The following is a 72,089-nucleotide window of genomic DNA, read 5'->3' on the forward strand; positions in this document are numbered from 1 at the left end:
TTAATATGTTGTTACTGATGACAAAATGGAGGTCAAGTTCAATAATGACGATTTTGACTTTTGCCGTTCAGGAGTTATGGTTCTTGAAAGACTGAAAAATGGCATTTCCAGTTGTGTCCGTGCATTTACACATGAACTGTTCAACCAAAGCTTCTCAAATTTTAATATGTTGTTACTGATGACAAAATGGAGGTCAAGTTCAATAATGACGATTTTGAATTTTACCGTTCAGGAGTTATGGTTCTTGAAAGATTGAAAAAATTTTTTTCCAGTTGTGTCCGTGCATTTACTCATGAACCATTCAACCTAAGCTTTTCAAATTTTAATATGTTGATACTGATGACAAAATGGAGGTCAAATTTGATATTGACATATTTTCATTTTCACCGTTCATCAGTTATGGTTCTTGTGATATTGGCAGGATACAAATAAATGTTAATAAATTTGGTTTGCTGTTGTTGTGACAGCTTCTTGTTTTACATAAATAGACCGTTAGTTTTCTCGTTTGAATTGTTTTACATTGTCTTATCAGGGCCTATTATAGCTGACTATGGGGTATGGGCTTTGATCATTGTTGAAGGCCGTACAGTGACCTATAGTTGTTAATGTCTGTGTCATTTTGGTCTTTTGTGGATAGTTGTCTCATTGGCAATCATACCACATCTTCTTTTTTATATTTATTGGAGTGTAAACCAAGGGGGAATAATGAAATTGACCAATCCTGTTCAAGTATTTATTGATATATGCAAATCATATTATTATAAGAATTATTAATGTATCATTTTCTCGTTTGAATTGTTTTACATTGTCTTATCAGGGCCTATTATAGCTGACTATGGGGTATGGGCTTTGATCATTGTTGAAGGCCGTACAGTGACCTATAGTTGTTAATGTCTGTGTCATTTTGGTCTTTTGTGGATAGTTGTCTCATTGGCAATCATACCACATCTTCTTTTTTATATTTATTGGAGTGTAAACCAAGGGGGAATAATGAAATTGACCAATCCTGTTCAAGTATTTATTGATATATGCAAATCATATTATTATAAGAATTATTAATGTATCATTTTCTCGTTTGAATTGTTTTACATTGTCTTATCGGGGCCTATTATAGCTGACTATGCGGTATAGGCTTTGATCATTGTTGAAGGCCGTACAGTGACCTATAGTTGTTAATGTCTGTATCATTTTGGTCTTTTGTGGATAGTTGTCTCATTGGCATTCATACCACATCTTCTTTTTTATATTTATTGAAGTGTAAACCAAGGGGGAATAATGAAATTGACCAATCCCGTTCAAGTATTTATTGATATATGCAAATCATATTATTATAAGAATTATTAATGTATCATGTTCATAGATATCTGTTAATTGTATTCTTTTATTTCAGGGATCTATTACAGATTCACAGATATCAAATTGGAGTCAGACGTCAGAATTTTTGTGGCACAGGGAAGTACATGTACTGATCATCAACTTGGTAATGTTAATAACTGTTTGACACTGATCTCAAATAATACTGTGAGTTCCTTAAAATTGCAACTAAAACAACTTGGAATAGTACATCAGACTGCACCAAAAGATACTATACACGAAAAAAACTGAGGAAGTTGTATCACACATATTTGAATAGCACCTGGCCAGTCTGATGAATTTAAAAGAAAGCAAAACTATCTTCTGGAATTACAACTTCATTACCTGAAGGATTTATATTAACATTATTTAAGATGAACATACAGACTGAAAACAATGTATTAAAGTAGCAACTGCTGGCTGTTCTGTCCAAAAAATACACAAAGTCAGATATAAACAGATACATACCTAACATTTCAAGCTACATGTATTATCAGTCTAAATATTAGATATTGAAACCACAGGATTAGTTGACATGGTCAAAGAAAAATACCCCAGAAAAAGGATGAACACTGTCAAATTAAAACATTCTATGGCATTCTTAACTGACTCCTGTTTTGTTCAATCAGTTAGTTAAGGAGGCTCGAGGGTATAAAAATTTCAGAAAAAAATAAACATTTGTTTTTCACTACAAATTTTATTTATTACCTTTTGTAGTTGTTACTTTATCATATGGTACAAAAATCATTCAAAACAATTAATTCGTGTTGGCCCCAGATGACATTCAAAATGTGTACATCATTGAAAAAGTTCCAAATTATCTCCCTTTGGTGGAAAAATGCCCTTTTTTGGCTTTAAAACTGAAATATCTTTTTTAACTCATCGGTGACATATATTTTTTAATATAATTTCCATATAAGCTGTACTTAAACTAAATTATTGTAAAATTTGAGCGATTTCTGTAATAATTTTTTTTTTTTATTTCGATATTACCTATATTTCTCCTATTACTTCAACCACCTTTACAAAAATGTATGCTTCTTTCGAAGGCAGATTGTGAGCGCAAATGAACGGTGACCCCACTTTTTTATTTTAATTTTCTATTTACTATAAGATAAAGTTCATTTATAGAAAAATATAGAGAAATCCTATATAAATGATTTAGACCCGCGAACCCCCTTAAATGTATGAAACACCAGATATGAAATTGGACTCTGTGGCAAAAGTCTAAGTATTCCAGATGTAGTCAGAACAGTATGTCTTTCACAGATGGTTAATATATATATGATATATATCTTTCTTATTGTGAAAATACTGACTTTACTCCATTAAGAAAATCATCCTTGTATAGAATCTTACAAACATATGCAGCTTCAAAAAGAACAAGTTTACAAGGTCTAGACACTATTGCAGCAGATGAAAATGACACATTTACACGACTTGAAGAGATGATTGAAGAGCTTCATAATAAGGGATCCACATGTATGTCAAATGAACAGCCCAAGTTTTGTAAGAATAAGCTTTCTGCAGCAAAGCAGTGCCTTAGAATTGATTTTAAACTACGTCATGTATATTGTGCATCTCAGAGTAGACGTGCAGACCATTGCATTACTTGACTTCTCAGTTACCCAAAAAGGCTAGAATTATACTCAGCATGTGATCATGAGCAGTGTCAGCTGATTCGAGATGTTGAAAATGTTACAGTGTGCCCAGTTCTGTGAAGATTCTGGAGAGAAAATTAACTGTATCAAACCATGGATGTCTGGAAGAGACATATAGTCTGAACAATCAACTAAGACCAATCACAACTGGATATACTAAAGGACCTCAAGCCTCAGCAGATTTTAATAATCATGGAGTTTGCAATGAAATTCCTGCCATAAAAGGTATATAACTATTCAAATGCATAAAATTTAGATTTTTATACGACCGCAAAATTTGAAAAATTTTTCGTCATATATTGCTATCACGTTGGCGTCGTCGTCGTCGTCGTCGTCGTCCGAATACTTATAGTTTTCGCACTCTAACTTTAGTAAAAGTGAATGGAAATCTATGAAATTTTAACACAAGGTTTATGACCACAAAAGGAAGGTTGGTATTGATTTTGGGAGTTTTGGTCCCAACATTTTAGGAATTAGGGGCCAAAAAAGGGCCCAAATAAGCATTTTCTTTGTTTTCGCACTATAACTTTAGTTTAAGTTAATAGAAATCTATGAAATTTTGACACAAGATTTATGACCACAAAAAAACGGTTGGGATTGATTTTGGGAGTTTTGGTTTCAACAGTTTAGGAATTAGGGGCCAAAAAAGGGCCCAAATAAGCATTATTCTTGGTTTTCGCACAATAACTTTAGTTAAAGTAAATAGAAATCAATGAAATTTAAACACAATGTTAATGACTACAAAAGGAAGGTTGGTATTGATTTTGGGAGTTTAGGTCCCAACAGTTTAGGAATTAGGGGCCAAAAAGGGACCCAAATAAGCATTTTTCTTGGTTTTCGCACCATAACGTTAGTATAAGTAAATAGAAATCTATGAAATTTAAACACAAGGTTTATGACCATAAAAGGAAGTTGGTATTGATTTTGGGAGTTTTGGTCCAACAGAATAAGGGGCCCAAAGGGTCCAAAATTAAACTTTGTTTGATTTCATCAAAATTGAATAATTGGGGTTCTTTGATATGCCGAATCTAACTGTCATGACTGTGTATGTAGATTCTTAACTTTTGGTCCCGTTTTCAAATTGGTCTACATTAAGGTCCAAAGGGTCCAAAATTAAACTTAGTTTGATTTTGACAAAAAATGAATCAGTTAGGTTCTTTGATATGCTGAATCTAAAAATGTACTTAGATTCTTGATTATTGGCCCAGTTTTCAAGTTGGTCCAAATCGGGGTCCAAAATTAAACTTTGTTTGATTTCATCAAAAATTGAATAAATGGGGTTCTTTGATATACCAAATCTAACTGTGTATGTAGATTCTTCATTTTTGGTCCTGTTTTCAAATTGGTCTGCACTAAAGTCCAAAGGGTCCAAAATTAAACTTAGTCTGATTTTAACAAAAATTGAAATCTTGGGGTTCTTTGATATGCTGAATCCAAAAATGTACTTAGATTTTTTATTATGGGCCCAGTTTTCAAGTTGGTCCAAATCAGGATCTAAAATTATTATATTAAGTATTGTGCAATAGCAAGTCTTTTCAATTGCACAGTATTGCGCAATGGCAAGAAATATCTAATTGCACAATATTGTGAAATAGCAAATTTTTTTTTAATTAGAGTTATCTTTCTTTGTCCAGAATAGTAAGCAAGAAATATCTAATTGCAAAATATTGTGCAATAGCAAGATTTTTTTTTAATTGGAGTTATCTTTCTTTGTCCAGAATCAACTTAAATCTTTGTTATATACAATATACAATGTATATTCACTTTTTACTACCAACTGATAAATTAAAATAATCTTTACCATTCAGTGATAACAAGCAGTTTTTTTACATCTTAATATTTTATGATGTATTTAAATGAGTAGTTATTGTTGCAAACTCCATTAGAAATTTTAATTGAGATTAGTTTTGGAATAAGGGAAAGGGGGATGTGATTAAAAAAATTGGGTTCAATTTTTCTCATTTGAAATTTCATAAATAAAAAAGAAAATTTCTTCAAACATTTTTTTGAGAGGTTTAATATTCAACAGCATAGTGAATTGCTCTAAGAGAAAACAAAAATTTTAAGTTCATTAGAACACATTCATTCTGTGTCAGAAACCTATGATGTGTCAACTATTTAATCACAATCCAAATTTAGAGCTGAATCCAGCTTGAATGTTGTGTCCATACTTGCCCCAACCGTTCAGGGTTCAACCTCTGCGGTCGTATAAAGAAGGAGCTCACTTCTTTCAATGCATACATACACATTCTCAGTCAAATTCAGTGTTTACAGTCAAATATGCCAGATTACATGTACATGTATATAATTTATTTGTTAAGCATGAAGGATTATGATACAAAATGTGAATTGTATGCAATTATTCATATTTGCTAGACAAATAAATAGCTTATACTGCAAAAGTATCTGTTTTCACCACATAAATGTCATTATGGTGTCATTTGTTTACATCACAACACCATTTGTATTTATATACTATACATGTAGATAGTGTAAAAAAAATAAAACTCTGGAACGATGAACAGAAAATGGAACATTAACAATGATTAAAAAAAAAAATGGTATTTTTACCTAATAGTGATATGATAGTGGGATTTTGTATTGACAGTTTTTATGGACATTTACTTTTAGATATACCTTAGAGTATGGAACATATACCTTTGTTATACATGTATCTTTCTTTTTTGTTACAGTATCGAGAAAAACAGAGTGATTGGTTTGGTCAGCATGGTAAGAACTGACATGTGACAGTTTGCATCATGGGGGATCCTAATGGAAAATTGTGTGTAAGTAAAATAAAATCTCTTATGTCTGAGATTTTTATTTCATGTACATTAATTATAACCCATGGATCAAAGTTCTGTAGGGTATAATGTTTTTGACTTTGTCCATCAGTCCTGTTCTAGTCATCCCAACTCCTCTGAAACCACTCAACAGAATTTTATAAAACTCTGTAGATAACAAGAACAAAATATGTAGATGTGTTTATCGACAGAAAATTACGATACACTGTTTTTTCTTTCATTACAATACATTGCAATATTAAAAAAAAAAATGTCAGATTTTTATAAATAAGCAAGTTATAATATAACTTCTGAATGAATTAAAATAAATCTTACACAATCGTCTTTGGATGCGTTATATGTGGGCACACTGTGACCATGTGATTGTTTCAAATCATCAATCATTTGATTCAAATGTCATGAATGTGGGAGATTAATAAATGATGTAAAAAAATCTGTAAACACATAAACATGATAAAGACAAGAAGAAGAATTTAAAATTTGCAAATCCAAAAACAAACAAAATTTGCAGAGTTTTCTCCAGCTGGGATGCGTTGGTTTTTATTGAGTCCTAAGTTAAATTATGACCATATTTGTTGACCATTGTAACAACTAGATATGGCTTTTTATTCCCTCTATGTCATGTGTGCGTTTTTGAAATTTGCATGTGAATATTAACAGAACTTCTCATTATTACCATGTAAATATTTTTTGTAAAAAATGCAAAATAACTTCAAAATGTATGTACACATTATACTTATGATACTTTTTTTTCTTGTAGCACAGAACCTTTACTCATTTGTTTAAATCCGAGAAATAAGATTGGTTTACTGTGGCATCAATTCTAGAAAACACCTTTTCCACTGTTAAGCTACAAGTTCCAAATATAAGAGATACTTTTGTCATCCTACTTACACCTGAAATATACTTTTATTAATTGTTGCAATGCCAATGGCGTCTTTGCAGGGTTACTCACACTAACAAAGAAATTCACTTATGTTAAATCAGGGTACTCACCATTTGACCACGACCTTAGGATGAAAGACAACAGCCAAAGCACCCTTCCTTTGATAATAGCATGAAATATATGCTTTCAAAATGTTGCTAAATATTTCTTTGTTCATATCTCGCAAAAGTGTAATTATCTTCTTTTCATACTGGAACCATTCACATGTGCTTCGATACAATGACCATATTTCTGGCGACTACATGATGTTTGGCTAATTAAAATGATTAAAATCTTTTTGTAAGTGCTGTTATACATAACAAAAAAAGTAGAATAACAGAAATACTGAAATCCAAGAAAAATCCTACAACAACCATGACAACTGACAAAATCTAATCACCAAATTCATCAAGCAACATAATCCAACGTTAACAGTTCTGAATATAAGTTACACAATACTTTACAATTGTTAAGCACTGGTTATGTTTCATGCTATTTAAAATCCTAATAATTATAAACAACCTTGGCTTATGTAGTTAGGATTAATTTCTGCAAGCACTTAGTATAATAAACATACTGCCCTCAATTGATGCAATTCTGGGCTGGCAAACAACTGCATTCAGAAATATTAATTCAACACTTGCAACTTCGTCTTAATGTTAGATTTATTTTTCTTTATTGGATATTGTACCTCAACACTTAAGACAGTATATATATTTACTACATATTTATTTTTGTATTTTTTTTCTTTTCTAGATCAGATAACACAGGATGTTACCACTGTGGTATGGCTATCAATTCATGGCATTAGTGAGCCGAAAGGTTTGTAAATATTGTAGCTTTGCCTTTTATTTTTCAACCTTTTATTTTTAATTTTGTGTTAAATGAGGTCTTAATTTCCATTTAAGTTAAATATTTCTTTACAATTATGGAAACAATGCTGAATTTTCTGTTTCCATTCTCTAACTGAAGTTTGCATCAACCAAATAATATAAAAAATGTATACACAATGCTTATTCACACAAATTTTTAATGAAGCATGAATTTGGGTACATTCACTTTTAACGTTATGGGTTTATATGTCCGTTTGATACAACCGCAAAAATAATTAAAAAAAATTTAGTTGATATTTGTTATACGTTGTTGTCATCTGCCTTGTTGAGCGTCATCCAAGACCAATGATTTCAGGATAATAACTTTAGTATGTATAAGTAAATAGAAATCTATGACCACAAAAGGAAGATTGGGATTGGTTTTTAGAGTTTTGGTTCCAACAGTTTAGGAATGAGGGGCCAAAAGGGTCCAAAATTAAACTTTGTTTGATTTCATCAAAAATTGAATTATTGGGGTTCTTTGATATGCCGATTCTAATCGTTTATTTAGATTTGTGATGTCTGGGCCCCTTTATTAAATTGGTCCACATTGAGTTCTAGAGGTTCCAAAATTGAACTTTCTTTGATTTCATCAAAAATTGAATTGTTGGAGTTCTTTTTAAAATATGCTGAATCAAATCATGTATTTAGATTTTGTATATTGGACCATAGCAGGTAAATTTTCAATTTAATTTTTATACGACCGCAAATTTTGAAAAAATTTTCGTCGTATATTGCTATCACGTTGGCGTCGTCGTCGTCGTCGTCGTCGTCGTCGTCGTCGTCGTCGGCGTCGTCGTCGTCGTCGTCCTGCGTCCGAATACTTTTAGTTTTCGCACTCTAACTTTAGTAAAAGTTAATGGAAATCTATGAAATTTTAACACAAGGTTTATGACCACAAAAGGAAGGTTGGTATTGATTTAGGGAGTTTTGGTCCCAACATTTTAGGAATTAGGGGCCAAAAAGGGCCCAAATAAGCATTTTCTTGGTTTTCGCACTGTAACTTTAGTTTAAGTTAATAGAAATCTATGAAATTTTGACACAAGGTTTATGACCACAAAAGAACGGTTGGGATTGATTTTGGGAGTTTTGGTCTCAACAGTTTAGGAATTAGGGGCCAAAAAAGGGCCCAAATAAGCATTATTCTTGGTTTTCGCACAATAACATTAGTTTAAGTAAATAGAAATCAATGAAATTTAAACACAATGTTAATGACTACAAAAGGAAGGTTGGTATTGATTTTGGGAGTTTAGGTCCCAACAGTTTAGGAATTAGGGGCCAAAAAGGGACCCAAATAAGCATTTTTCTTGGTTTTCGCACCATAACGTTAGTATAAGTAAATAGAAATCTATGAAATTTAAACACAAGGTTTATGACCATAAAAGAAAGGTTGGGTTTGATTTTGGGAGTTTTGTGTATGTAGATTCTTAACTTTTGGTCCCGTTTTCAAATTGGTCTACATTAAGGTCCAAAGGGTCCAAAATTAAACTTAGTTTGATTTTGACAAAAAATGAATCAGTTAGGTTCTTTGATATGCTGAATCTAAAAATGTACTTAGATTCTTGATTATTGGCCCAGTTTTCAAGTTGGTCCAAATCGGGGTCCAAAATTAAACTTTGTTTGATTTCATCAAAAATTGAATAAATGGGGTTCTTTGATATACCAAATCTAACTGTGTATGTAGATTCTTCATTTTTGGTCCTGTTTTCAAATTGGTCTACACTAAAGTCCAAAGGGTCCAAAATTAAACTTAGTCTGATTTTAACAAAAAATGAAATCTTGAAGTTCTTTGATATGCTGAATTCAAAAATGTACTTAGATTTTTTATTATGGGCCCAGTTTTCAAGTTGGTCCAAATCAGGATCTAAAATTATTATATTAAGTATTGTGCAATAGCAAGTCTTTTCAATTGCACAGTATTGCGCAATGGCAAGAAATATCTAATTGCACAATATTGTGAAATATAAAAAAAAAAAATTAATTAGAGTTATCTTTCTTTGTCCAGAATAGTAAGCAAGAAATATCTAATTGCAAAATATTGTGCAATAGCAAGATTTTTTTTTAATTGGAGTTATCTTTCTTTGTCCAGAATCAACTTAAATCTTTGTTATATACAATATACAATGTATATTCACTTTTTACTACCAACTGATAAATTAAAATAACCTTTACCATTCAGTGATAACAAGCAGTTTTTTTACATCTTAATATTTTATGATGTATTTAAATGAGTAGTTATTGTTGCAAACTCCATTAGAAATTTTAATTGAGATTAGTTTTGGAATAAGGGAAAGGGGGATGTGATTAAAAAAATTGGGTTCAATTTTTCTCATTTGAAATTTCATAAATAAAAAAGAAAATTTCTTCAAACATTTTTTTGAGAGGATTAATATTCAACAGCATAGTGAATTGCTCTAAGAGAAACAAAAATTTTAAGTTCATTAGAACACATTCATTCTGTGTCAGAAACCTATGCTGTGTCAACTATTTAATCACAATCCAAATTTAGAGCTGAATCCAGCTTGAATGTTGTGTCCATACTTGCCCTAACCGTTCAGGGTTCAACCTCTGCGGTCGTATAAAGCTACGCCCTGCGGAGCATCTGGTTTTAAGTTCTAACACAACATTCATTGTGTGTCAACTAGCTATGTAGGCCAAAAATTAGTTATTGTTTGTTTCCCTTTCCACGACTAACCCTGTAAAATCACTGCAACACGAAAAATTTTATTCGGATGTGTCTACTTTTGTGTTTCAAATGTCTGGTTATGTAAATGTATTTCAGTTGTTTCCTGTAATTAGTTAATACTTCAGCTTTATCATGTACATCTTTTGAATATTCATTTTATTAAATTTACTGTTTGCAAAAGTATAAATTACTCTAAATTATAGGGATTTTCTGGTAACTTAACGGAAAACCCTTGCCGTTTTTGGCACAACCTTTTTGATCTTTTGGTCCTCGATGCTGTTCAACTTTGTACTCGTTTCGGCTTTCAAACGTTTGTATCTGTGCGTCACACATAGGTCTTGTGTGGACAAAATACACTTCTGGCGTATTAAAATTTTAAACTTGTTGCCTTTTGTTGGCTGTTGTTCGTGTGATTCTTTGTCAATTGTGTTCTCCAATTTATTTATATTGTAGTCCTGTGTTGTCATTTTGATGTTATATTTCATATGGCCATAAAAGTGCGAGGTTTGGCATGCCACAAAACCAGGTTCAACCCACCATTTTTTCCTTTAAAAATGCCCTGTACCAAGTCAGGAATATGGTCATTGTTATATTATAGTTCGTTTCTGTGTGTATTACATTATAACGTTGTGTCGTTTGTTTTCTCTTATTTTTGAGTGTAAATTCACATTGCGATAAGACGTGTCACGGTACTTGTCTATCCCAAATTCATGTATTTGGTTTTGATGTTATATATATATGTTATATTTGTTATTCTCGTGGGATTTTGTCTATATGTGTTACATTTTAGTGTTATGTCGTTGTTCTCCTCTTATATTTAATGCGTTTCCCTCGGTTTTAGTTTGTTATCCCGATTTTGTTTTTTGTCCATGGATTTATGAGTTTTGAACAGCGGTATACTACTGTTGCCTTTATTTATTGGCAATTCTTGTCCAAATTTTTTTTTTCTATGTTGGTTTTTTTCTCAATATATAAGGCACATTTTGTCTCAAATAAAAAAGAAACAAAGATAGAAATCTTTAAAATTTTTAAAAAAGAAATAAACGACATAATAAAATTAAATGCGATAAGAAACATTGAAACCGGAAAAATGTTAATAAAGACGTCAACATATTGTAAACTGTAAGTAAAAGTATTACTGGTTGACAAATTAACATATGCTAATTACCTTGGCCTAGTCTAAATATTATACCACGAGGTGCCACAAACAAACAAAATAAAGCTACGCAAACAACCTTTTGATTTGAGTTAACATAATTATTCACTTACCTATATGTGTATTTTCCTAAATAAACATGATCAAGAATGTAAGCTAGGAAAAATAAATCCATAATATCACAATATAAAAGAATATTAAAAAGTTAGGCTAACTCCAATACACTATTCTCGAGACACTCCTACACACGTTACCTGTACATGTAAGAAAGTAAATACACATAATATAATAACAAAACGGCACGGCGTAGAACCGTAAATTTTTCCCGATTTATAAACAGAAACACACAATTTGATTTTTAAATGAATGAATTTATTTGTATTGATGTTTATTTATATAATGTATTATGCTTCATTGTAAAATACTAACATTAATATAATATTTTATTATATATTCTCCCTGGATGTATAATAATTGATATACAGGGATACTTAGCCTAAAGCTGTAAGCTAGGTAAATTGTTAAACAGCATTTAGTGCAATAAAGATGATCTAATTGTTTAAAAAAAAAAAAAAATAAAAAATGTATACACAATGCTTATTCACACAAATTTTTAATGAAGCATGAATTTGGGTACATTCACTTTTAACGTTATGGGTTTATATGTCCGTTTGATACAACCGCAAAAATAATTAAAAAAAATTTAGTTGATATTTGTTATACGTTGTTGTCATCTGCCTTGTTGAGCGTCATCCAAGACCAATGATTTCAGGATAATAACTTTAGTATGTATAAGTAAATAGAAATCTATGACCACAAAAGGAAGATTGGGATTGGTTTTTAGAGTTTTGGTTCCAACAGTTTAGGAATGAGGGGCCAAAAGGGTCCAAAATTAAACTTTGTTTGATTTCATCAAAAATTGAATTATTGGGGTTCTTTGATATGCCGATTCTAATCGTTTATTTAGATTTGTGATGTCTGGGCCCCTTTATTAAATTGGTCCACATTGAGTTCTAGAGGTTCCAAAATTGAACTTTCTTTGATTTCATCAAAAATTGAATTGTTGGGGTTCTTTTTAAAATATGCTGAATCAAATCATGTATTTAGATTTTGTATATTGGACCATAGCAGGTAAATTTTCAATTTAATTTTTTTAAGTTCTAACACAACATTCATTGTGTGTCAACTAGCTATGTAGGCCAAAAATTAATTATTGTTTGTTTCCCTTTCCACGACTAACCCTGTAAAATCACTGCAACACGAAAAATTTTATTGGCAATTCTTGTTCAAATTTTTTTTTTCTATGTTGGTTTTTAGTGATATCTTTCCGATGCGTTGGGTTTTTTTTATACCTTTCTGATGCTGCAGTCATCAAACGTTTTAAATCAAAGCTTTTTTGCTTTGAAGCTTCTATATGATTTGGAATCAAGAAAAACAAACATAATGCCTTGCCACATGATTTGTGTTGTGTGCAAGGGTGATCTTAAATCTGAAGCATCTTTCAACCCACTGAGTGCACCTTGATTGGATTTGTCTTTAACCTCTATTCCTGTTTAAAGGATAAAATCTTTTGAGTAAAAATAGTCTGAGACGTCTGAACAGGTTGAGCACAAGTCAGGAAATATATTTCCTGCTTTCAGAGAACGTCCCTGATTTCTGGTGTAAAAAAAAAGTTTAAATGTGATTTCATTTTTATGCCCCACCTACGATTGCCCCACCTACGATAGTAGAGAGGCATTATGTTTTCTGGTCTGTGCCTCCGTTCGTTCGTTAGTTCGTCCATCTGTGTGTCCGTTCGCTTCAGGTTTAAGTTTTTGGTCAAGGTAGTTTTTGAAGAATTTGAAGTCCATTCAGCTTAGTACACATGTTCCCCATGATATGATCTTTCTAATTTTAATGCCAAATTATATTTTTGACCCAAGTTTCATGGTCCACTGAACATAGAAAATGATAGAGCAAAGTTCAGGTTAAAGTTTTTGATCAAGGTAGTTTTTTAACTTTAACTTTCTTAAACTATCCTGGGTTTGTACCAAACTTGGACAGAAGCTTGTTTATGATCATAAGATAGTATCCAGAACTTAATTTTGTAAAAAATTAAATTCATTTTTTCGGTATTTTCGGGCGTCAATCAAATGTTGTCCGTGCATTAACTCATGAACCGTTCAACCAAAGCTTTTAAAATTTTAATATGTTGTTACTGACAACTAAATGAAGGTCAAGTTCAATAATGGCGATTTTGACCTTTACCGTTCAGGAGTTATGGTTATTGAAAGATTGAAAAATGGTTTTTCCAGTCGTGTCCGTGCATTTACGCATGAACTGTTCTACCAAAGCTTCCCAAATTTTAATATGTTGTTACTGATGACAAAATGGAGGTCAAGTTCAATAATGACGATTTTGACTTTTACCGTTCAAGTTATGGTTCTTGAAAGACTGAAAAATGGAGTTTCCAGTCGTGTCCGTGTATTTACACATGAACTGTTCTACCAAAGCTTCCAAATTTTAATATGTTGTTACTGATGACAAAATGGAGGTCAAGTTCAAAATGACGATTTTGACTTTTACCGTTCAGGAGTTATGGTTCTTGAAAGATTGAAAAATGGTGTTTCCAGTCATGTCCGTGCATTTTCTCATGAACCATTCAACCAAAGCTTTTGAATTTTTTATATGTTGTTACTGATGACAAAATAGAGGTCAAGTTCAACATGTTCAATAATGACGATTTTGACTTTTACCGTTCAGGAGTTATGGTTCTTGAAAGATTGTAAAATGGCGTTTCCATTCACTTTATTGCATTTACTCATGAACCATTCAATCTAAGCTTTTCTAATTTTAATATGTTGTTACCGACAACTAAATGGAGGTCAAGTTCAATAATGGCGATTTTGACTTTTACCGTTCAGGAGTTATGGTTCTTGAAAGATTAAAAAATGGTTTTTCCAGTCGTGTCCGTGCATTTACGCATGAACTGTTCTACCAAAGCTTCCCAAATTTTGATATGTTGTTACTGATAACAAAATGGAGGTCAAGTTCAATAATGACGATTTTGACTTTTACTGTTCAGGAGTTATGGTTCTTGAAAGACTGAAAATGGAGTTTCCAGTCGTGTCCGTGTATTTACACATGAACTGTTCTACCAAAGCTTCCCAAATTTTAATATGTTGTTACTGATGACAAAATGGAGGTCAAGTTCAAAATGACGATTTTGACTTTTACCGTTCAGGAGTTATGGTTCTTGAAAGATTGAAAAATGGTGTTTCCAGTCATGTCCGTGCATTTTCTCATGAACCATTCAACCAAAGCTTTTGAAATTTTTATATGTTGTTACTGATGTCAAAATAGAGGTCAAGTTCAACATGTTCAATAATGACGATTTTGACTTTTACCGTTCAGGAGTTATGGTTCTTGAAAGATCGTAAAATGGCGTTTCCATTCACTTTATTGCATTTACTCATGAACCATTCAATCTAAGCTTTTCTAATTTTAATATGTTGATACTGATGACAAAATGGAGGTCAAATTTGATATTGACGATTTTCCCTTTCACCATTCATCAGTAATGGTTCTTGTGATATTGCTAGGACACAAATAAATGTTAATAAATCCGGTTTGCTGTCGTTGTGACAGCCTCTTGTTTTCCTTTTTTTTGTTCAGCCTGCGATTTACAGCAAAAGTAGGTGAGACACTGGGTTCCGCAGAACCCTTACGAATTTTTTCATTACAAATTTTATTCATCACACTATTAGTTATTGCTTTATGATATGGTACAAAAATCAACTAAAAAAATCAATTTTGTTTGCCCCCAGGTGACTTTTAATATGTTTATAGCATTGAAAAAGCTCCAAATTATCTCCCTTTGATGCAAAAATACATTTTTTTGGCATTAAAGTTGAAATATCTTTTTTAAATCATCGATGACCTATATTTTTTATTATTGTTTTCAAAAAGCTGTACATGAACTAAATACTTGTAAAATTTAAGCGATTTCTGTAATTTAGTTTTTTTTTTATTTCGATATTACTTCTTTTTCTCCTATTAGTTCAACAGTAAATAAGGACATTAACAAAAAATTATGCTTCTTTCAGAGGCAGATTGTTAGCGTAAATGAACGGTGACCCAATTTTTTTATTTCATTTTTAGCTCACCTGGCCTAAAAGGCCACGTGAGCTTTTCTCATCACTTGGCGTCCGTCGTCGTCGTCTGTCGTCGTTAACAATTTTTCAAACATCTTCTCCTCTGAAACTACTGAATGGATTTGGATGAAACTTAGCATGATAGTTCCTTAGATTATCCTGCACAAAATGTGTGCTTCGATTTTTGATCCGTCAAAAAACATGGCCGCCCTTACTTTAAATAGAACATAGGGGTCAAATGCAGTTTTTGGCTTATATCTCAAAACGAAAGCATTTAGAGCAAATCTGACATGGAGTAAAAATGTTCATTAGGTCAAGATCTATCAGCCCTGAAATTTTCAGACGAATCAAACTAACCATTGTTGGGTTGCTGCCACTTAATTGGTAATTTTAAGGAAATTTTGCAGTTTTTGGTCATTATCTTGAATATCATTATAGATAAAGATAAACTGTAAACAACAAAAATGATCAGCAAAGTAAGATCTACAAATAAGTTAAATATGACCAAAATTGTCAATTGACCCCTTAAGGGGTTATTGTCCTTTAATGACAATTTTTTCACAATTTGTTCATCATATTTGCTAACTTTAAAAAATCTTTTCCTCTAAAACTACTCAACCAAATTCAACCAAACTTCAACTGAATGATCAGTAGGGTGTATAAAATAAAGTTTGTGTTTTATTTTCTATTTTGTCTAAAAACATGGCCGTCATGGCTAAAAATAGAACACAGGGTAAAATGCAGTTTTTGGCTTATATCTAAAAAAACTCCAGCATTTAGAGCAAATAAGACTAGAAGTTAAAATATTTATTAGGTCAAGGTCTACCTGTCCTGAAATTTTCAATTTGCAATTTGCAAAAAATATAATTTGTTGTGCTACTTCCAAAAAATAGAAAATATTCTGAACAGAAAAAAACCCATGTCCCCCTACAAGTTAAATGGTCCATGCCTAACTGTTATTAATGAAATCATTTAACTGTTTTGCTGTTATTGGAGCCCCTTGCCCCTTCTCAGCAGTGGAATAAATTCAAATCATGAATGAAGAAATTCGAAAGAATAACAATTTAATAATGTAACAATAACAATTTTATTGTTAAAATTCTTTTATTGTAACTATAATGTAATAAAAATGACGTCCTGCCGCTCTTCTTGTATGCATATTATATTAGGAGGAAACGTGTAAACATGGTAGAACTTGTATTTCTAATATTGAAGAATTGTTAGCTGTACATGTTTGCCTGGCATGGTTCAATATGTTCAATAAGGCATTATTTACCAGGTGAGCGATTCAGGCTCTTGAGAGCCTCTTGTTCTATTAAGTATATAATAAAGTTCATTTATCATGTTTATAGAAAAATATAAAGAAATCATATATTAGAAAGAAAAAAAAGATTTATACTGGAGAGCCCCCTTAATATAAACATATTTTATTTGTAATCATCAAACGGAATGAGACACAAGCTAAGACTTATGATGTCTTCTTTGGTATCCTTTCTTGTCTACATGAAATTTTATTTTGCTGTTATCACTGTCCAGGCAATTACTGAAAACTGTAATATTACTTTTTTATATAATATTACAAGTAAAAGTAATATTACAAAAAATAGTAATATAATTCTTATATTACTAAAACCTGTAATATTGTTATATTACTGAAATGTGTAATATAGTCTCCATATTACATAAAACAGTAATATTACTAGAAAATGCCTATATTACATAGAACTGTAACATAAGGCTAAAAATCACTAGGTTTTCATACTTTAATTACTATAATAATTTAGACGTATGATGATAATAAATTAATTATTAAACAATTCCAAATAATAATAATAATCCAATTAAAGTACATAGTATCAATTCAAAATAAAAAATCCAAAGTAAAACTATTTTCTCCTTACAATGTAAAATATAAAATAAATGCCAAATTTACTAAATCATAAAATGAACTTAATCTCAAAATCAAAATATAAAAGTCTTAAAAGTATTTTCTAAAATTAAATTATGATTCAGAGATAAATTTTGTCTCAACACTGCACAGTCAACTAGTAGACTGGTAAAACAATCTTTTAGGTCTAGTATAATGACATGAGCATGACGAGTAGTGTGAGGTTACGCTTCCAGAACACTGACTGCTATCTTAAAATATTCTCAAAAATAAAAGGGGAGTCAAAAAATACATTTTTGTCCAAACACTACAAAGTCAACTGGAAGACTGATCGTCAGTCCTACAGGTCCAGTATAATAGACTTTAGCAGTGCAAGTTTGGGTTTCCGAAGGGTGACTGCTCTTCCAAAATTTTGCAACGATATTTATACTAAAACACAAAATAACTCAATTTATCCCGACATGTTAATATTACTCTCATTAGCAAAAATAGACTTTAATTAACAACGCCTAATCATATAATGTTTTGATAAAATCTGTGGATGCTAATTGTCGAGCCTGCAACTTTTGTTGCAGAAAGCTCGACATAGGGATAGTGATCCGGCGGCGGCGGCGGCTACGGCGGCGGCGGCGGCTACGGCGGCGGCGGCGGTGTTAGCTAACTTCTTAAAAGCTTTATATTTTAGAAGGTGGAAGACCTGAATGCTTCATACTTTGTATATAGATGCCTCATGTTACGAAGTTTCTGTCAGTCACATGTCCAATGTCCTTGACCTCATTTTCATGGTTCAGTGACCACTTGAAAAAAAAGTTCAGATTTTTTGTAATGTTGAATTCTCTCTTATTATAAGTAATAGGATAACTATATTTGATATGTGCGTACCTTGAAAGGTCCTCATGTCTGTCAGACAGTTTTCACTTGACCTCGACCTCATTTCATGGATCAGTGAACAAGGTTAAGTTTTGGTGGTCAAGTCCATATCTCAGATACTACAAGCAATATGGCTAGTATATTCGGTGTATGGAAGGACTGTAAGGTGTACATGTCCAACTGGCAGGTGTCATCTGAACTTGACCTCATTTTCATGGTTCAGTGGTAAGTTATATTAATCTGAAGATCTGTTTACTTTTTTGTGATGATTCTTTATCTTATTTTAGAGTGATCATGTTTATTAAAAATACATGTTGTGCCGTATCTCAGAAACTATTTATGATTATTCCATAAATCTTCACACACTTTTTAGTTATATTAAAACCACAAAAGGAAGATTCAGATTTTTTGGAAAATGACGCAGTCATTGTTCCATAACTGCCGACCTGATTTCTCTGCCTACCGCGCTTGGTTTCGTATTTACTAATTTCAATACAAACTGGAATGTGCTTGTGTTATCATTAATATGCATGAGCATTGTGTAGTAATCAGCCAGGAACCAGTTTACAAACTAACTGGTTTCTGTTTGTATTCCACTACAGTCGAACAAAGTGTTGTAGTTTGACAGGAACCAGTCCAGAATTTTGTAAACTACAAAACGTAATCGGTTATTATCATTCCGTTTTGGTGTTTCATACCGACTTATATGGTTTGAATAAGCTTAAGACCCTTCAAACATTAATGTGATAGGTATATTAAAGACTGTTTTACAAAAGGATGAAACTGTTTTGCTTTAAAAGTCGTACTATAGTGATATATGTTATGTACGGATTTCCACTCTCACCGGTTAATTTCTTCTTTTACACGTGCTTTTGAAACTTCCTGTTTAAACATCGCAAGTTTTAAAATTGTTTTTTGAGTGAATTAAACTTATTTTAACAATCACGAAGCGTTCGGGAATCATTTCAAGCAGTTTCTTCTTCTCTTTGATGATGGAAAATAGGTTTTCTCAAGAAAATACCGCAAACGATCGCAGAGGAATTGAAACGTACAAGTCAAGTCGGCACCTGGTTAAATTGGCATCTAGTCAAATCGGCACCTATTTGACGTCAATTCGGCTTCCAATAATATTTATTATAATATTTTCTATTCAATTAATTAATAACTGTTACCAAGTACATAGTGAATATTAGGTAAACAACGAAACCAAAGTGTGAATATGTTGTTGTGTATAAAAGTAAACAACGAAGCTATTGTTTTAACCATTAGACAATTATTAAAATTAAATGGAAAACTATGAGTCCCTTTCAATAAATCAAACTTTCATGCCAAATAATTAGCAAATTTAAGGTGGTTTTTTTTCAGTAATGTTTAAACAGCATTAAACAAACAATCCTGTAAAAGACTCAACTGGTTAAATAATGCATAAAAATATCCAATATCTCATGTATTAGTCCAAATAATAATGACGTCTGACAAGGCTATTTTATTTTTTTCTGGGACGCCTTCCTAAGACGTTCGTAAGAAGGCGTCCCAGAAAAAAATTAACATAGCCTTGTGGTCATAGGAAGGTGTCCCAGAATAAAATTTAAAAAGCCTTGCCAGACGTAATAATTATTTGGACTACTCATATATATCATTAAAAATACACCAAAAAATTCATGTAGTTGAGAAAAATAAATACATACAAAATGTACATGAACATCCAAAAAAGTGAAAGTAAGTATTAACTCTATTTGCTTTAAAAATTTACAACTGCATTTAAGTATTGAATGCTTTTTTTTTGTAAATTCATTGAGGTGTAAAAGCGTTGACCGAAGTACTTTTTGTATGAAGCGCGTAAGCGTAAGCGCTTCATTCTAAAAATGTGCACACGGTCAACGCTTTTGCAACCCTATGAGGTTACAAAAAGAAACATTTAATACTTATTACTTTTTTTAGCTAGGATCATGAAAACACGAATTTTATAACTTTTTTATTCAATTCATCTGTGCACTTTATTGTGGGACCACGTGTTATCATGAATGAAAAGTTTTATTGAGTGATGCAATTGCTTGAGGAATAACATGTGATGTGCAGTTAGCCAATCAGAATAAAGTATTATAATGAAACATATATCAAATTTAATTATAACAAAATACATTACGTTGTAAGAGTTATCTCCCCAAACACTGTTTTTCTTGTGGCCACCTCTCCTTCGTAACCGTAAAAGATTTTATTTTACCAAATTGCTCGTTACATATTTAGGATAAGAATATTCGTTTGAACCCTAGCTCTATGGGGACTCCATATGAGAGTTATTCCCCCTTTTTCATTTGATTCAAGCGATATGCATTTTCAACTGGTAAACCATAACTGATAGAGACCTAGGGTCTTCATGAGGTCATTGGTACTAAAAATGAAAATGAGGTCAATGTCTAAGGTCAAGGTCATATTATAAATTTTGATTTTGGCTTATTTTCACTTCTTTTCAAATACTGTATGACATTTTGACAAATAATTTTTCATAAATTATTAGTTGCGACATGTCCTTACTTGTATATTTTGGTTGAAAGGCTGCGCATACAATAAAAGGGAGTTTTTGTCCATCTTACATTTAAAATTACGCGTCAAGTGGTAGTACTCATTAACCAAACATATTAAAGACCTAGGATATTTTGATTCAAGGTCCATGGTTTGTGACCTTGAAATTGAGGTCAAGGTCATAGGTTAATAGGACGTCATAAAGCCATAGGAACTAACATTTTAAACAGATTTTTCATATTTCAATATAAAAATAGATCTTTTCTAGTGGAAAGACTTCAATTGTTCTCTGAACAATTTGTTTTTAATTTACTTCATATTTTGTGGGAGAAGGGGGTTCAGACTATGTGGTATCAGGTCTGTTTGCGCCCAATACACTTTCGCACCTCACACGTTCACACCCAAGGTCCGTTCGCACTCTACTCATTCGCGCCCAATTTTAATTCAAATTCAAGTTGAATAATTGGAAAATCATGATTGTTGTTTTAAATTGCTTTGGTGTAAATACTGAATGTATTTATAACTTGGTATGAGTAAAACATTGAAGGTTTTAAAGGAAAAACACAAAAGATAATTGTTTTTAAGCCCTTTGATCTGAAACAACGAAACAATAAAATATAGGAACCAAAATATAGCAATCCACTATTATAACCAAAACATGATAAAATTAATTCAACACACAGAAAAAAAATTAGTCAGAATCTCACTTCATTATGAAAGAGGTCAATGAAACAAAGTATAGCAATACAATAACCAAAACATGATTAAGAGTTATTCAACGCTAAATAAAACGTTGACAAAATACCACTTTATTTAGAAAGGATTATTATTATCTTTAACAATACGCTATCCAAAACATGATTAAGATTTATTCAACACAAAAAAAAAATGCTGTCTCACTTTATTTTGAGACAATGACAACAATTATACTTATAAGAAAACACTTGCTTACAGAGTTATTAAACACAAAACCAATTAAGATTAGTTGCGAACATGTAGGGTGTGCAAGTGAAAGGGGGCGAACATGAGTTGGCGCAAACGTGAATGGGCACGAACGGACCCGGATTCAGCCTATGTACCAGTGAGAAATATAGAAGCCTTTCTACAGTATTTATTTGTACAATTCAGGTAGTCTTGACCTATTCATTTGTCTTTAAAAAAAAACCCAGCCAGTTGGCACCTTCACTTCACACACACTCATATACGAATATCAATTATATGCTTACGAGACATGTTGCATTGTTAAACTAATTACGGTATGTGAAAATCAAGACTTGCATAAAAACTATCCCAATATTAGAGACAGTGGCGTCATTTTTCTCCAGAGCTTTCAGCTCTTTGATTTTTGGTGGTGATGGTCCAAACTGTTTAGGAATTACGGGCCAAGACCAGTATTTTTCTATCTTTATCTATATAGTCAATCTAGACTTAAAAAAAAGAGTGACGAAAGATACCAGAGGAACAGTCAAACTTATAAATCAACTAAAATAAATTGACAACATGCACCTGGCTAAAAATAAAAAAGACAAACAATAGAACACATGACACAACATAGGAAAATAAAGAATAAGCAACACGATTCCCATCAAAAATTGGGGGTCATCTCAGGTGCTCCGGAATGGTAAGCAGATTCTGCTCCACATGTCGCACCCGTCATGTTGCTTATGTAATAACAAGTCCGGTAAATAGTCTAATTTGGTAGGTCACATTCATGAAAGGGAAGGGGATTGTAGTAACAAGATAAGGAACATATCCGATATCATTTGTGAAACAGTTATTTCATAACTTCAACTTATTAATACCTCAAGTAGAAGGTTGAATTGGGATTTTCACACCAAAATGTATGTCTCTTGAAAAATGTCTCACTGAGTCATGAAATGTTTACAGATATGGTGTGTCTGAATGATCTTGATGTGAATGTTTCTTTAAATTTAATTTCTTATTGTCTGTTGATAAGTTTATCTTGCTGTTAAAAAGTGTTATACAATAGTATATATACATGTGTATATTTAAAAAACTGACTGCATGACAAATCTCAAGTGACTTAAGAAAATAATGTGATTCTAATTGTCTAGTTTATTGAAATATTTTCTTCTTTTTTCACTTTTTTTATAATTTATTGTCTTAGTTCACTTTTTTGAAAATTTTGCTTTTCAATGTTTTATATACTCATCCTCTAATGCTGTTTTATTTGATATTTTAGCAATCCATGGTGAATTTAAGTCACCCAGAAATACTGACAATAAAGAATGTAACAAAAGATAATGCTGGATGGTATGGTTGCTTGATTTCTATTCCACTTGGTAGATATTACCAGACTGCCTGGCTAACAGTTTTAGATAAAGGCTTAGATAAGAATGAGAAATGTTTGTTTTTCACCAAGAAATAATATGTCTTAGAGCAAAATATTCACATAAAAATGATTTAATCGTTTGGAGAATTTAATTATCAATTTTCGATTACATCATTATCAATAAATTTTTTATAGACTGTCATAAAAATAGGAGGTTTGGCATCATGAAAATTGGAAATGTACAGTTTTTTCTTAAAAAATTAATTCTTTTAATGCCGCCACAACTATAACGTCATATTATTTTACCCCTGTCAGTGTCTCTCTGTATGTCATTCCCATTATGGGTTTACAGTTATTCCACTTAACTCCTCCTACAGTTTGAATTCTAGGAAGTTTTCACTCTGATGTCTGTTTGTAGTCTTTGTACATGTATTGAAGGTGTACATGTGGTCAGGGTTTTGATTTTGTTTAATATTTGCTCTTAATCATTTTTTGTAGTAGTTACTTGCATAAGGGGAGCTCGCATACAGATAATTGTCCTACAGTTTTAAGCTAGGAAGTGTTCACTTAGTTGGTGGTTTTTCCATTTTTTGTGCATGGGGTCAGGATTTTGATTCTTATTTATATTTGCTCTTTTGGGTGATAATATAATTTACCTTTGTCATATTTAAGGTAAAGTGTTAGACAGTTATTTTTAAATAAGACTTTGCATCTGCAGGGGCATCATTTGTGTCTGTCAAAGAAATCCAACATTGACTTTGCTATAAAACAGTTTCAGAGTGAAGTGTGGCCAGGGATTTCACTTAGTCTAGTTTGTATTGTGTAATAATTAAATTTTGTATGTCATACATGTGATTCTTCCGATGGGAGTCGAAATCTCTTGTTTTTCAGACCCTCTTCCATCCCTCCCATTAAAATTTGAAATCTACAACTTTTGAAAATGTCAACATCGAAAAAGTTTCAGTAAACATTTTTGTTTACAGAATTAAAACTGACAGGGTAAAACTCTTGAGAAACTCGAAATTGATATCGGAAAAGTCTGTAAAAACAGAAGGTCACCATTTCTTTTTCTTGTTTTTGTGTCGTAAGGTAAATAGCTTTGAGTAATCAATGAAGGTGTTTATTATTAGACTATATATACAGCAATAACAAATTATTGGCAATTACCTGGTCATCAACTAGCTAGTTTAAGACACACGTCTGGATGATTAAAAGTGAAATACTGACAATGGATTAAGATGTAAAAAAAAAGACTTTAATTTGATGCTGTTGAAAACATTGAACAGTTATAGTACTGAACCTCAAAGACAAATGTCTTAATGAAATCAAATACGATATTTATGGCTTGTTTTCTATCTAAACCAATGGAATACCTAAGTATAAGTATGTTTGTCTTTGAAAATTCTAAATTTTTATAATTTGATGAAATGCAAACTATGTTATCCCATAGACATATAATGTATTATACATGTATGTCTCTGTTATTACCAAATACCCTAGCAGCAAATTAAAAACAACCAATTATCTAGCCATATTTTCTCTGCCTGGAGATCTGATTTTAAATTTTAAAAGGAGATTCATTAAATGTTCATCAGTAATGTTTAGATTATGAAAATAGAGATATTCAATCTAGACAGAATCTAATTTAGTTTTAAGGAAGTTTTTGTCAATTTTAGATTTGAATATTTATAACAGCTTTGCATCTGGACTTGCTTCATTTATTATTAGCGATAGTCTGTGTGCTCTTCAAACTTTTATGATGTTTATTTCTATTACAAAATCATGATAATTAAAAAAATGACATGGATTTGCACACAAATTTGAAACAGGTATACATTTTAATTTCATATCAGAATGTTTTGCATCAATTCCAGAATGAGAATTACCATCCATACAAATCTTATGATGGTACACAACCATTTGTTTTACCCACAATCAGAATTGAACCTGGTCCAAGAAGACGCTTGTCATCTAATTTGACCATGATGTCAGAGTATGATCTCCCTCTGGACAAACACTGGGAATTTAGACGGGAACAGTAAGTTAAAGCATAACATTGACCATTCCATGAAAGTTATCATACTGTAAAGACATAATTTTATATATTGACTCATTACAACATTTTAACTTATATCTGTCGACCCACAAATAGCATTGCTCACTGTTTCTGACATCCAGATTGTTTCTTTGGTTAAAAGCTGTATAATGACCTGATATTTGATTGGTTGTATCAATTTTCAGATGAATTCAATAGATATTGTAACCACTGTAGTATGAAATATAACAAGAAGTTTTTCCAAAAACTCTTTTTTTCCAAGGTTTAACATTTTCTCATATATATACTGGAATCATTAGGGCTCAACAATAACACTTGTCTGATTGTCTTGTACTGGAGGATAAAAAGGTCAGACAAGTAAAAGCTGTATCAATATTAATTTAATTTAACAGGTTTATATGCTCTTATAATAAACTAGATTATGGAGTGTGTGTCCGAGCGAGAATATTTAGTCAGACGTCAGTCGCTACCCTGATATACCCTATCTTTTTTGGGTAATTAATACAGATAGCGTTTGACATCTTTAGCTGAACAGATTTATCATTTTTTCATAACTTAATTCATTGTATGCTGGTTCATATTCTGGACACCAGTCTTTGCTCCTTTCTAATATAATTCACAAACAAAAAACAAATAGGAAGCTTAGAAATGGAAAAATATTAAATACTTAACCCGTTCAAAGGGTAATTTCACGTCTCAATCTTCAAAATCGCCTATCTAAAAATACTACCATCGCTAACATTTTTAAAAATAAAAACGTGGTTACCCTTCTATCGATAAGTGTCATGCCAAAAAATGAGTAACATGTCCCTGTCTTTCCACCAACAATACGGTAAGGTCCACACTTAATGGTCGCTCATTTTCTTTAAAATTTGAAACTGATATAACTTGAAAAACAAACAGTCTTATTTATTTACTCACATGAAACAAACCAGGATGCGGTATTCAGTACGTAGGTTAAACTGGTCGATATTTATCTAAACGCACTCAAGAAAATAACCCAATAAATTCAAAAGTATCATTTATCAACACCTTAAGAAGCACAGTCATCTTATCAAATATTTAGCAGTTCAACCTTTGGAAGAAGTAAATAAGCAGCCTGGTGAATCTCATTCAAAGTTTGTACAATCACGGAAAATAATTGAATGAAATTAGATTAAAAAATATCAAGAACCGATACTGTTAACATTTTGGATATTGTTTCTAAAACTGTTCGAAAAAAAAAACATTCTCATGGTCAAAGAAAAAATCACAATCAAAGAAAATTTCGGACCAATCACACCAATATTTCGGACCTAATTTCTATTTCAAAAAACAACAGCAGACATTATCTGTTAACAAAGCTCTGTTCATTACCGATTAATAAGTTAAATAAAATTTTAGAGGATTGCAACACAATTTCATATAGCAGTCCTAAGTACGAAATTGTTCAAATTATAATGGCATATTGTTATTCTAAACTGTTTCCTAAAATTGATCGTCCTGAAGATCATAAAAAACATTTTATTAAAATAAAGTATGTCAATAAAGGTTTTGATTTTGTAAATATTGCTGGTATTTTTAACAACCATTCTGTTAAAGAACAAATTCCTGGATATTTTGATAATACTGAGCTCCCTCTTATTTGTTATATTTACAAGAAATCTACATGGAAATTTGTGTTAAATTATAGCCAATTGTGTAAAGATTTTAATATCAGTGAAAATACACCTACTTCATGTAATTGCAGTAATTCCAAATACATTTATGGACCAATTTCCCATGTTATAACAGGAGATCTTAACATATTTCAAGACTGAGAGTTAAAATAATTCCTCAGTAAAGGACCTAATTATCTTCCCCAGTCAATTATAAATTGGAATGAGTGTCGTAATATCATCCATGACTCACTCTGTACTTACTGTATGAAATGGATAAAACTGGAAAAAGCTGACAAAAAATTCGACTTTAAAATAAAAACAAGATACAAATCCAATGAATTTACATTGACATGCCTATCAGACGGTGCCTCATATGCAAGTCTGATTTGACTTGGCATTGTTAAAAAGTAGATCCTAAGTTCTGTGACATGACTAGTTTCAGTTTTTCTTGACTCATAATTTTTGAAAAATATTTCAAAAGATATAAAACTAACTTCTGTTCTATTGTTTTAAATTTCTTTTGTTCCTTGAATCAACTTATAATGCAAAGTCCTCCTAAACAAGTTGAAAAAAATGTTATTGTAGAGGTCTGATCATGCAATACAATGTGAGAAACTTGATTTTCTGGTAATTTTTTAAAAGAGCAAATATAACATTCTCACATTACCTAGATAAAAAAAAACATGTGTCTCGGTACAAAATTGTTCAAAAACACTGAAAATTGTAAATCATTAGTAATAAATGGTTTAACCCATTAAAACATTTAATCCATCACTGCAAATGTTTGCACCTGTCCTAAGTCAGGAATCTGATGTACAGTAGTTGTAGTTTGTTTATATAATTTATATGTGTTTCTCGTTTCTTGTTTTTAGCTCACCTGGCCCGAAGGTCCAAGTGAGCTTTTCTCATCACTTGGCGTCCGTCATCCATCGTCGTTAACTTTTATAAAAATCTTCTCCTCTGAAACTACTGGGCCAAATTTAACCAAACATGGCCAAAACATTATTAGGGTATCTAGTTTAAAAATTGTGTCCAGTGACCCGGCCAACCAACCAAGATGGCCGCCAGGGCTAAATATAGAACATAGGGGTAAAATGCAGCTTTTGGCTTATAACTCAAAAACCAAAGCATTTAGAACAAATCTGACATAGAGTGAAATTGTTTATCAGGTCAAGATCTATCTGCCTTAAAAATTTTAGATGAATCGGACAACCTTTTGTTGGGTTGCTGCCCCTGAATTTTGCTGTTTTTGGTTATTATCTTGAATATTATCATGATTATAATAGATAGAGATAAACTAAACAGCAATAATGTTCAGCAAAGTAAGTTTTACAAATAAGTCAACATAACCGAAATGGTCAGTTGACCCCTTTAGGAGTTATTGCCCTTTATAGTCAATATTTAACCATTTTTCATAAATCTTAGTTATCACCAAAACACAATTTTGTCATGTCCTTGAATATTCACATAGACAAAAGTGAGCGACACAGGCTCTTTAGAGCCTCTGGTTTTATATAGATTAGAATGTTGGTTTTCCCGTTTGAATGGTTTTACTCTAGTAATTTTGGGGCCCTTTATAGCTTGTTGTTCAGTGTGAGCCAAGGCTCTGTGTTAAGGCCGTACATTGACATATAATGGTTTACTTTTATAAATAATCATTTGGATGGAGAGTTGTCTCATTGGCACTCATACCATATCTTCTTATATCTAAGAAAATGTGTACAACTATTAGAATTTTATTTAGTTATATATATACAATGATATATGGTTACATCAATCAGTATCTCAATATCTAAATGAATATGAGATGAAATAATTTATTTATTGTTATAGGTTATCACTTGGTGAACCTCTTGGGGAAGGAGCATTTGGTAAAGTTTTTAAAGCAGAAACTGTTGGTTTAAATAAAGCTCCAACAACTGCCATAGCAGTCAAGATGTTGAAGGGTAAAATTTACTTATATATTTTAGATCAAAAATCAAATAGTATTAATGAAAACTGGATTTATGTTAGGTTTTCTTTTTTTATTAGACAAGCATAAAATTTTGGGAAATAAGAATTGAATTTTTTCCATCTTTTTTATCTTTATTGAAAAATTTGCATTGTTATGGCCCTGCAACGAATATGGCCCGCAACAAAGATGTCGATGCCAAATAGTTTTATCCATGTCCGTAATTCGGTCATTCCGTAATTCTGTCATTCCGTCATTCCATCATTCTGTCATTCCCTAATTCCACAACTAGGAATTGTTAAGTTTCAGTTTTGTTCCGCTTGGCTCATTTTTGCTATAATTATGGGCTTTGAACTTTGATAATTTTTTGAAAATCACAGTTAAAAGGATGAATTGTTTGAGTATAAAGGACAAGATTATAAATATCCAATTAATGTTCTGATTCAAACAATAAAATAATTACAAATCAATTAATGTCATTAGTGCTGTAATGAATTGTTAAAATCTCAATACTTTTATTTTTTGTTTGATGATTCTAGCTGTTAATCTGGATTATCCCACCTCAATCAACAGGCCTTGAAGTAATAAATATTTGAGTCAGTTTTTTGTACTTAAACAAATAAAAACCAATCAAAATGCTGGATTTTATGTTTTGAGCAAGATTTTTGTGCTCCAAGCACTGAGCAAAGTTTTATGACTTCAACCCCAGGTCTAATGAATGTCAAAACAAATCAGTGTCAGGTTGACCTTGTTCCTAATTAAATTTGTTCAGGTTACAATTATGTGATAATCATGTTTTCAATCATAATTTCTTGAAAGGTTTTAAACAGTTGTTTAAAAGTTGAAAAGTTACAAAGTAAAAACATATTTATAAAAATAAACTTCTCATAGAATAAATCATCACTTTACAATATTATATCACATGACTGACCAACATGACTTGTGATCACCTGATATATTATATGGTTTATCTTTTCAAAATGAGTGTTGTTTATTCAATTTTCATACACTTTTCTTCAACTCTTCACATACAAAACAATCAGTTATGACAACAAGGAACACAACTCTAGGCTGATTTTACCAATAACAAAAGCTTTATTGTGTCTTCAATATTAAGACAATTGGCAAATTTCCGGATTGCAAAATATATTGACAAATTTACACGAAAAACGTAACAACAAAGATATAAAATGTATTTTATTTGAATAAAACATGACAAATCAAGAATATTAATATTATAACACATAAAAAACAATCAAGGTTTGAGCAAAAAAAATCCTTACTTTTCACTTCAATTGGAAATTTCTTGGTCCAATTTTGGACCTGAAAAAAAACTAAGAAAATATTTGTAGTCATGTATAACACACAGGGTATAAATGTAAATGTGTTCGTTATACATACCAAAAGACAGTACTCCTTATTACATAAACATGGATAGTTTGTAGGATCGATTAAAACCCATTTTAATGTCCCATTTATTATGCCCCATTTTGGTGCATTATGTTTTCTGTTCTGTGCGTCCATTCATTCATTCTTTTGTCTGTCCATTTGTTCATCTGTCCATCCATTGGTTCGTTCTTCCGTCCGTTTGTCCTTCCGTCTGTCTGTCCGGCTTCAGGTTAAAGGATTGGTTAAAGTTTTTGGTAGAGGTAGTTTTTGATGAAGTTGAAGTCCAATCAACTTGAAACTTAGGGCTCATGTTTTCTATTTTATAATCTTTGTAACTTTTATGCCAAACTAGAAATTTTCCCCCATTTTCAAGGTCCACTGAACATAGAAAATGATAGTGTGGATGGGCTATTCATGTACTGGGGACACATTCTTGTTAGCTATAACCATTTGAGCTTATGTTATCACTAATGACTTGGCGTCCATCATCATCTGTTGTTAACTATTTCAAAAAACCTTCTCTGAAACTACTGGGCCAAAGATTTCAAACTTTAACAAAAAAAAATTTCCATAATTATCTGGTATCTTGCTTATAAATTGTATCCGAAGTTTTGATCCATCGACAAACATGGCTGCCATTGTTGGGTTCCTGCCACTAAATTGGTTATTTTAAGGATTTTTTTTAGTTTTTGTATGAAATTAATTAAAGATAAAGATAAACTGTAAACAGCAAAAAATGTTCAGCAAAGTAACATCTTCAAAAATGTTTTTTATGACAAAAATTGTCAATTGACCCGTTACGGAGTTATTGACCTTTAAGGAAAATTACACAAGTTGTTTTATTTTTTTTTTAACTATATAAACCTTCACAAATGAATTTAGTATAAATTTGTATTTTATTTCCTTGTACTTCAAGAAACAAAGACACTATGGTCAAAATGGAACAAATGGGTAAAATGCATTTATTTGCTTTTAATGAAAATATGACAGATACAATGAACATTGTATTGGCATTTGTAAGCCTCTTATTATTAAATATAAATTGAAAAGCAAAAACAGTCATTGATGAAAGATTTAAGCAAAAAAACAAACTTGTGAGCAATGCAAGCTCTGCTTGTTCTATTGGGGATCCAAGGCAGTGGCGTAGCCAGGGTTGAAATGATGTGGATGTTTTGCCGAGTCGAGCGAGCCGAAAAATGTTTTGGACCTTTTTGTGCAGAAAATATTTTTTATTTAAGCACATGTACTCCCCCAGAATCCGACACTAGTTAGATTTTTGTTTAAATTCAAAATACCCACCAATTCATATATTTATATTTTTAACCAAATTTTATTGTTTTCTTGAAACTACCATCATTCAATTCATAAATATTTGATGTAAAGTTTCCCCCCCAATCTTCTATTTGACATATCAAAAACCGTTTAAACGGACTCCATTACAGCGGCACTTCTGTATAATTTAGGAACTTCTGAGTATAGGAACTGAAGTGACTTCTCTTTCCAGGAATTTGAGTCTACAACCTTTGATTTTTTATTACTGAGCTAAACGCATGCAGGAGACATAAAAATACCGGGCGTCCGATCGTCCGGTATTGTTAGCACTCTCATGTGTACAATTCATGTCAGATTAAGCAATGTCTTTGACAATTTTGAAAATAATTCGTAATCAAATATTTTTAACTAGTAATGTCCCTTTGAAATATAAATTGTAATGGAAATCCCATTTCATTTGCTGTGAAGCTTTTATTTCTTTTTAGATATTAAAAATAAAAAAGAAAAAGAAATAAAAGTTTTTTTTAGTTATTCCCTTGTTCCTTGGCCTTTGATAGATAAAATATGACATGTAATGTGCATGGCGGGGAATATTGGATCTACATAGACTATTTATACGAAGAAAAGTTAACTTGAAACACTATTCTGCGATTCATGTATCAAACTAAATTATCCTAAATGAAAGACCAGGCATACTGCTTCGAAAATGACTGGATGTTATCCTCATATCCTCAGCCTTGTTACATTTTGATACTTCCGAGTTAAACTGCTGTTTTTTTTATTTTTGTTTTGTCAAAATGATGTGGATGCTTGAGCATCTGAGCATACATGCAAGCTATGCCACTGCAAGGGGAGGGTTCCTGATCAATGTTTTTGAATGGGGACATATAGTCCTGGGTTGGGACAAATTACTTTTGATTCATTAACATTAGTTTGATACCAATTTTCGTGGGTACAGGTGAACATTGAATTCAAATGTTCATTGAATAACATATTTTGAATAGGCTTTGAATACAGAGATTGGAAAAATTACAAAATCAAATATCCACGATTATGCAAGTTTTAAGCAATCCATGAAAATGAATGAATCCACAGTATTCTTTGAATGTGACCAATGGTTTTATCCATTAATAATTGTCAATATTATTTAGATATTTTAGAGGATGCAACCGATAGAGAATTGACAGATTTAATGCAAGAAATGGAAGTGATGAAATTAATAGGATGCCATGAAAATATTATTAATTTCCTGGGATGTTGTACACAAAATGGTAAGTGGTGTACTTTAAGGGTTAAAAACGATCTTGGTCCAATGGGCAGCACTTGTTGTCTGTTGTCCATATTAAATGTCCGTTAACTTTTAAAAAATCTTCTCCTCGAAATTACACAGGACCCATGCTCTGAGAAAACCATCAACTGCCCCCTGTCTGATTTGCTCCAAATGGTTTAGTTTCAGAGATATATACAAAAATCTGCATTTTACCCCTATGTTCCATTTTTATTCATGTGGGCCATGAGGGTTGGAAGGTGGGGTCATCTGATACATTTTTTAAAGAAAAAACATATTAATTATTATGGTCAAGTATGGTTAAATGTGTCTCAGTAGTTTCATAGAAAGAAGATTACCCACACATGTCAGATTTGCTCTAGGTGTAATACCACCATTGATTTTTCCCTATTAAAATTGTAAAAGGAAATGGGGAATGTGTAAAAGCGACAACAACTCGCCCATAGTCTTTGTTAAATTTGCACTTTTAGAAAAAATGTGCAGAATTTATCTTTGTTACAAATAAAGATATACTTGGCATGAGTAAAGTTTTATCCTGTCCAGTACTATAGAAAAAATTTAACATAACATTTGATTGCATACAAGAAAATAACCATCATTGGAACTTAACCAATCAAAGGAGTAGGAGCAATAAGGCCCTTATTCGGCCCAAAAATTACTGTAAATTAAAAAGTTATCATACATATAGTAGATAAGATGCACACAGATATACAGATTATGTGACGTCATTTAAATATATTGGTAGATAAGGTGTACATCGTAGTTACAAAGCGAGTTAAAGTGGTTGTGAATCGAAATATATATATATATTATTGTGGAAATTCCAATACGTCACAAAGCAATATGGCGATTGTTTACATCAATGTTGACAATGAGTTGACAATGAGATGATGTGTTGAAACACGAAAAGGAAAATATCTCTCGAATGTGAATAAAATGCATGCAAACGTAAGTGAATCTATATATCAGATATTTTATTTAGTATAAAAGAATGCAGTATTATTCGATTTTGTTTTATAAAGAATATCAATTGTGGTAAATATAAATAATGTGTGTTGCATGAATTTAATATTTGAAATTTCAATATTTTCACAACCATAAAAGAAATTGTGTTTATTTAAATATTATGGAATCTAACATCTGAACAAGAATTTGTGTATTAATATTCATGTCACGTGATAAGATAGACACGATAGTAGATAAGGTGCACACAGATATACAGATTATGTGACGTCATTTAAATATATTGGCAGATAAGGTGTACATCCTAGTTACAAAGCGAGTTAAAGTGGCTGTGAATCAAATATATATATATATTATTGTGGAAATTCCAATACGTCACAAAGCAATATGGCGATTGTTTACATCAATGTTGACAATGAGTTGACAATGAGATGATGTGTTGAAACACGAAAAGGAAAATATCTCTCGAATGTGAATAAACTGCATGCAAACGTAAGTGAATCTATATATCAGATATTTTATTTAGTATAAAAGAATGCAGTATTATTCGATTTTGTTTTGTAAAGAATATCAATTGTGGTAAATGTAAATAATGTGTGTTGCATGAGTTTAATATTTGAAACTTCAATATTTTCACAACCATAAAAGAAATTGTGTTTATTTAAATATTATGGAATTATACATTTGAACAAGAATTTGTGTATTAATATTCATGTCACATGATCAGATAGGTACATGGTAGATTAGGTCCACACAGATATACAGATTATGTGACGTTATTTATATATATTAGTAGATAAGGTGTACATCGTAGTTACAAAGTGAGTTAAAGTGGCTGTTATTCGAAAATATATATATTGTTGTGGATTCCAATACGTCACAAAGCAATATGGCGATTGTTTACATAATAATAATAAAATTCTTTATTTAACGAAGGTAAAACATTTAACAATTACATGTTAATCTTCAAAAACTATCAATACAAATAAAAAACGTACAAAAATACATACAATATAAAATACATAATACAGTTAAATAAGCACATATGCATTCAGTAGAAGAAGAAAAAGAAATACATTAGTTTCATGCATCTTTATTCTGTTCAGTTAGAAAAATAGTTTGAACAGTTGGTCATAAATGTATCTAAATTATCTATTTCTTTAATATTATTTGGTAAATTATTCCAGGTAATAAGACCAGAATATTTAAATGTTCTTTTCAAAAAATCAGAATTAGGTCTTGGTAAATGAAGAAGTGGCATGTTCACGTCCTTAATATATGCATATTTATTTGCCACTTGACTTTAAGAAGCCATCCTTTAACATATTTGGTACGGTTCTTGTCTCTTTGACATATTCCCCATTTCCATTTTCAATTTTATCATCAACTAAAAAGTAAAACAAGACAAAGAAAATTTGCCTGTCTGTAATTGTAGGAACTTAATTTCACACAGTGGCAATTTTCACAAATAAATTTATATTCTCGCTCTATCATTTACCAAAATTGACGAAATACCTATTTGCTGTGACGATGTTTGATATTATACAAACTAAAGGCATGTAGAACAAAATCAGAAAACTTTTCCAAAGCCCGAAGTTTTTTTATTGTTTTTATTTTCTTCTTCAAAAGTTTGACAATGGAATTTGATACACAAATCCAAACATTTGAGTTTAATAAAGCATATTACACATAGAGTTTGTTCTAGAACAGGAGCCTGTCGTGAATTTAAAAGTGATGCAAAAGACGTCACACTTCTTCTGATGTCAATCGAAGTAAAACCGTTAAATATTTTAAACTAAACACTGGTGTTGTCACCATAACTAATTATGGTTTATTTCATACAACACAAACGATTTAAAATGGGCCGTGGCATTTTTGAGAAATAACTTTAAGGCCAAAATATTGGCCATGTGGCACAGATTTTCTGAATACCATTAAAGTCAATGAGGCTATCAGTTTTTACAAATACTAATAAATTGCAATTAACACCAATTAAAAGACTGATCAAATATAAAAAAAACACAAATACAGTAAAAACATTCGACACTTGAGAGTGATAAATGAACGAAGCAGACATACTGTGGTGTCATCACACGAGCAATCATATACAGGTACCATGCAGAATAGCGTGACGTTATCAATTGTTGTCAGGGTTGCCATGGCGCTGTTTGATAAAGTTCGAAGCCAGGCCGATTCTTAGCAGTCAAAGGTAAAACGTTTTTCAATGCCATGGCAGTCAAAGGGTCAATACTCTATGATAAAACCACAAAAACGTAAAACGCTTCAAATTCTACAAACTGGCATGTAGACTCCTGCTGTCCTTTTGTAGCTAAGTACAAAAAATGTACAAGGAGAAGACATCATATCTAAGTTTTATTTATCCGGTTGGGAACAAACCCTCTATATGGTGTTTATACCTGTATAGAGGGATAAAATTATTGCTGGTGCTGGAAAAATATAAAATATGTTATTTTTGTGAAGTCATGAAAGGCTATTTTATTTCTTGCCTTGATCCCTTTCTGTGACAGGAAAGTGTCACAGCAAGAATAAGCTTTTGGGTCGATCTGGCCCCACGTAGATCCGGCCCAAGTCGATCCGGCCCAACGTCGATCCATCCCATATGTAAAATCGATCCGGCCCCAATAAAAAATATATTTATCATGTATATAAGAAATAAAAATAAAGATATATATTAATTGTAATTCATAAATTTTTATGATTTTTATTATAATGTCAATAAATGTAAAAGGTGTACGGTAAAAAAATAAAAAAGACCTTTGAAAAATATCTATTTTAGATGAGTATAAAACAACTAGGTTGATTATGTTTTTATTTCAAGTTTTCTAGATTATTGGGTATATTCATATTATAACGTATATAAAAGAACTCAAACATCAACATTAATCAGCAGTAAGGCCCTGGGTTCGTTCTCCTTACTTTTATCAAGGACGCATAATACTAAAATATTAATATTATGGGTATTTAAGTTAAATAAACCTTTTCAGATATTTAAATGGTATAAATTCTCGAAATTCACGAAAACACATGAAAATAATTAAAAGTTAATGGCTTGTTTTGGAGCATTAATAGGTCATAATAATAATTCTCACTGATTGTTGTTATAATTGCCTTTGATACATTAATAATTGGAATAATCCGAATGAAACAACTGGATTATTCGGGTTAATCTTAATCAAATTGGTTACGCTTCTGCGCATGTGCACCATTAGGAAATTTAATTGTGCATCCGAAAGTTTCAAAATAATGATATCATTTATTCATACAATCCATCTCGTGTTAAATTCAAGTATGTACGAGGAGAGTATGACTTCAAATCAATTATGCTTGAACAAAAATATATGGATTTAGTCATGTTAGTGTTTCTGTCTGTGTTCAGATCTTTAACGCAATCAAATCATATTCCAGTTTTGGACATGTGTTTTTTAGAACGAAGGTTAAAATATTTTATGTCAAAGAGAAGATGTGGTATGATTGCCAATGAGACTACTCTCCACAAGAGATCAAATGACACAGAAGTTAACAACTATAGGGCACAGTATGGCCATCAACAATTAGCAAAGCCCATACCGTATAGTCAGCTATAAAAGGCCCCGAAATGACATTGTAAAACAATTCAAACGAGAGATCTAACAGTCCAATCTATCAAAAACAAATATGTAACACATAAACAAAGGACAACCACTGAATGACCGACTCCTGACTAGGGATAGAAACATACATACAGAATGTTGCGGGGTGAGACATAAGAGGTGTGTTCATATTTTTTTTTTATTTAAGCGTTCATCCTGAGATTGCGGTACCTTTTTGGTCACTATTTATGTGTTGCGTCTAAATATGAATTGTAACACTTTATAGTGACTGAACAGGTTGATTTAACTTCCTCAAGAAACAGAAAAAGAAGACGAATTCAATGGAACAGCTCTAGACTATTTAACATGCAAGCTGATTATAGATAGATTTATAAGGATAGTAACGTAAGTTATCAATAGATTGAATAATAATGGGGATAACCAACATTTTTATGCCGCAGCCTTAGCTATGGATGTTATAGTTTGACTCGACCAAATGTTTGAAACTTATACACAATGCTTATTACGCAAAACACGGATCAAGTTTGAATTTTAGTGGCATAACTTTAACCTTTCTAGAGAAAATGTATAGTACTATCAAACACTTATCAAAGCTGGTATATAGACCAGTTACATCCCTGAATAAGTAAACATTAAATAACTAAAGAGCATTACAAATAGTATCAACAGGTCAAATAAACAAGAAAGTACGATTTGAGAGTACTCTTAGTTACTGAAAAGCCAAAAACAATTAATTAAAAAAAAATCATGCATCAGAGACTAAAATCAACTAAAACAGATCCCAGAGATTTAGTATTTCAACGTCATGAACAGTCAAAGAAGACATGACTTGTGCAATGCCAAAAATAAATGTATGCTTGTTAACATATTGAAAAATTGCTGAATTGTTCGTCGTTTTCTTTCTCAAACTTAAGTTTCCCTCAACCTAATGTTATAAAACTTATACACAATTCTTATTGCAACAAAATACAGATGAAATTCAAATTTTGATGGTGTTACTATTACTTTTCTAGAGTTATGCCCCTTTACAAATGAAAAAATTACTGAATTTGTTAGTTGGTCTATCTTTTGAAACATGCTTGGTATAATTGGTTTTTATTGTGTAGAAAGATAGTACTATTATGTTAGATGGTCTATCTTTTGAAACATGCTTGGTATAATTGCTTTTAATTGTGTAAAAAGATAGTACTATGATGTTAGATGGTCTATCTAATGAAACATGCTTGGTATAATTGGTTTTTATTGTGTAGAAAGATAGTGCTATGATGTTAGATGGTCTATCTAATTAATGAAACATGCTTGGTATAATTGGTTTTTATTGTGTAAAAAGATAGTACTATGATATTAGTTGGTCTATCTTTTGAAACATGCTTGGTATAATTGGTTTTTATTGTGTAGAAAGATAGTACTATTATGTTAGATGGTCTATCTAATGAAACATGCTTGGTATAATTGGTTTTTATTGTGTAGAAAGATAGTACTATGATATAAGTTGGTCTATCTTTTGAAACATGCTTGGTATAATTGGTTTTTATTGTGTAGAAAGATAGTACTATGATGTTAGATGGCCTATCTCATGTAACATGCTTGGTATAATTGGTTATTATTGTGTAGAAAGATAGTACTATGATGTTAGATGGTCTATCTAATGAAACATGCTTGGTATAATTGGTTTTTATTGTGTAGAAAGATAGTACTATGATGTTAGATGGTCTATTTAATGAAACATGCTTGGTATAATTGGTTTTTATTGTGTAGAAAGATAGTACTATTATGTTAGATGGTCTATCTAATTACTATTATGTTAGATGGTCTATCTAATTAAACATGCTTGGTATAATTGGTTTTTATTGTGTAGAAAGATAGTACTATGATGTTAGATGGTCTATTTAATGAAACATGCTTGGTATAATTGGTTTTTATTGTGTAAATATATAGAAAGATAGTACTATTATGTTAGATGGTCTATCTAATTAAACATGCTTGGTATAATTGGTTTTTATTGTGTAGAAAGATAGTACTATGATGTTAGATGGTCTATTTAATGAAACATGCTTGGTATAATTGGTTTTTATTTTGAAGAAAGATAGTACTATGATGTTAGATGGTGTATCTAATGAAACATGCTTGGTATAATTGGTTTTTATTGTGTAGAAAGATAGTACTATGATGTTAGATGGTGTATCTAATGAAACATGCTAGGTATAATTGGTTTTTATTGTGTAGAAAGATAGTACTATGATGTTAGATGGTGTATCTAATGAAACATGCTTGGTATAATTGGTTATCATTGTGTAGAAAGATAGTACTATGATGTTAGATGGTGTATCCAATGAAACATGCTTGATATAATTGGTTTTTATTGTGTAGTAAGATAGTACTATGATGTTAGATGGTCTATCTAATGAAACATGCTTGGTATTATCGGTTTTTATTTTGTAGAAAGATAGTACAATGATGTTAGATGGTCTATCTAATGAAACATGCTTGGTATAATTGGTTTTTATTGTGTAGAAAGATAGTACTATGATGTTAGATGGTCTATCTAATGAAACATGCTTGGTATAATTGGTTTTTATTGTGTAGAAAGATAGTACTATGATGTTAGATGGTCTATCTAATGAAACATGCTTGGTATAATTGGTTTTTATTGCGACGTAAGATAGTACTATGATGTTAGATGGTCTATCTAATGAAACATGCTTGGTTTAATTGGTTTTTATTGCGTAGAAAGATAGTACTATGATGTTAGATGGTCTATCTAATGAAACATGCTTGGTATAATTGGTTTTTATTGTGTAGAAAGATAGTACTATGATGTTAGATGGTCTGTCTAATGAAACATGCTTGGTATAATTGGTTTTTATTGCGTAGAAAGATAGTACTATGATGTTAGATGGTCTTTCTAATTAAACATGTTTGTACAAAGATAGTACTATGATGTTAGATGGTGTATCTAATGAAACATGCTTGGTATAATTGGTTTTTATTGTGTAGAAATTTGGTACTATGATGTTAGATGGTCTATCTAATGAAACATGCTTGGTATAATTGGTTTTTATTGTGTAGTAAGATAGTACTATGATGTTAGATTGTTAATCTTATGAAACATGCTTGGTATAATTGGTTTTATTGTCTAGTAAGATAGTACTGTGCTGTTAGATTGTCTATCTATTGAAACATGCTTGGTATAATTGGTTTTTATGGTGTAGTAAGATAGTACTATGATGTTAGATGGTCTATCTATTGAAACATGCTTGGTATAATTGGTTTTTATTGTGTAGTAAGATAGTACTATGATGTTAGATTGTCTATCTAATGAAACATGCTTGGTATAATTGGTTTTTATTGTGTAGTAAGATAGTACTATGATGTTAGATTGTTTATCTAATGAAACATGCTTGGTATAATTGGTTTTTATTGTGTAGTAAGATAGTACTGTGCTGTTAGATTGTCTATCTATTGAAACATGCTTGGTATAATTGGTTTTTATGGTGTAGTAAGATAGTACTATGATTTTAGATGGTCTATCTATTGAAACATGCTTGGTATAATTGGTTTTTATTGTGTAGTAAGATAGTACTATGATATTAGATGGTCTATCTTATGAAACATGCTTGGTATAATTGGTTTTTATTGTGTAATAAGTAATTACTATGATGTTAGATGATGTTAGATGGGCTATCTTATGAAACATGCTTGGTATAATTGATTTTTATTGTGTAGTAAGATAGTACCATGATGTTAGATGGTCTATCTAATGAAACATGCTTGGTATAATTGGTTTTTATGGTATAGTAAGATAGTACTATGATGTTAGATGGTGTATCTAATGAAACATGCTTGGTATAATTGGTTTTTATTGTGTAGTAAGATAGTTCTATGATGTTAGATGGTCTATCTAATGAAACATGCTTGGTATAACTGGTTTTTATGGTGTTGTAAGATAGTACTATGATGTTAGATGGTCTATCTATTGAATCATGCTTGGTATAATTGATTTTTATTGTGTAGTAATATAGTGCTATGATGTTAGATGGTCTATCTTATGAAACATGCTTTGTATAATTGGTTTTTATTGTGTAGTAAGATAGTACGATGATGTTAGATGGTCTATCTTATGAAACATGCTTGGTATAATTGGTTTTTATTGTGTAGTAAGATAGTACTATGATGTTAGATGGTCTATCTAATGAAAGATGCTTGATATAATTGGTTTTTATTGTGTAGAAAGATAGTACTATGATGTTAGATGGTGTATCTAATGAAACATGCTTAGTATAATTGGTTTTTATTGTGTAGTAAGATAGTACTATGATGTTAGATGGTGTATCTAATGAAACATGCTAGGCATAATTGGTTTTTATTGCGTAGAAAAATAGTAATATGATGTTAGATGGTCTATCTAATGAAACATGCTTGGTATAATTGGTTTTTATTGTGTAGAAAGATAGTACTATGATGTTAGATTGTGTATCTAATGAAACATGCATGGTATAATTGGTTTTTATTGTGTAGAAAGATAGTACTATGATGTTAGATGGTCTATCTAATGACACATGCTTGGTATAAATGGTTTTTATTGTGTAGTAAGATAGTACTATGATGTTAGATGGTCTATCTAATGAAACATGCTTGGTTTAATTGGTTTTTATTGTGTAGAAAAATAGTACTATGATGTTAGATGGTCTATTTACTGAAACATGCTTGGTATAAATGGTTTTTATTGTGTAGAAAGATAGTACTATGATGTTAGATGGTCTATTTAATGAAACATGCTTGGTATAATTGGTTTTTATTGTGTAGTAAGATAGTACTATGATGTTAGATGGTCTATTTTATGAAACATGCTTGGTATAATTGGTTTTTATTGTGTAGAAAGATAGTACTATGATGTTAGATGGTCTATCTAATGAAACATGCTTGGTATAATTGGTTTTTATTGTGTAGAAAGATAGTACTATGATGTTAGATGGTCTATCTAATGTAACATTCTTGGTATAATAGGTTATTATTGTGTAGAAAGATAGTACTATGATATTAGATGGTCTATCTAATGAAACATGCTTTGTATAATTGGTTTTTCTTGCGTAGAAAGATAGTACTATGATGTTAGATGGTGTATCTAATGAAACATGCTTAGTATAATTGGTTTTTATTGTGTAGTAAGATAGTACTATGATGTTAGATGGTGTATCTAATGAAACATGCTAGGTATAATTGGTTTTTATTGCGTAGAAAGATAGTACTATGATGTTAGATGGTCTATCTAATGAAACATGCTTGGTATAATTGGTTTTTATTGTGTAGAAAGATAGTACTATGATGTTAGATTGTGTATCTAATGAAACATGCATGGTATAATTGGTTTTTATTGTGTAGAAAGATAGTACTATGATGTTAGATGGTCTATCTAATGACACATGCTTGGTATAAATGGTTTTTATTGTGTAGTAAGATAGTAATATGATGTTAGATGGTCTATCTTATGAAACATGCTTGGTATAATTGGTTTTTATTGTGTAGAAAGATAGTACTATGATGTTAGATGGTCTATCTAATGTAACATTCTTGGTATAATAGGTTATTATTGTGTAGAAAGATAGTACTATGATATTAGATGGTCTATCTAATGAAACATGCTTTGTATAATTGGTTTTTCTTGCGTAAAAGATAGTACTATGATGTTAGATGGTCTATCTAATGAAACATGCTTAGTATAATTGGTTTTTATTGTGTAGTAAGATAGTACTATGATGTTAGATGGTGTATCTAATGAAACATGCTAGGTATAATTGGTTTTTATTGCGTAGAAAGATAGTACTATGATGTTAGATGGTCTATCTAATGAAACATGCTTGGTATAATTGGTTTTTATTGTGTAGAAAGATAGTACTATGATGTTAGATTGTGTATCTAATGAAACATGCATGGTATAATTGGTTCTTATTGTGTAGAAAGATAGTACTATGATGTTAGATGGTCTATCTAATGACACATGCTTGGTATAAATGGTTTTTATTGTGTAGTAAGATAGTAATATGATGTTAGATGGTCTATCTTATGAAACATGCTTGGTATAATTGGTTTTTATTGTGTAGTAAGATAGTACTATAATGTTAGATGGTCTATCTATTGAAACATGCTTTGTATAATTGGTTTGTATTGTGTAGTAAGAAAGTACGATGATGTTAGATGGTCTATCTTATGAAACATGCTTGGTATAATTGGTTATTATTGTGTAGTAAGATAGTACTATGATGTTAGATGGTCTATCTAATGCAAGATGCTTGGTATAATTGGTTTTTATTGTGTAGAAAGATAGTACTATGATGTTAGATGGTGTATCTAATGAAACATGTTTGGTATAATTGGTTTTTATTGTGTAGAAAGATAGTACTATGATGTTAGATGGTCTATCTAATGAAACATGCTTGGTATAATTGGTTTTTATTGTGTAGAAAGATAGTACAATGATGTTAGATGGTCTATCTAATGAAACATGCTTGGTATAATTGGTTTTTATTGTGTAGAAAGATAGTACTATGATATTAGATGGTCTTTTAATGAAACATGCTTGGTATAATTGGTTTTTATTGTGTAGAAAGATAGTACTATGATGTTAGATGGTGTATCCAATGAAACATGCTTGGTATAATTGGTTTTTATTGTGTAGTAAGATAGTACTATGATGTTAGATGGTCTATCTAATGAAACATGTTTGGTCTATCTAATGAAACATGCTTGGTATAATTGGTTTTTATTGTGTAGAAAGATAGTACTATGATGTTAGATGGTCTATCTAATGAAACATGCTTGGTATAATTGGTTTTTATTGTGTATAAAGATAGTACTATGATGTTAGATGGTCTATCTAATGAAACATGCTTGGTATAACTGGTTTTTATTTTGTAGAAAGATAGTACTATGATGTTAGATGGTCTATCGAATGAAACATGCTTGGTATAATTGGTTTTTTATTGCGTAGTAAAATAGTACTATGATGTTAGATGGTCTATCTAATGAAACATGATTGGTATAATTGGTTTTTATTGTGTAGAAAGATAGTACTATGATGTTAGATGGTCTATCTAATGAAACATGCTTGGTATAATTGGTTTTTGTTTTGTAGAAGGATAGTACTATGATGTTAGATGGTCTACCTAATGAAACATGCTTGGTATAATTGGTTTTTGTTGCGACATAAGATAGTACTATGATGTTAGATGGTCTATCTAATGAAACATGCTTGGTATAATTGGTTTTTATTGTGTAGAAAGATAGTACTATAATGTTAGATGGTCTATCTAATGAAACATGCTTGGTATAATTGGTTTTTATTGTGTAGAAAGAAAGTACTATGATGTTAGATGGTCTGTCTAATGAAACATGCTTGGTATAATTGGTTATCATTGTGTAGAAAGATAGTACTATGATGTTAGATGGTGTATCCAATGAAACATGCTTGATATAATTGGTTTTTATTGTGTAGTAAGATAGTACTATGATGTTAGATGGTCTATCTAATGAAACATGCTTGGTATAATCGGTTTTTATTTTGTAGAAAGATAGTACAATGATGTTAGATGGTCTATCTAATGAAACATGCTTGGTATAATTGGTTTTTATTGTGTAGAAAGATAGTACTATGATGTTAGATGGTCTATCTAATGAAACATGCTTGGTATAATTGGTTTTTATTGTGTAGAAAGATAGTACTATGATGTTAGATGGTCTATCTAATGAAACATGCTTGGTATAATTGGTTTTTATTGTGTAGTAAGATAGTACTATGATGTTAGATGGTCTATCTAATGAAACATGCTTGGTATAATTGGTTTTTATTGCGACGTAAGATAGTACTATGATGTTAGATGGTCTATCTAATGAAACATGCTTGGTTTAATTGGTTTTTATTGCGTAGAAAGATAGTACTATGATGTTAGATGGTCTATCTAATGAAACATGCTTGGTATAATTGGTTTTTATTGTGTAGAAAGATAGTACTATGATGTTAGATGGTCTGTCTAATGAAACATGCTTGGTATAATTGGTTTTTATTGCGTAGAAAGATAGTACTATGATGTTAGATGGTCTTTCTAATTAAACATGTTTGTACAAAGATAGTACTATGATGTTAGATGGTGTATCTAATGAAACATGCTTGGTATTATTGGTTTTTATTGTGTAGAAATTTGGTACTATGATGTTAGATGGTCTATCTAATGAAACATGCTTGGTATAATTGGTTTTTATTGTGTAGTAAGATAGTACTATGAAGTTAGATTGTTAATCTTATGAAACATGCTTGGTATAATTGGTTTTATTGTCTAGTAAGATAGTACTGTGCTGTTAGATTGTCTATCTATTGAAACATGCTTGGTATAATTGGTTTTTATGGTGTAGTAAGATAGTACTATGATGTTAGATGGTCTATCTATTGAAACATGCTTGGTATAATTGGTTTTTATTGTGTAGTAAGATAGTACTATGATGTTAGATTGTCTATCTAATGAAACATGCTTGGTATAATTGGTTTTTATTGTGTAGTAAGATAGTACTATGATGTTAGATTGTTTATCTAATGAAACATGCTTGGTATAATTGGTTTTTATTGTGTAGTAAGAAAGTACTGTGCTGTTAGATTGTCTATCTATTGAAACATGCTTTGTATAATTGGTTTTTATGGTGTAGTAAGATAGTACTATGATTTTAGATGGTCTATCTATTGAAACATGCTTGGTATAATTGGTTTTTATTGTGTAGTAAGATAGTACTATGATGTTAGATGGTCTATCTTATGTAACATGCTTGGTATAATTGGTTTTTATTGTGTAATAAGTAATTACTATGATGTTAGATGATGTTAGATGGTCTATCTTATGAAACATGCTTGGTATAATTGATTTTTATTGTGTAGTAAGATAGTACCATGATGTTAGATGGTCTATCTAATGAAACATGCTTGGTATAATTGGTTTTTATGGTATAGTAAGATAGTACTATGATGTTAGATGGTGTATCTAATGAAACATGCTTGGTATAATTGGTTTTTATTGTGTAGTAAGATAGTTCTATGATGTTAGATGGTCTATCTAATGAAACATGCTTGGTATAACTGGTTTTTATGGTGTTGTAAGATAGTACTATGATGTTAGATGGTCTATCTATTGAATCATGCTTGGTATAATTGATTTTTATTGTGTAGTAATATAGTGCTATGATGTTAGATGGTCTATCTTATGAAACATGCTTTGTATAATTGGTTTTTATTGTGTAGTAAGATAGTACGATGATGTTAGATGGTCTATCTTATGAAACATGCTTGGTATAATTGGTTTTTATTGTGTAGTAAGATAGTACTATGATGTTAGATGGTCTATCTAATGAAAGATGCTTGGTATAATTGGTTTTTATTGTGTAGAAAGATAGTACTATGATGTTAGATGGTGTATCTAATGAAACATGCTTAGTATAATTGGTTTTTATTGTGTAGTAAGATAGTACTATGATGTTAGATGGTGTATCTAATGAAACATGCTAGGTATAATTGGTTTTTATTGCGTAGAAAGATAGTTGTTAGATGGTCTATCTAATGAAACATGCTTGGTATAATTGGTTTTTATTGTGTAGAAAGATAGTACTATGATGTTAGATTGTGTATCTAATGAAACATGCATGGTATAATTGGTTTTTATTGTGTAGAAAGATAGTACTATGATGTAAGATGGTCTATCTAATGACACATGCTTGGTATAAATGGTTTTTATTGTGTAGTAAGATAGTACTATGATGTTAGATGGTCTATCTAATGAAACATGCTTGGTTTAATTGGTTTTTATTGTGTAGTAAAATAGTACTATGATGTTAGATGGTCTATTTACTGAAACATGCTTGGTATAAATGGTTTTTATTGTGTAGAAAGATAGTACTATGATGTTAGATGGTCTATTTAATGAAACATGCTTGGTATAATTGGTTTTTATTGTGAAGTAAGATAGTACTATGATGTTAGATGGTCTATTTTATGAAACATGCTTGGTATAATTGGTTTTTATTGTGTAGAAAGATAGTACTATGATGTTAGATGGTCTATCTAATGAAACATGCTTGGTATAATTGGTTTTTATTGTGTAGAAAGATAGTACTATGATGTTAGATGGTCTATCTAATGTAACATTCTTGGTATAATAGGTTATTATTGTGTAGAAAGATAGTACTATGATATTAGATGGTCTATCTAATGAAACATGCTTTGTATAATTGGTTTTTCTTGCGTAGAAAGATAGTACTATGATGTTAGATGGTGTATCTAATGAAACATGCTTAGTATAATTGGTTTTTATTGTGTAGTAAGATAGTACTATGATGTTAGATGGTGTATCTAATGAAACATGCTAGGTATAATTGGTTTTTATTGCGTAGAAAGATAGTACTATGATGTTAGATGGTCTATCTAATGAAACATGCTTGGTATAATTGGTTTTTATTGTGTAGAAAGATAGTACTATGATGTTAGATTGTGTATCTAATGAAACATGCATGGTATAATTGGTTTTTATTGTGTAGAAAGATAGTACTATGATGTTAGATGGTCTATCTAATGACACATGCTTGGTATAAATGGTTTTTATTGTGTAGTAAGATAGTAATATGATGTTAGATGGTCTATCTTATGAAACATGCTTGGTATAATTTTTTTTTATTGTGTAGTAAGATAGTACTATAATGTTAGATGGTCTATCTATTGAAACATGCTTTGTATAATTGGTTTGTATTGTGTAGTAAGAAAGTACGATGATGTTAGATGGTCTATCTTATGAAACATGCTTGGTATAATTGGTTATTATTGTGTAGTAAGATAGTACTATGATGTTAGATGGTCTATCTAATGCAAGATGCTTGGTATAATTGGTTTTTATTGTGTAGAAAGATAGTACTATGATGTTAGATGGTGTATCTAATGAAACATGCTTGGTATAATTGGTTTTTATTGTGTAGTAAGATAGTACTATGATGTTAGATGGTGTATCTAATGAAACATGCTTGGTATAATTGGTTTTTATTGCGTAGAAAGATAGTACTATGATGTTAGATGGTCTATCTAATGAAACATGCTTGGTATAATTGGTTTTTATTGTGTAGAAAGATAGTACTATGATGTTAGATTGTGTATCTAATGAAACATGCATGGTATAATTAGTTTTTATTGTGTAGAAAGATAGTACTATGATGTTAGATGGTCTATCTAATGAAACATGCTTGGTATAAATGGTTTTTATTGTGTAGTAAGATAGTACTATGATGTTAGATGGTCTATCTAATGAAACATGCTTGGTATAATTGGTTTTTATTGTGTAGAAAGATAGTACTATGATGTTAGATGGTCTATTAACTGAAACATGCTTGGTATAATTGGTTTTTATTGTGTAGAAAGATAGTACTATGATGTTAGATAGTCTATCTAATGAAACATGCTTGGTATAATTGGTTTTTATTGTGTAGTAAGATAGTACTATGATGTTAGATGGTCTATTTTATGAAACCTGCTTAATATAATTGGTTTTTATTGTGTAGAAAGATAGTACTATGATGTTAGATGGTTTATCTAATGAAACATGCTTGGTATAATTGGTTTTTATTGTGTAGAAAGATAGTACTATGATGTTAGATGGTCTATCTAATGAAAGATGCTTGGTATAATTGGTTTTTATTGTGTAGAAAGATAGTACTATGATGTTAGATGGTGTATCTAATGAAACATGCTTAGTATAATTGTTTTTTATTGTGTAGTAAGATAGTACTATGATGTTAGATGGTGTATCTAATGAAACATGCTAGGTATAATTGGTTTTTATTGCGTAGAAAGATAGTTGTTAGATGGTCTATCTAATGAAACATGCTTGGTATAATTGGTTTTTATTGTGTAGAAAGATAGTACTATGATGTTAGATGGTCTATCTAATGAAACATGCTTGGTATAATTGGTTTTTATTGCGTAGAAAGATAGTACTATGATGTTAGATGGTGTATCTAATGAAAAATGCTTGGTATAATTGGTTTTTATTGCGTAGAAAGATAGTACTATGATGTTAGATGGTGTATCTAATGACACATGCTTGGTATAATTGGTTTTTATTGTGTAGAAAGATAGTACTATGATGTTAGATGGTCTATCTAATGAAACATGCTTGGTATAATTGGTTTTTATTGTGTAGTAAGATAGTACTATGATGTTAGATTGTTAATCTGATGAAACATGCTTGGTATAATTGGTTTTATTTTCTAGTAAGATAGTACTGTGCTGTTAGATTGTCTATCTATTGAAACATGCTTGGTATAATTGGTTTTTATGGTGTAGTTAGATAGTACTATGATGTTAGATGGTCTATCTTTTGAAACATGCTTGGTATAATTGGTTTTTATTGTGTAGTAAAATAGTACTATGATGTTAGATTGTCTATCTAATGAAACATGCTTGGTATAATTGGTTTTTATTGTGTAGTAAGATAGTACTATGATGTTAGATTGTTTATCTAATGAAACATGCTTGGTATAATTGGTTTTTATTGTGTAGTAAGATAGTACTGTGCTGTTAGATTGTCTATCTATTGAAACATGCTTGGTATAATTGGTTTGTATGGTGTAGTAAGATAGTACTATGATTTTAGATGGTCTATCTATTGAAACATGCTTGGTATAATTGGTTTTTATTGTGTAGTAAGATAGTACTATGATGTTAGATGGTCTATCTTATGAAACATGCTTGGTATAATTGGTTTTTATTGTGTAGAAATGTCTCTGTCGTGGTCACTACAACAAAAATATAAAATGATAGTGATTTTTACCCCCTGTTAGAAGTCCTAAAGTTTTTTTTTTAAGTACAAATGAAAAAGCAAGATAGATCACAGTAGTCAATATAAAAATGAGAAGATGTGTTATGATTGACAATGAGACAACTCTCCTCAAGAGACCAAATAACACAGAAATTAAGAACTATAGGTCACTGTATGGCCTTCAACAATATGTTACACAGGAACAAATGACGACCACTGAATTACAGGCTCCTGACTAGGGACATGTACAAACAGAATGTTGGATGTTAAATTAGTTTAAAGGTGCCAATCCTCCCCCTAAGACTACCAAGAGTGCACATGCTAAAATGTCTCACCTGTTTTTACTGAGCATTGATTTTATGTTGATAGTCCTAAATATGAAGTTTTACTTCGTGTATCACATATATAAACTTAATTTGATCCAAGAAAATGAGGGCATACTCAGATAAATCAAGCCAGAAATACATTACACCTTACAATCATTCCATACATATCAATCATATTTGACCTATTACTTACAGTAAATATACAAGAAACAGACCAAACCTTGAAAACTTCATATTGACCAATGAAACAAGGTCAAGGTCAGATGAACCCTGCCATACAGACATGTCACCTTACAATCATTCAATGGATCAAATATAGTTGCCCTATGGCATATACTATCTAAGAAACAAACATAACCAGGAAAACTTAACATTGACCAATGATCTGTGAAAATGAGGTCAATATCAGATGACACATTCCAATCAGACATGTACACCTTACAATCATAATTCGCTTTTAGCAGCCAGTTTGGTTCAATTTTGTCAGAATATGCTAAGAAAGATTGCTGGTGAATTATTAACTTGCAAGTGAATAATTTTACTTTATTTAATCCATATTCATGTGACCTTCAATTTAACCCCTTATCTAGAGATTGGTTAAGCAAGAATGAGGTGTGTTTTGTTATTAAAAGGAAAAGAATGTCAACATTAAATGTGAAACAAGGATAAATCATTTGATTGACTGATTCGATCCACAAAATCTCATTCTTATACAGGTAACAAGAGTGCATACACTGAAATGTCTCGCCTTCTTTACTTATCATTGATATTATGTTGATAGTCCTAAGTATAAAGCTTTATTAAAAACTGTCACATAAACTTAACATTAACCAAGATAACTAATCAAAGAGCAATGAACCATGAAAATGCGGTCAAGGTCAGATGAACCATGCCAAGCAGACATGTACAGCTAACAATGCTTTAGTAAAACAAATGTAGTTGACCTATTACTTATAGTTTAAGAAAAATAGACCAAAACACAAAATCTTAACACTAAGCAATGAACCGTGAAAATGAGGTCGAGGTCAAATAAAACCTGCGCAACTGACATATAGATCATAAAATATTTACATACACCAAATATAGTTGACCTATAGCATATAGTATTCTAAAGATAAAAAGACCAAAACTCGAAAACTTAACTTTGACCATTCAACCATGAAAATGAGGTCAAGGTCAGATGACATCTGCCAGTTGGACATGTACACCTTACAATCATTCCATACAACAAATATAGTAGATCTATTGCATAAAGTATGAGAAAAACAGACCAAAACACAAAAACTTAACTATAACCACTGATCCATGAAAATGAGGTCAAGGTCAGATGACATCTGCCAGTTGGACAAGTACACCTTACAGTCCTTCCATACACCGAAAAATATACTAGCCCTATTGCTTATAGTATCTGAAATATGGACTTGACCACCAAAATTTAACCTTGTTCACTGATCCATGAAATGAGGTGGAGGTCAGGTGAAAACTGTCTGACAGGCATTAGGACATTGCAAGGTTCGCACATACCAAATATGATTATCCTATTACTTATAATAAGAGAGAATTCAACATTACAAAAAATCTGAACTTTTTTTTTCAAGTGGTCACTGAACCATGAAAATGAGGTCAAGGACACTTGACATGTAACTAATCGAAACTTCGTAACATGAGGCATCTATATTCAAAGTATGAAGCATCCAGGTCTTCCACCTTCTAAAATATAAAGCTTTTAAAAAGTTAGCTAACGCTGTCGCCGCCGGATCATTATCCCTATGTCGAGCTTTCTGCAACAAAAGTTGCAGGCTCGACAAAAATGATGATTAACATATATTTTTAATCTATAATATGAAATCAAACAAACCTAGAAAAAATCAAACTGCACAGGTTTGCTATCTATTTATATCTATATTTATATCAAGTTATATGACCGTCGGCAGACTTTGGAGGTTACCTCAATAGTTAATCAGATGGTGTCTATACTGAAATACACACAAAATGCCCCTTTAACAGTAGTGAGCCAAGTTGCTTGATTTTATCTAGAAGAAAAGGAACCAAAGAGACACACAAAAACCATGAAAACAGGTCTCCTCTCTTATTATTATTATACATTCTGAAAAAGGCAGTTCAGATGAGTGAAGAATCTGAAATATTGTATCACACACTTGAGCATGTTCACATAAAGCTTCTAAAAATTGTTTACATGCTACAAATCAACATTATCAATTTCCAGACCAAATATAAAATTGCCTCCTTTAATAGAAGCCAAAACAAGTTAGAAAGTTTTCTACAGAAGGTTATTCAGATGTACATACGTACAGACAAACTGAATGATGTGCAAAGTCAAGGGGTTACTAGACCTCTTTTAACATTGGTGATGCAGGTAAAAATAACTAACAAAATCACTAAAGACAAAAGTTAAAATATGCTTAATCAAGTTCAAAAATAATTTATACACACTTCATCCCCTTTTACAGGTAACTCCTGCCTCATATTAACATAATAGATCATGATACCATTTTTGTTACAGGATAAATCATCTGACTGTTATAGATTGACTCTGACACTATGTCTATATGTCACAGTATCCTTATTGTTACAGGATAAATCATCTGACTGTGATAGATTGATTCTGACACTATGTCTATAGGTCACAGTATCCTTTTTGTTACAGGATAAATCATCTGACTGTGATAGATTGATTCTGACACTATGTCTATAGGTCACAGTATCATTATTGTTACAGGATAAATCATCTGACTGTGATAGATTGACTCTGACACTATGTATATTGGCCAAACTACCATTATTGGTACAAGATAAATCATCTGAATGTGATAAATTTACTTTGACACCATTTCCATTGGTCAAAGTATCATTATTGTTACAGGATAAATAATCTGACGGTGATAGATTGATTCTGACACCATGTCTATATGTCACAGTATCATTATTGTTACGGGATAAATCATCTGACTGTGATAGATTGACTCTTACTCCATGTTTATAGGTCACAGTATCATTATTAATACGGGATAAATCATCTGACTGTGATAAATTGACTGTGACACTATGTCTATAGGCGACAGTAGCATTATTGCTACAGGATAAATCACCAGACTGTGATAGATGGTTTCTGACACTATGTCTATAGGTCAAAGTATCTTATTGTTACAAGATAAATCATCTGACTGTTATAGATTGACTCTGACACTATGTCTATAGGTCACAGTATCCTTATTGTTACAGGGTAAATCATCTGACTGTGATAAATTGATTCTGATACTATGTCTTTAGGTCACAGTATCATTATTAATACAGGATAAATCATTTGACTGTGATAGATTGACTCTGACAGTATGTCTATAGGTCACACTATCATTATTGCTACAGGATAAATCATCTGACTGTGATAGATTGACTCTGACACTATGTATATTGGCCAAAGTACCATTATTGGTACAAGATAAATCATCTGACTGTGATAGATTTACTCTGCCACCATTTTTATTGGTCAAGGTATCATTATTGTTACAGGATAAATCATCGGACTGTGATAGATTGATTCTGACACTATGTCTATAGGTCACAGTATCATTATTGTTACAGGATAAATCATCTGACTGTGATGGATTGTCTCTGACATCATGTCTATAGGTGACAGTATCATTATTGTTACAGGATAAATCATATGATTGTGATAGATTGACTCTGACGCCATGTCTATAGGTCACAGTATCATTATTGTTACAGGATATATCATCTGACTGTGATAGATTGACTCTGACACTATGTCTATTGGCCACAGTACCATTATTGGTACAAGATAAATCATCTGAATGTGATAGATTTACTTTGACACCATTTCTATTGGTCAAAGTATCATTATTGTTACAGGATAAATAATCTGACGGTGATAGATTGATTCTGACACCATTTCTATATGTCACAGTATCATTATTGTTACGGGATAAATCATCTGACTGTGATAGATTGACTCTTACTCCATGTTTATGGGTCACAGTATCATTATTAATACGGGATAAATCATCTGACTGTGATAAATTGACTGTGACACTATGTCTATAGGCGACAGTAGCATTATTGCTACAGGATAAATCACCAGACTGTGATAGATGGTTTCTGACACTATGTCTATAGGTCAAAGTATCTTATTGTTACAAGATAAATCATCTGACTGTTATAGATTGACTCTGACACTATGTCTATAGGTCACAGTATCCTTATTGTTACAGGGTAAATCATCTGACTCTGATAAATTGATTCTGATACTATGTCTTTAGGTCACAGTATCATTATTAATACAGGATAAATCATTTGACTGTGATAGATTGACTCTGACAGTATGTCTATAGGTCACAGTATCATTATTGCTACAGGATAAATCATCTGACTGTGATAGATTGACTCTGACACTATGTATATTGGCCAAAGTACCATTATTGGTACAAGATAAATCATCTGACTGTGATAGAATTACTCTGCCACCATTTTTATTGGTCAAGGTATCATTATTGTTACAGGATAAATCATCGGACTGTGATAGATTGATTCTGACACTATGTCTATAGGTCACAGTATCATTATTGTTACAGGATAAATCATCTGACTGTGATGGATTGTCTCTGACATCATGTCTATAGGTGACAGTATCATTATTGTTACAGGATAAATCATATGATTGTGATAGATTGACTCTGACGCCATGTCTATAGGTCACAGTATCATTATTGTTACAGGATATATCATCTGACTGTGATAGATTGACTCTGACACTGTGTCAATTGGCCACAGTACCACTAGTGGTACAGGATAAATCATCTGACTGTGATATATTTACTCTGACGCCTTTTCTTTTGGTCAAGGTATCATTATTGTTACAGGATAAATCATCTGACTGTGATAGATTTACTCTGACACCATGTCTATAGCTCACAGTATCATTATTGTTACGGGATAAATCATCTGACTGTGATAGATTGACTCTTACACCATTCTATAGGTCACAGTTTCATTATTATTACGGGATAAATCATCTGACTGTGATAAATTGACTTTGACACTATGTCTATAGGCCACAATATCATTATTGCAACAGGATAAATCACCTGACTGTGATAGATTGACTATGACACCACGTCTATAGGCCACAGTGACATTTTTGTTACAGAATAAATCATTTGATTGTGATGGATTGACTATGACACCATATCTATAGGCCACAGTACCATTTTTGTTAAAGGATAAATCATCTGACTGTGATAGATTGACTCTGATACTATGTCTATAGGTCAAAGTATCATTATTGTTACAGGATAAATCATCTGACTGTGATAGATTGATTCTGACACTATGTCTATGGGTCACATTATCATCATTGTTACAGGATAAATCGTCTGACTGTGATACATTGACTCTGACACTATGTCTATAGGTCACAGTATCATTATTGTTACAGGATAAATCATCTGACTGTGATAGATTGACTCTGACACTATGTATATTGGCCAAACTACCATTATTGGTACAAGATAAATCATCTGAATGTGATAGATTTACTTTGACACCATTTCTATTGGTCAAAGTATCATTATTGTTACAGGATAAATAATCTGGCGGTGATAAATTGATTCTGACACCATGTCTATATGACACAGTATCAATATTGTTACGGGATAAATCATCTGACTGTGATAGATTGACTCTTACTCCATGTTTATAGGTCACAGTATCATTATTAATACGGGATAAATCATCTGACTGTGATAAATTGACTGTGACACTATGTCTATAGGCGACAGTAGCATTATTGCTACATGATAAATCACCAGACTGTGATAGATGGTTTCTGACACTATGTCTATAGGTCAAAGTATCTTATTGTTACAAGATAAATCATCTGACTGTTATAGATTGACTCTGACACTATGTCTATAGGTCACAGTATCCTTATTGTTACAGGGTAAATCATCTGACTGTGATAAATTGATTCTGATACTATGTCTTTAGGTCACAGTATCATTATTAATACAGGATAAATCATTTGACTGTGATAGATTGACTCTGACAGTATGTCTATAGGTCACAGTATCATTATTGCTACAGGATAAATCATCTGACTGTGATACATTGACTCTGACACTATGTATATTGGCCAAAGTACCATTATTGGTACAAGATAAATCATCTGACTGTGATAGATTTACTCTGCCACCATTTTTATTGGTCAAGGTATCATTATTGTTACAGGATAAATCATCGGACTGTGATAGATTGATTCTGACACTATGTCTATAGGTCACAGTATCATTATTGTTACAGGATTAATCATCTGACTGTGATGGATTGTCTCTGACATCATGTCTATAGGTGACAGTATCATTATTGTTACAGGATAAATCATATGATTGTGATAGATTGACTCTGACGCCATGTCTATAGGTCACAGTATCATTATTGTTACAGGATATATCATTTGACTGTGATAGATTGACTCTGACACTATGTCTATTGGCCACAGTACCACTAGTGGTACAGGATAAATCATCTGACTGTGATATATTTACTCTGACGCCTTTTCTTTTGGTCAAGGTATCATTATTGTTACAGGATAAATCATCTGACTGTGATAGATTGACTCTGACACCATGTCTATAGGTCACAGTATCATTATTGTTACGGGATAAATCATCTGACTGTGATAGATTGACTCTTACACCATGTCTATAGGTCACAGTTTCAATATCATTACGGGATAAATCATCTGACTGTGATAAATTGACTTTCACACTATGTCTATAGGCCACAGTATCATTATTGCAACATGATAAATCACCTGACTGTGATAGATTGACTATGACACCACGTCTATAGGCCACAGTGCCATTTTTGTTACAGAATAAATCATTTGATTGTGATGGATTGACTATGACACCATATCTATAGGCCACAGTACCATGTTTGTTAAAGGATAAATCATCTGACTGTGATAGATTAACTCTGATACTATGTCTATAGGTCAAAGTATCATTATTGTTACAGGATAAATCATCTGACTGTGATAGATTGATTCTGACACTATGTCTATGGGTCACATTATCATCATTGTTACAGGATAAATCGTCTGACTGTGATACATTGACTCTGACAGTATGTCTATAGGTCACAGTATCATTATTGCTACAGGATAAATCATCTGACTGTGATACATTGACTCTGACACTATGTATATTGGCCAAAGTACCATTATTGGTACAAGATAAATCATCTGACTGTGATAGATTTACTCTGCCACCATTTTTATTGGTCAAGGTATCATTATTGTTACAGGATAAATCATCGGACTGTGATAGATTGATTCTGACACTATGTCTATAGGTCACAGTATCATTAGTGTTACAGGATAAATCATCTGATTGTGAAGGATTGTCTCTGACATCATGTCTATAGGTGACAGTATCATTATTGTTACAGGATAAATCATATGATTGTGATAGATTGACTCTGACGCCATGTCTATAGGTCACAGTATCATTATTGTTACAGGATATATCATCTGACTGTGATAGATTGACTCTGACACTCTGTCTATTGGCCACAGTACCACTAGTGGTACAGGATAAATCATCTGACTGTGATATATTTACTCTGACGCCTTTTCTGTTGGTCAAGGTATCATTATTGTTACAGGATAAATCATCTGACTGTGATAGATTGACTCTGACACCATGTCTATAGGTCACAGTATCATTATTGTTACGGGATAAATCATCTGACTGTGATAGATTGACTCTTACACCATGTCTATAGGTCACAGTTTCATTATTATTACGGGATAAATCATCTGACTGTGATAAATTGACTTTGACACTATGTCTATAGGCCACAGTATCATTATTGCAACAGGATAAATCACCTGACTGTGATAGATTGACTATGACACCACGTCTATAGGCCACAGTGCCATTTTTGTTACAGAAAAAATCATTTGATTGTGATGGATTGACTATGACACCATATCTATAGGCCACAGTACCATTTTTGTTAAAGGATAAATCATCTGACTGTGATAGATTGACTCTGATACTATGTCTATAGGTCAAAGTATCATTATTGTTACAGGATAAATCATCTGACTGTGATAGATTGATTCTGACACTATGTCTATGGGTCACATTATCATCATTGTTACAGGATAAATCGTCTGACTGTGATACATTGACTCTGACATCATGTCTATAGGTGACAGTTTCATTACCGTTACAGGATAAATCATCTGACTGTGATAGATTGACCCTGACACCATGTCTATAGGTCACAGTATCATTACCGTTACAAGATAAATCATCTGACTGTGATAGATTGACTCTGACACTATGTTTATTGGCCACAGAAGCACTAGTGGTACAGGATAAATCATCTGACTGTGACAGATTTACTCTGACGCCATTTGTATTGGTCAAGGTATCATTATTGTTATAGGATAAATCATCTGACTGTGATAGATTGACTCTGACACCATGTATATAGGTCACAGTATCATTATTGTTACAGGATTAATAATCTGACTGTGATAGATTGACTCTGACACCATGTCTATAGGTCACAGTATCATTATTATTACGGGATAAATCAGCTGACTGTGATAGATTGACTCTGACACCATTTCTATTGGTCAAAGTATCATTATTAATACAGGACAAATCATCGGACTGTGATAGATTGCTTCTGACACTATGTCTATAGGTCACAGTATCATTAGTGATATAGGATAAATGATCTGACTGTGATAGATTGTCTCTGACATCATGCGTGTAGGTGACAGTATCATTATTGTTACAGGATAAATCATCTGACTGTGAGATATTTACTCTGACGCCATTTCTTTTGGTCAAGGTATCATTATTGTTACAGGATAAAACATCTGACTGTGATAGATTGACTCTGACACCATGTCTATAGGTCACAGTATCATTATTGTTATAGGATAAATCATCGGACTGTGATAGATTGACTCTGACACTATGTCTATAGGTCACAGTATCATTATTGTTACAGGATAAATCATCTGACTGTGATAGATTTACTCTGACACCATTTCTATTGGTCAAGATATCATTATTGTTACAGGATAAATCATCGGACTGTGATAGATTGATTCTGACACCATGTCTATAGGTCACAGTATCATTATTATTACGGGATAAATCATCTGACTGTGATAGATTGACTCTGACACCATGTCTATAGGCCACAGTACCATTTTTGTTATCTGACTTTGATGGATTGACTCTGACACTATGTCTATAGGTCACAGTATCCTTATTGTTACAGGATAAATCATCTGACTGTGATAGATTGACTCTGACAGTATGTCTATAGGTCACAGTATCATTATTGTTACAGGATAAATCATCTGACTGAGATAGATTGACTCTGACACTATGTGTATTGGCCAAAGTACCATTATTGGTACAAGATAAATCATCTGACTGTAATAGATTTACTCTGACACCATTTCTATTGGTCAAGGTATCATTATTGTTACAGGATAAATTATCGGACTGTGATAGATTGATTCTGACACTATGTCTATAGGTCACAGTATCATTTTTGTTACAGGATAAACCATATGAGTGTGATAGATTGACTCTGACGCCATGTCTATAGGTCACAGTATCATTATTGTTACATGATATATTATCTGACTGTGATAGATTGACTCTGACACTATGTCTTTTGGCCACAGTACCACTAGTGGTACAGGATAAATCATCTGACTGTGATATATTTACTCTGACGCCTTTTCTTTTGTTCAAGGTGTCATTATTGTTACAGGATAAATCATCAGACTGTGATAGATTGACTCTGACACCATGTCTATAGGTCACAGTATCCTTATTGTTACGGAATAAATCATCGGACTGTGATAGATTGACTCTTACACCATGTCTATAGGTCACAGTTTCATTATTATAACGGGATAAATCAACTGACTGTGATAAATTGACTCTGACACTATGTCTATAGGCCACAGTACCATTATTGCTACAGGATAAATCACCTGACTGTGATAGATTGACTCTTACACCATGTCTATAGGTCACAGTTTCATTATTATTACGGGATAAATCAACTGACTGTGATAAATTGACTCTGACACTATGTCTATAGGCCACAGTACCATTATTGCTACAGGATAAATCATCTGATAGTGATGGATTGACTATGACACCATATCTATAGGCCACAGTACCATATTTGTTACAGGATAAATCATCTGACTGTGATAGATTGACTCTGACACTATGTCTATAGGTCAAAGTATCATTATTGTTACAGGATAAATCATCTGACTGTGATAGATTGATTCTGACAATATGTCTATGGGTCACATTATCATCATTGTTACAGGATAAATCGTCTGACTGTGATAGATTGACTCTGACATCATGTCTATAGGTGACAGTATTATTACCGTTACAGGATAAATCATCTGACTGTGATAGATTGACTCTGACACTATGTCTATTGGCCACAGTACCACTAGTGGTACAGGATAAATCATCTGACTGTGACAGATTTACTCTGACGCCATTTCTTTTGGTCAAGGTATCATTATTTTTATAGGATAAATCATCTGACTGTGATAGATTGACTCTGACACCATGTCTATAGGTCACAGTATTATTATTATTACGGGTTAAATCATCTGACTGTGATAGATTGACTCTGACATCATTTCTATTGGTCAAGGTATCATTATTGTTACAGGATAAATCATCGGACTGTGATAGATTGATTCTGATGCTATGTCTATAGATCACAGTATCATTAATGTTATATGATAAATCATCTGACTGTGATAGATTGCAATTGTCTCTGACATCATGTGTGTAGGTGACAGTATCATTATTGTTACATGATAAATCATCTGACTGTGATAGATTAACTCTGATACCATGTTTATAGGTCACAGTATCATTATTGTTACAGGATATATCATCTGACTGTGATATATTGACTCTGACACTATGTCTATTGGCCACAGTACCACTAGTGGTACAGGATAAATCATCTGACTGTGATATATTTACTCTGACGCCATTTCTTTTGGTCAAGGTATCATTATTGTTACAGGATAAATCATCGGACTGTGATAGATTGACTCTGACACCATGTCTATAGGTCACAGTATCATTATTGTTATAGGATAAATCATCGGACTGTGATAGATTGACTCTGACACTATGTCTATAGGTCACAGTGTCATTATTGTTACAAGATAAATCATCTGACTGTGATAGATTGATTCTGACACTATGTCTATAGGTCACAGTATCATTATTGTTACAGGATAAATCATCTGACTGTAATAGATTGACTCTGACATCATGTCTATAGGTGACAGTATCATTATTGTTACAGGATAAATCATCTGACTGTGATAGATTTACTCTGACACAATGTCTATTGGCCACAGTACCACTAGTGGTACAGGATAAATCATCTGACTGTGATAGATTGATTCTGACACTATGTCAATAGGTCAAAGTACTTATTATTACGGGATAAATCAACTGACTGTCATAGATTTACACTGACACTATGTCTATAGGCCACAGTACCATTATTGCTACAGGATAAATCACCTGACTGTGATAGATTGACTCTTACACCATGTCTATAGGTCACAGTTTCATTATTATTACGGGATAAATCAACTGACTGTGATAAATTGACTCTGACACTATGTCTATAGGCCACAGTACCATTATTGCTACAGGATTAATCATCTGATAGTGATGGATTGACTATGACACCATATCTATAGGCCACAGTACCATATTTGTTACAGGATAAATCATCTGACTGTGATAGATTGACTCTGACACTATGTCTATAGGTCAAAGTATCATTATTGTTACAGGATAAATCATCTGACTGTGATAGATTGATTCTGACAATATGTCTATGGGTCACATTATCATCATTGTTACAGGATAAATCGTCTGACTTTGATAGATTGACTCTGACATCATGTCTATAGGTGACAGTATTATTACCGTTACAGGATAAATCATCTGACTCTGATAGATTGACTCTGACACTATGTCTATTGGCCACAGTACCACTAGTGGTACAGGATAAATCATCTGACTGTGACAGATTTACTCTGACGCCATTTCTTTTGGTCAAGGTATCATTATTTTTATAGGATAAATCATCTGACTGTGATAGATTGACTCTGACACCATGTCTATAGGTCACAGTATTATTATTTTTACGGGATAAATCATCTGACTGTGATAGATTGACTCTGACATCATTTCTATTGGTCAAGGTATCATTATTGTTAGAGGATAAATCATCGGACTGTGATAGATTGATTCTGATGCTATGTCTATAGATCACAGTATCATTAATGTTATATGATAAATCATCTGACTGTGATAGATTGCAATTGTCTCTGACATCATGTGTGTAGGTGACAGTATCATTATTGTTACATGATAAATCATCTGACTGTGATAGATTAACTCTGATACCATGTTTATAGGTCACAGTATCATTATTGTTACAGGATATATCATCTCACTGTGATATATTGACTCTGACACTATGTCTATTGGCCACAGTACCACTAGTGGTACAGGATAAATCATCTGACTGTGATATATTTACTCTGACGCCATTTCTTTTGGTCAAGGTATCATTATTGTTACAGGATAAATCATCGGACTGTGATAGATTGACTCTGACACCATGTCTATATGTCACAGTATCATTATTGTTATAGGATAAATCATCGGACTGTGATAGATTGACTCTGACACTATGTCTATAGGTCACAGTGTCATTATTGTTACAAGATAAATCATCTGACTGTGATAGATTGATTCTGACACTATGTCTATAGGTCACAGTATCATTATTGTTACAGGATAAATCATCTGACTGTAATAGATTGACTCTGACATCATGTCTATAGGTGACAGTATCATTATTGTTACAGGATAAATCATCTGACTGTGATAGATTGACTCTGACACAATGTCTATTGGCCACAGTACCACTAGTGGTACAGGATAAATCATCTGACTGTGATAGATTGATTCTGACACTATGTCAATAGGTCAAAGTACTTATTATTACGGGATAAATCATCTGACTGTCATAGATTGACACTGACACCACGTCTATAGGCCACAGTACCATTTTTGTTACAGGATAAATCATCTGACTGTGATAGATTGACTCTGACACTACGTCTATTGGCCACAGTACCATTTTTGTTACTGGATAAATCATCTGACTGTGATAGATTGACTCTGACACTATGTCTATAGGTCACAGTATCCTTATTGTTACAGGATAAATCATCGGACTGTGATAGATTGACTCTGACACTATGTCTATAGGTCACAGTATCATTATTGTTACAAGATAAATCATCTGACTGTGATAGATTGATTCTGACACTATGTCTATAGGTCACAGTATCATTATTGTTATAGGATAAATCATCGGACTGTGATAGATTGACTCTGACACTATGTCTATTGGCCACAGTACCACTAGTGGTACAGGATAAATCATCTGACTATGACAGATTTACTCTGACGCCATTTCTTTTGGTCAAGGTATCATTATTTTTATAGGATAAATCATCTGACTGTGATAGATTGACTCTGACACCATATCTATAGGTCACAGTATTATTACTATTACGGGATAAATCATCTGACTGTGATAGATTGACTCTGACATCATTTCTATTGGTCAAGGTATCATTATTGTTACAGGATAAATCATCGGACTGTGATAGATTGATTCTGATGCTATGTCTATAGATCACAGTATCATTAATGTTATATGATAAATCATCTGACTGTGATAGATTGACTCTGACACTATGTCTATAGGTCACAGTATCCTTATTGTTACAGGATAAATCATCGGACTGTGATAGATTGACTCTGACACTATGTCTATAGGTCACAGTATCATTATTGTTACAAGATAAATCATCTGACTGTGATAGATTGATTCTGACACTATGTCTATAGGTCACAGTATCATTATTGTTTTAGGATAAATCATCGGACTGGGATAGATTGACTCTGACACTATGTCTATAGGTCACAGTATCATTATTGTTACAAGATAAATCATCTGACTAAGATAGATTGATTCTGAAACTATGTCTATAGGTCAAAGTATCATTATTATTACGGGATAAATCATCTGACTGTGATAGATTGACACTGACATCACGTCTATAGGCCACAGTACCATTTTTGTTACAGGATAAATCATCTGACTGTGATAGATTGACTCTGACACTATGTCTATAGGTCACAGTATCCTTATTGTTACAGGATAAATCATCTGACTGTTATAGATTGACTCTGACACTATGTCTTTAGGCCACAGTATCCTTATTATTACAGGAAAAATCATCTGACTGTGATAGATTGACTCTGACACAATGTCTATTGGCCACAGTACCACTAGTGGTACAGGATAAATCATCTGACTGTGATAGATTGATTCTGACACTATGTCAATAGGTCAAAGTACTTATTATTACGGGATAAATCATCTGACTGTCATGGATTGACTCTGACACTATGTCTTTAGGCCACAGTATCCTTATTATTACAGGAAAAATCATCTGACTGTGATAGATTGCTTCTGACACTATGTCTTTAGGTCAAAGTATCATTATTGTTATAGGATAAATCATCTGACTGTGATAGATTGACTCTGACGGTATGTCTATAGGTCACAGTATCATTATTATTACAGGATAAATCATCTGACAGTGATAGATTGACTCTGACACTATGTATATTGGCCAAAGTACCATTATTGGTACAAGATAAATCATCTGACTGTGATAAGATTTATTCTGACACCATTTCTATTGGTCATAGTATCATTATTGTTACAGGATAAATCATCTGACTGTGATAGATTGTCTCTGACATCATGTCTATAGGTGAGAGTATCATTATTGTTACAGGATAAATACATGACTGTGATAGATTGACTCTGACATCATGTCTATAGGTCACAGTATCATTATTGTTACAGGAGATATCATTTGACTGTAATAGATTGACTCTGACACTATGTCTATTGGCCACAGTACCACTGGTGTTACAGGATAAATCATCTGACTGTGATATATTTACTATGACGCCTTTTCTTTTGTTCAAGGTATCATTATTGTTACAGGATAAATCATCTGACTGTGATAGATTGACTCTGACACTATGTCTATAGGTCACGGTATCCTTATTGTTACAGGATAAATCATCTGACTGTGATATATTGACTCTGACAGTATGTCTATAGGTCACAGTATCATTATTGTTACAGGATAAATCATCTGACTGTGATAGATTGGCTCTCACACTATGTATATTGGCCAAAGTACCATTATTGGTACAAGATAAATCATCTGACTGTGATAGATTTACTCTGACACCATTTCTATTGGTCAAGGTATCATTATTGTTACAGGATAAATCATCGGACTCTGATAGATTGATTCTGACACTATGTCTATAGGTCACAGTATCATTATTGTTACAGGATAAATCATCTGACTATGATAGGTTGACTCTGACACCATTTCTTTAGGTCACAGTATCATTATTATTACGGGATAAATCATCTGACTGTGATAGATTGACTCTGACACCAAGTCTATAGGCCACAGTACCATTTTTGTTACAGGATAAATCATCTGACTGTGATAGATTGACTCTGACAGTATGTCTATAGGTCACAGTATCCTTATTGTTACAGGATAAATCATCTGACTGTGATATATTGACTCTGACAGTATGTCTATAGGTCACAGTATCATTATTGTTACAGGATAAATCATCTGACTGTGATAGATTCACTCTCACACTATGTATATTGGCCAAAGTACCATTATTGGTACAAGATAAATCATCTGACTGTGGTAGAATTACTCTGACACCATTTCTATTGGTCAAGGTATCATTATTGTTACAGGATAAATCATCGGACTGTGATAGATTGATTCTGACACTATGTCTATAGGTCACAGTATCATTATTGTTACAGGATAAATCATATGACTGTGATAGATTGTCTCTGACATCATGTCTTTAGGTGACAGTATCATTATTGTTACATGATAAATCATATGACTGTGATAGATTGACTCTGACGCCATGTCTATAGGTCACAGTATCATTATTGTTACATGATATCTCATCTGACTGTGATAGATTGACTCTGACACTATGTCTATTGGCCACAGTACCACTAGTGGTACAGGATAAATCATCTGGCTGTGATATATTTACTCTGACACCATGTCTATAGGTCACAGTATCATTATTCATACGGGATAAATCATCTGACTGTAATAGATTGACTCTTACACCATGTCTATAGGTCACAGTTTCATTATTATTACGGGATAAATCATCTGACTGTGATAAATTGACTCTGACACTATGTTTATAGGCCACAGTACCATTATTGCTACAGGATAAATCACCTGACTGTGATAGATTGACTCTGTTACCACGTCTATAGGCCACAGTGCCATTTTTGTTACAGGATAAATCATCTGATTGTGATGGATTGACTAAGACACCATGTCTATAGGCCACAGTACCATTTTTGTTACAGGATAAATCATCTGACTGCGATAGATTGACTCTGACACTATGTCTATAGGTCAAAGTATCATTATTGTTACAGGATAAATCATCTGACTGTGATAGATTGATTCTGACAACTATGTCTATGGCTCACATTATCATCATTGTTACAGGATAAATCGTCTGACTGTGATAGATTTACTCTGACGCCATTTCTATTGGTCAAGGTATCATTACTGTTATAGGATAAATCATCTGACTGTGATAGATTGACTCTGACACCATGTATATAGGTCACAGTACCACTAGTGGTACAGGATAAATAATCTGACTGTGATGGATTGAGTCTGACACCATGTCTATAGGTCACAGTATCATTATTATTACGGGATAAATCATCTCACTGTGATAGATTGACTCTGACACCATTTCTATTGGTCAAGGTATCATTATTGAAACATGATAAATCATCGGACTGTGATAGATTGATTCTGACACTATGTCTATAGGTAACAGTATCATTAGTGTTATATGATAAATCATCTGACTGTGATAGATTGTCTCTGACACCACGTCTATAGGCCACAGTGGCATTTTTGCTACAGGATAAATCATCTGACTGCGATAGATTGACTCTGACACTATGTCTATAGGTCAAAGAATCATTATTGTTACAGGATAAATCATCTGACTGTGATGAATTGATTCTGACAACTATGTCTATGGGTCACATTATCATCATTGTTACAGGATAAATCGTCTGACTGTGATAGATTGACTCTGACATCATGTCTATAGGTGACAGTATCATTACCGTTACAGGATAAATCATCTGACTGTGATGGATTGACTCTGACACTATGTCCATTGGCCACAGTACCACTAGTGGTACAGGATAAATCATATGACTGTGACAGATTTACTCTGACGCCATTTCTATTGGTAAAGGTATCATTATTGTTAACAGAATAAATCATCTGACTGTGATAGATTGACTCTGACACCATGTCTATAGGTCACAGTATCATTATTCATACGGGATAAATCATCTGACTGTGATAGATTGACTCTTACACCATGTCTATAGGTCACAGTATCATTATTACTACGGGATAAATCATCTGACTGTGATAAATTGACTCTGACAGTATGTCTATAGGCCACAGTACCATTATATTATTGCTACAGGATAAATCACCTGACTGTGATAGATTGACTCTGACGCCATGTCTATAGGTCACAGTATCATTATTGTTACATGATATCTCATCTGACTGTGATAGATTGACTCTGACACTATGTCTATTGGCCACAGTACCACTAGTGGTACAGGATAAATCATCTGGCTGTGATATATTTACTCTGACACCATGTCTATAGGTCACAGTATCATTATTCATACGGGATAAATCATCTGACTGTAATAGATTGACTCTTACACCATGTCTATAGGTCACAGTTTCATTATTATTACAGGATAAATCATCTGACTGTGATAAATTGACTCTGACACTATGTCTATAGGCCACAGTACCATTATTGCTACAGGATAAATCACCTGACTGTGATAGATTGACTCTGTTACCACGTCTATAGGCCACAGTGCCATTTTTGTTACAGGATAAATCATCTGATTGTGATGGATTGACTATGACACCATGTCTATAGGCCACAGTACCATTTTTGTTACAGGATAAATCATCTGACTGCGATAGATTGACTCTGACACTATGTCTATAGGTCAAAGTATCATTATTGTTACAGGATAAATCATCTGACTGTGATAGATTGATTCTGACAACTATGTCTATGGGTCACATTATCATCATTGTTACAGGATAAATCGTCTGACTGTGATAGATTGACTCTGACATCATGTCTATAGGTGACAGTATCATTACCGTTACAGGATAAATCATCTGACTGTGATTGATTGACTCTGACACTATGTCTATTGGCCACAGTACCACTAGTGGTACAGGATAAATCATCTGACTGTGATAGATTTACTCTGACGCCATTTCTATTGGTCAAGGTATCATTACTGTTATAGGATAAATCATCTGAATGTGATAGATTGACTCTGACACCATGTATGTAGGTCACAGTATCATTACTGTTACGGGATAAATAATCTGACTGTGATGGATTGAGTCTGACACCATGTCTATAGGTCACAGTATCATTATTATTACGGGATAAATCATCTCACTGTGATAGATTGACTCTGACACCATTTCTATTGGTCAAGGTATCATTATTGAAACAGGATAAATCATCGGACTGTGATAGATTGATTCTGACACTATGTCTATAGGTAACAGTATCATTAGTGTTATATGATAAATCATCTGACTGTGATAGATTGTCTCTGACACCACGTCTATAGGCCACAGTGGCATTTTTGCTACAGGATAAATCATCTGACTGCGATAGATTAACTGACACTATGTCTATAGGACAAAGAATCATTATTGTTACAGGATAAATCATCTGACTGTGATGAATTGATTCTGACAACTATGTCTATGGGTCACATTATCATCATTGTTACAGGATAAATCGTCTGACTGTGATAGATTGACTCTGACATCATGTCTATAGGTGACAGTATCATTACCGTTACAGGATAAATCATCTGACTGTGATGGATTGACTCTGACACTATGTCCATTGGCCACAGTACCACTAGTGGTACAGGATAAATCATATGACTGTGACAGATTTACTCTGACGCCATTTCTATTGGTCAAGGTATCATTATTGTTAACAGAATAAATCATCTGACTGTGATAGATTGACTCTGACACCATGTCTATAGGTCACAGTATCATTATTCATACGGGATAAATCATCTGACTGTGATAGATTGACTCTTACACCATGTCTATAGGTCACAGTATCATTATTATTACGGGATAAATCATCTGACTGTGATAAATTGACTCTGACAGTATGTCTATAGGCCACAGTACCATTATATTATTGCTACAGGATAAATCACCTGACTGTGATAGATTGACTCTGACACCACGTCTATAGGCCACAGAGCCATTTTTGTTACAGGATAAATCATCTGATTGTGATGGATTGACTATGACACCATGTCTATAGGCCACAGTACCATTTTTGTTACAGGATAAATCATCTGACTGCGATAGATTGACTCTGACACTATGTCTATAGGTCAAAGTATCATTATTGTTACAGGATAAATCATCTGACTGTGATAGATTGATTCTGACAACTATGTCTATGGGTCACATTATCATCATTGTTACAGGATAAATCGTCTGACTGTGATAGATTGACTCTGACATCATGTCTATAGGTGACAGTATCATTACCGTTACAGGATAAATCATCTGACTGTGATGGATTGACTCTGACACTATGTCCATTGGCCACAGTACCACTAGTGGTACAGGATAAATCATATGACTGTGACAGATTTACTCTGACGCCATTTCTATTGGTCAAGGTATCATTATTGTTAACAGAATAAATCATCTGACTGTGATAGATTGACTCTGACACCATGTCTATAGGTCACAGTATCATTATTCATACGGGATAAATCATCTGACTGTGATAGATTGACTCTTACACCATGTCTATAGGTCACAGTATCATTATTATTACGGGATAAATCATCTGACTGTGATAAATTGACTCTGACAGTATGTCTATAGGCCACAGTACCATTATATTATTGCTACAGGATAAATCACCTGACTGTGATAGATTGACTCTGACACCACGTCTATAGGCCACAGAGCCATTTTTGTTACAGGATAAATCATCTGATTGTGATGGATTGACTATGACACCATGTCTATAGGCCACAGTACCATTTTTGTTACAGGATAAATCATCTGACTGCGATAGATTGACTCTGACACTATGTCTATAGGTCAAAGTATCATTATTGTTACAGGATAAATCATCTGACTGTGATAGATTGATTCTGACAACTATGTCTATGGGTCACATTATCATCATTGTTACAGGATAAATCGTCTGACTGTGATAGATTGACTCTGACATCATGTCTATAGGTGACAGTATCATTACCGTTACAGGATAAATCATCTGACTGTGATTGATTGTCTCTGGCACTATGTCTATTGGCCACAGTACCACTAGTGGTACAGGATAAATCATCTGACTGTGACAGATTTACTCTGACGCCATTTCTATTGGTCAAGGTATCATTACTGTTATAGGATAAATCATCTGACTGTGATAGATTGACTCTGACACCATGTATATAGGTCACAGTATTATTACTGTTACGGGATAAATAATCTGACTGTGATAGATTGAGTCTGACACCATGTCTATAGGTCACAGTATCATTATTATTACGGGATAAATCATCTGACTGTGATAGATTGACTCTGACACCATTTCTATTGGTCAAGGTATCATTATTGTTAACAGAATAAATCATCTGACTGTGATAGATTGACTCTGACACCATGTCTATAGGTCACAGTATCATTATTCATACGGGATAAATCATCTGACTGTGATATATTGACTCTTACACCATGTCTATAGGTCACAGTTTCATTATCATTACGGGATAAATCATCTGACTGTGATAAATTGACTCTGACACTATGTCTATAGGCCACAGTACCATTATTGCTACAAGATAAATCACCTGACTGTGATAGATTGACTCTGACACCACGTCTATAGGCCCCAGTGCCATTTTTGTTACAGGATAAATCATCTGATTGTGATGGATTGACTATCACACCATGTCTATAGGCCACAGTACCATTTTTGTTACAGGATAAATCATCTGACTGCGATAGATTGACTCTGACGCTATGTCTATAGGTCAAAGTATCATTATTATTACAGATAAATCATCTGACTGTGATAGATTGATTCTGACAACTATGTCTATGG

At 32.2% G+C, this 72,089-nt stretch overlaps 2 long non-coding RNA genes across 3 annotated transcripts; both read left to right on the forward strand.

Annotated features, from left to right (window-relative positions):
• The first annotated feature begins 3,174 nt into the window (after positions 1-3,174).
• Positions 3,175-23,438, forward strand: LOC143053592 (uncharacterized). Of its 2 annotated transcripts, XR_012971427.1 has the most exons (4): positions 3,175-3,239; positions 5,708-5,800; positions 7,500-7,565; positions 23,075-23,438. It is a non-coding gene; the product is annotated as an uncharacterized LOC143053592 (long non-coding RNA). The 2 variants fall into 2 exon arrangements; XR_012971426.1 differs by lacking the exon at positions 23,075-23,438 and having other exon boundaries at positions 3,176-3,239; positions 7,500-8,144.
• A 1,341-nt stretch (positions 23,439-24,779) lies between these two features.
• LOC143053593 (uncharacterized) lies at positions 24,780-33,151 on the forward strand. The gene is made up of 3 exons (XR_012971428.1): positions 24,780-25,202; positions 28,694-28,806; positions 32,633-33,151. It is a non-coding gene; the product is annotated as an uncharacterized LOC143053593 (long non-coding RNA).
• Positions 33,152-72,089: the final 38,938 nt, after the last annotated feature.

This window comes from Mytilus galloprovincialis, chromosome 12 (assembly GCF_965363235.1).
Source record: "Mytilus galloprovincialis chromosome 12, xbMytGall1.hap1.1, whole genome shotgun sequence".
In the NCBI taxonomy this organism is placed as follows: Eukaryota; Metazoa; Mollusca; class Bivalvia; order Mytilida; family Mytilidae; genus Mytilus; species Mytilus galloprovincialis.